This window comes from Globicephala melas, chromosome 21 (genome assembly GCF_963455315.2).
Source record: "Globicephala melas chromosome 21, mGloMel1.2, whole genome shotgun sequence".
NCBI classification, from domain to species: Eukaryota; Metazoa; Chordata; class Mammalia; order Artiodactyla; family Delphinidae; genus Globicephala; species Globicephala melas.
In genome coordinates, this window is record NC_083334.1 from 1,188,005 (window position 1) to 1,260,093 (window position 72,089).

Consider the following 72,089-nt stretch of genomic DNA (forward strand, 5'->3'; position numbering starts at 1 on the left):
AGGTAACAGCCAGTGTATCTTCTAGTTCCCATTTTAGCTTTTAAGATGCCCTGATTTTTTTAGACCTTCTACACACGATTCAGTATTTCTCTTCATGGACAATTTACATAACTGTTTGAATAATTCAGGTAGAAACCCCTTTTTGGGAAATATAAAATCAATGGAAAATTTTGAATGTTGGGATTAAGGATGCATCTGTGAAATTTGCAATTTAGACTGACTTGAGTAATAGCAATATCTTATATCTGTCTAGCACTTTACAGCTTACAGAGCACCTTGGTTCCTCATGACAACACAACACTTTGTAGTGAGAAAAAACTAGAATAACTTATGATATCTATCAAATCTAGAATTATTCTGTTTTTATGACTCCCTGACTGGTTATTTGAACTATACAGTAGAAAACATCATTTTAAGACCTCAAAGATAGATACAAGAGAGAGAAACAGACAATTTGATTAAAAGCACACAAACAAAAATATACAACAATTTGATAGGGTTTTAGGTGGCAATAATACTTGGGTCTATCTTTTTTTGTCATCGTTTCAAAAGCTTTGTAATTGTTCATTATAAAAATGTTCCCATCAAAATATCCTGATGAGTTGTCAATGGATGACTTCTGGTCAAATTCACAAATTGAATCGTAGTTATTAGTAATTTATGTGCCACCTGAATTATCTTCAATGCTCTTTCAAAAAAGAAGTCACTACAAGCCTTTGAATACTTGAGGCCACACATGTGTTTTATTTTGGAAAACACTGTCATGGGCAAACCATCAAATACCACAGATCTCTTGTAGCTAAGGGCTGTGACCGACATGGGTCTACCAGGTTGCTTTGGCAAGCACATCCTTAATCAGGATTTTCTTCTGTCTGTTAACTGTAGTTTGACTGGTTTGTTTGAACATATTTACAGAGCCCATTAAATTTCAGCTTAGAAAATGTTTATGACACATTTAAAGTGATTAAAAGTATCATTTTTTAGAAAGATGAGTAAAATATTGGATATTCTTTGGGACAGGGATTATTGTATTGAGAGTATCTATTATTTATAGCCTACACATTAATACTTTAGAGACAGTGTGTATGTATGTGTATGGTAAAGTAATTAGTTTACAGATCTACGAGTTCAAATATATTTCTGGAGGATATTAGCTCAGAAATAAGATTTTAGGAGGAAACGGGTTTAATTTCACAGATATAAAACAGAATGTTTAAATTTATGATATAGTGTGGCAGTAAGCTGTAGGTAGGTGTAGCTGAGAGCTACTCCTGGCACTTTTCACAGAGATAGGCGGTTACAACAAGATACAATTTTGAAAAGGAAATTGATTAGACACAATCATGATATACATGAGCAATTTGCCAGGTAAAACTCTGTCTTCTGAGTCAAGCCAGCTGGGAGATTCAGACAATGATTTGTGTATCAAGTCTCTTCCCGCCTGAACCCTACTTTAAACCAGCTACATAAATAATGCAGAAGCGAATGTTTAAATTATCTAGACAACCTCCCACTTTATTTTAAACATAGAGACTTAGTCTATGTATTATTTATACTACTATAACATATATGCTGCTTAGTATAATTCAGTCCCAATAATATATTTGATCAAATGTTTTAATTTGTCCCACTCTATAAATATATACCAGTTTTAAAGTGAATTAAATCAGTATCTTATCTATATTTCTTCAGGAGGAAGGTGAGTTGTTTGCAGAATGATTTAGCCTAGATAAAAACAGCTTGAAAAACTATCAGTTTAATTGAATCTCCATCCAGCACAGTGAATCAAATCATGGAAGTATTCCAAATGCTGTAAAAGATATATGTGCTCCTTTGCATTCATCTTATTTTGGAAATTTGCGTGTTTTAAGGAACTTCATGTAAGAGTGAACATAAATTTTGTTTTAAACTGATTGTGTTAAGCAGGTGGTTTATAATTTACTACTGAGAAGTATTCGGACACAAAAGAGATTATTTGTATTCTCTCTGGATTGCTTTTATTTACAGCTTTTATTGTAGACAGTGCTAATCCAAAATTGTGCTTTCTCTTTTTTGTTCTATTTAAAAACTTCCTGGGAAGTTTTCCATTCAAATAGCGTAAGAGAGATGGTATAGATAGATACAGACATAAGTACTATGAAGAAAAATTAAGCAGATAGAATCTTTAGTACAAGTATGTGTGTAACAGTTTAACAAAGAATTTTTACAAGCAACATTTTTCTTAATGTATTATTAAATGACTAGTAAATGGTACCTGTTTTTTGAAAGTTGAATTATGTATTTTGTTTTAGGACAAGTCATTTTGCAAAGTGAGTTCTATCTGTGTATCTACTGATATTTACTTTCAGTGACTATGTGGCTGTCAGTGAGTTTGGCACTAGAGTTGCAGTAGAGAACAAAGCAGAATTACTCTCTCCCTCTCAGGAGTAAAGGGGGACAGACACAAAAAGGCCTCCTTTAGGGTCTCAATGTACAGCAAATTCTTTTCTGCCTGGAGATAGTCTCAGTACTCTTCCCTCTGCCACAAATGCTTTTCCCCTTTAGTACGCAGCCCCCTCCTTGGTCCCTCGTATTTTTCCATTTCAGCATTAAAACTACTTTCTCAGAAAAGTCTTTCCTGATTCCCTAAATCCCTCCTTCCCTTTCACTAAACTCTTTTCTTCAAAACAGTTATTACAATTCAAATTTTGCATACATTATTGTGGTATATTTGTGTATTTTCTGTCTTTCTTGTTAGATTATTAGGGCTTAGAACTGTCAGAGCATAGAATTTGTCTATTTTGCCCACCAATGTTTACTATCAGCTTACAGTGTGTCTAGCACCTAGTAGATGCTCAATAAACATTTGTCGATTGAGTACACAAAATAATCCCTCAAAGAATATACCTATATGACTGAGATAAATTCTCTCAAAGAGATATAGTGCTCTAAGACCATATGAAAGGGGAAGTTGACCTAGGGGATGAGAGAATGTTGTGCAAAGGGGATTGGGAGAGTGGAGGAACACGGAAGAAACTATTTGAAATCTCTTACGTGGGAAGAAGTACAGCTTATTGAAGGAACTGAAATAAGAATAATCAGTCTGGAAATTAGAAAAAAGAGGAGGTTAGGAATGAGAAATGAGGCTCCAGGGCTAGGCAGGGCCCAGCTGAGAAAAAGCCTCATTGATCATTTAAGGGTCTTCTTTATTCAAAGAAAAATGAAAAGGCTTTCAATGATTTTAAGCAGGGGAGAATCATAACCCTGTCTGAACGTCTAAGGAAGCATTCCAACTACAGAATGGAAACTGACAATTGGGGAAAGCATGAATCGAAGAACGCAGAACAATTAGGAAGCTATGTTGTCATTTAGGTAAGGGAAAGGGGTACCTTTGACTGTGAGAGGCAATGGACAATGGTAACAAGAAGATACATTTGAAGACAAGAGGACCTGTTAACAGACTGGGTCATGTGAAGCGAGGGAGGAAACATTTCAAAGAAATGTCTCTCTTTGGCACAGTTGGGTGATGACTACACCATTCCCTGGAAGTTAATTCTGGAAGAGGATTAGGTTTGGAGAAGACCAACTCTTAAGAGTACGGCTGAAACACGGTAAGTTCTAGATGTGTATGAAGATATCCAAATAGAGATGGCAAATAGGGAGTTGTACACGAGTCAGAAAGTTGGAGATGAAGTTTGTGAATCATGGTCATTAGGGGCTAAGAGAAGCAATGGGCATATATGGGTTCTCTTAGGAAGGGAATATGGGGTGAGAAGGGCACAATGTGAAGACCAGGCTGTGAGGAACTACCGATAGTGAAGGGTCAAGCAGAGATCAAGAAGCCTGCGAGAGAGACCGAAGGAGCAGCCCGGGGCAAAAACCAAGGTAAAAAACTATTTCAGGAAGAAAGGAGTGGTCATTAAGATCCGTCATATGTAATGGATGTTAAACCATGGCTCCCAGATGTAATGGTCTGGAAGGCAGCCGTCACTCTAGGGAGAGCTATCACGGGGGACTATTTTGGACGTACGTAAAGTATGTTGGGGACTGTGTGGCTTCCTTATTTGTGACTAGTATGATATACTTCATACACGTAACCCCATTTAAAAATGTGCTTTAATTTTAACATATTTGTGACCTCTAACGTCGATGCAAGCTCTGGCTTACGCTTAGAAAGAGAGCCGTTACATTTTTGTAATGAAACAGATGATCTGCTGAGATCCACTACCATCCAAACCTTATTTTATAGATGAGGAAAACAAGATTAAGAAAGAGTCTGGGTACTTTTCCAAGCTTGCAGTCACCCACAGACTTTGCAACAGAGCCCTGGCTTCCTAACTTTTGGTCATTTTCCCCCTTTTCTACCGGTTATCTCCCACGCTATATATTGTTTGTGAATTTGCCTTTTTATAGATCTAATACCAACTGTAATCTAGGCCAGTGCACGTTTCACTGCGATATGCTTTCATTCCGATTGTAAGTCCAATTTATAACATATTTTGAGGCTCAAAACTATGCTGAAAAGATGGTGCCTGTCAAGGAAGCTATAGAAAAAGAAAATCCCCCCTCGCCCCAAGCCTCACATAACACTTTAAAAGAGCTCATTAGTAATGGTTCTATTGGAAAATATATTGAAAATGGGTCAGTGGATGAGGAAGAAACTTGATTTATGATGGAACATTTTTCTTTTGTTTACGTTCTCTCTTCTAAGATATATTTCTGCATAAGACAATTCCATATTTTCCTAAGGGATTTTATTATCAAACCTACCAATTTAACCCAATTCAAACTGGAGTAGTTAATATGGACTCTGAAATTATCGAATTAGAGAAGTCCAAACTATATTTTTCCACCAACTCTGCCTTTGTTTTTCACGCCAAACAGAAGTATCCTCAGAGAAAAATATTTACCCCCGATGATGCAACTGTAAAGCAATGATGACAATTTTCATACGAAAATCAAGCTTGCCGCTCTATGGCCACACATTAGAGAAATACTACCACGATGGAGAAGATTTCTGCAGTGCCCATCATAGTACCTGACACAGTGAGCCCTTAACACCCATCTGTTAAAAAGATAATACAATGAATTGAAAATTCTATACGTACTTGAATTCCATCTTGACTTACATCTAATCAGTGTTTACAGTTTGTGACAGATAGGACTAATCATAATAAAAGTTTGTAAATCAGAGAAATGAAACAAATTTTAAGTATATCGCTAAGTTCTGAAACAGTAGAGAAGGCCATATAAAATATTCATATTTATTACTACCTAGAAGCCACAATCCTTCCAATATAACTCATTTTCCAAGCTGCAAAGAAATGGTTCATACTATAAAATATGAATGATTACTTTAAAAAAAGGCTCTGTCTTCCACATAAAGCCCAAGTTTCATATCTTATGTTTTCAGATCTGCTCTTTGATTTGATAACATTTCTGGGAAATAACTTCGATTCAAATAAACCTATATTCAGGTGGCAAGTGTATCAGGACAGACAGACCCAGTCTTGCTTTTTTAGCTGGTAGCCCACATGAGACTTCTTCAAGGACCATAAGTCACCATCAACAAATAGCTTTTTTGTGTGTGTGTGGTACGTGGGCCTCTCACTGTTGTGGCCTCTCCCGCTGCGGAGCACAGGCTCCGGACGCGCAGGCTCAGCGGACATGGCTCATGGGCCCAGCCGCTCCGCGGCATGTGGGATCTTCCCGGGCCGGGGCACGAACCCGTGTCCCCTGCATCGGCAGGCGGACTCCCAACCACTGTGCTACCAGGGAAGCCCAACAAGTATCTTTTATTCATGTACCTTTTGTGTCTACAACGTTGAACTCGGTGTTGGAGTGATTTATGGGGCAGTGTTAAAGATACAGCGTCTGTTCCTAATTCAGCTTTTGAGTAAAAAAATATGTGACGGTAATTTGGGGAAATTTGATGACTATGCAATACATGTAAAGAGCCCCTATTGTAAATTTCAATATGATTTCTGGTAATCATATATTAACAAAAGCAAGAAATTTGGGAAACACAGAGTGCTCTTCTAAACGTGGTCCAAAACACAAAGAGAGTATGTATATTAACCTGCTGATTACCATACTGTTTACTCAGAACCACTCTGGTCCAAGAAACTCATCAGTGGCCTCAACTGTCCCCTTTTCCAAATCAGCTTTTCTGATTTGTTCTGGGGAACACTTAAGAGAAGCCCTGTGGGGGGAAAGTTACATATTCAGCTAAGTTTATAAAATTCGGAACTACTTTCTTGGAATTGCACGATGCCTTGAGGCTCAAGAAGGCTTCTGAGAAATCCTATACGAAAGGAACCCGCTTGCCTTTGTCTAACTCAGCATTTCCCAAACTTGAACAGGGAACAGTTTTTTTTCATAGACCATTTACTAGCATCCCAGTAAACTCTAGTTTGGAAAACCTCGGCTAGATACTTCGATGGGATGATTACTGTAGTTGTGAAATCTCAACGTTGTGCTGGGTAGAAATTGCGCAGTACCCCAGTTGTAGTTGTTGGTTTACAAGAACGTAAGCACAGTCATATGTAATGTGTGGCATGCACACACATACGCTCTCACACACACACTCTACACACACACTCACATGTTCACACACACACACACACACACACACACACACACACACACACACACTGTCTTTTCCAAGGTCACCGCCACCCCTTGGTGAAAATGTCCTGTGGAAAGCAGTGTCACCCAGGAGACCTTGAATTAAGAATGAACTTAATTTAAAACAACTACACATGTTGAGAAACAGTAACACCAAGTAACAATACGTATATTTTCTTCTTCTTCTTAGGTTTTCCATTTAAAAGGAATTGTTAGTAGTAAACTATGTCTTTGAAAGTAGTCCTTTGGACGTCCTTATTTTAAAATGAGACCATTGCTAGCTCTTTGTGGGCACTGACATCCTAGTCACTACTCTGTTTCTCCCTCTGAGTACTATGGTATGTACACTGCAGATGTTCAATACATGATTACTACACTGATGAATTTGTATAAAATTTCCACCATAATTCTCGTCAACAACCATTAATATGCATTGAACTGCTTGTTTCTTTTTGAACTGCTTGTTTTTACATGATATTTTACTCCATATGTGAATAGACTTTATTTTCTAGAGCAGCTTTTAGGTTCACAGCAAAATGGAGTAGCAGGTAAAATATTTCCCACATACCCCCTGCCCTACACGTGCACAGCCTCCTCCTTTACCAGTATCCTCCACCAAAGTGGTACGTTTCTTATAATCCATGAACCTACAGAGACACATCCTTATCACCCAAAGTCCACAGTTCACATTAGGGTTCACTCTTCATGTTGTATTTACATTCCATGGGTTTGGACAAATGGCATATATCCACCATTACAGTACCACACAGAGTAGTTTTAACACTGTTGTAGAAATCCTCTGCCTATCTATCCTTTCCTCCCCACCAGCCTCTGACAACGCTGATCATTTTATCATGTCTCCATAGTTTCGCCTTTTTCAGTGTCACATAATTGGAATCCTACAGCACATAGCCTTTTTAGATTGGCTTCCTGAAGTTAGTAATGTGTATTCAACTGTCCTCTATGTCTTTTCCTGGCTTGATAGCTCATTTCTTTCTAGCCCTGAATAAAAATCCATTGTCTGGATGGACCACAGTTGATTTATCCATTCGCCCATTGAAGGGCATCTCAGTTGCTTAAATGTTGGCAATTATGAATAAAGCTGCTATAGATATCTGTGTCCATGTTTTTGTGTAGACATAAGTTTCAACTTCTTTGGGTAAATACCAAGGAGCCAATTGCTGGAGGGCACGGTAAGAGTGTGTTCAGTTTCGTGAGACACCGCACAAATCCCCCAAAATGGCCGCAGCATCTTGCACTCCCACCAGCAATGAATGAGCGTTCCTGCTGCTCCACACACTTACCAGCATTTGGTGTTGTCAGTGTTCCGAACACTGGCCATTCTAATAGGCGCGCAGTGCTATGTCATTGTTTTGATTCGTATTTCTCTGCTGACGTGGGATGTGGAACACGTATGTGGGTTTTTAAATCAAAAGCAGGCCTCATATAAAGCAGAGGAAGCCGTCATTTTGGTTCAGATACAGCTAAACAGAAAAACAAGTCAATAGACCGAGAAACTATAGAAACATCTACAGCACATGGAAGAATCCACATTCCCTACTGAGACACGTTTGGGGTATACTGAAAAGAGATTTGGTCTTTTACAAGGAGGTAATAGGAACACAGCTTAGGGAGGGTGTTCATGAGCCTGTAATATGCCAGGTTTCTGTAAGGGCCCTGTTGGGACTTACTAGGTACTCACTAAGACAGTGCCCTGGGTTCTAGTCTTTGTTTTCCTACTTCAGGATATTTCCTTGAGTGTTGAGGTCCTTCTCTGTGATATGGAAACCATACCATCTGCCTCTTTGTTTTCCTACATTGCTCAAAACAAACTGACACAGCTACTTCAGATTAACAGAGGCAGCTACAGAAAGAGTGGCCTTCAGAGCTGAGAGAGCGAGCCAGGCCACCAATGAGCCCCATGGCGAGGATGAAGTATTCAACTCTTTGAGCCTCAGTTTCTACTTCTATAAAATGAGGCTCACACCCACGATGTAATTTATTTAGAAGACTGATTATACTATATTCAAAGTGTATGTAGCACAGTTCCTGGCACATAGAAGAGGAAATTATCGCTAGGACCTATAATGCAAGTGAAAGCACTCTCGTAAATGGTTACGGAAATAAAATATAATTAGCAATAATCTTTATGACAACACATCATACTGACTGCTAGAATGTTCTCCCCTGTGATCTGAGTAGACCTTTATACAGTAGGACAGGAGAGAAGTTGCACTTGGTCCTATTTGTTGCCTATTTGTCATTTGATCTTAGTTAATTTCACGAAGCACAGTTTCCTTGGATAATAGAGGACGTTAATATCACTTCACTCACAGCAGTGCTCGCAGGTTTAAATGAGGTAATATTTGAAAACTCCTTAGCATACTGCTTGGCTGGCAGAAGGTACTCAAGAAATGTTCATTTTCTTCATTTCTGTCTCAGAGACGAGTGTTAGCACCATACATAGAAGTAACAAACAAAGCAGATCTTGCCTTTTTAGAGTGTCTAACATGTCTTCAAACTCACTTAAAAATCACAGTGGATCCTGTATTACTCTCTACTTCACAGGAAAAGAAAGTAAGGTTTGGAGAGATTAAGATACATGCTCAAGAGAGGGGGCCTGGAATCTCGTGCGGTGGTTTTATCATAGTACAATGTCCTCTGGACAGACTCTCACAGCATTCTTATCATAGCAGAAGTGCATATAACATTTGCAGTATATTCTGCATATGCAAACACGATTACTGACTCTCTAGAGGGGGCAAATATTCCAAGGTACTATCAAAAGGATATATTTTGGGATTCTGAAACTTAAGAAGTTCTGAGGAATATCATTTTATCAGGAAAAACAAAAGAGGGAAAAATCCCTATTCCATCTTCAGGTACGATTCTTTACACGTGCCAGAGATACGTCAGAACCGCTTCGACTGTCCCTGCCCCAGAAACCAGAGCACATCCGAAGGAGGCCAATTAATGTATGATTAACGTATGGATGAGAACTACCAGGTACCAGGCCTTTTGTTCATTACAGGGAATGGAAAGATAGAAAAGTTGTCTTCCTGTGAATAAACAACTCGCTGGGAAAAATAGACAAGCAGTTACTGAACTGCTATGTAGTAAGTATACTTCTTGCGTATAAAGGGCCAGAGCAAGAAATAAAACAGTTGAGCGCCAGGCACTAAAGTGCTTTGCATAGTTCTCCACATTTCATTCCTCTATTGACCCTGTGAGGCAGGTATCATTGTTCAGATGTGGAAACGGCAAGTCAGAAAGGTGAGAAAACTTGCCCCAAATCATAAACTAATAAGCGGTTAAACCAGGAGTTATGGAGGTCTGGTTGCTCCCAGACCACACTGTACTGCAGGGCGATCTGGATGACCTGAAACCCGGGCGTGGTTTCTCCACTATTTTGTGCTGGTAAGTATAGCCTGGATACGGCAGCCTCTGAGAGTAAACGGAGCGGCATTCTCGTATTCCTTTATACGTACTTAACATACAGGTCCATTTATTCAAGACAAGCTCTAGTAATAATCACGCTCACATTTCTAATGGGAGGCAGGTTGATTATAGTTTTTGGAAAATACAAAATAACCTGTTAAGAAGCCTAATTTACTCCACCTAAAATTAGGCTCAGCTCTCAGGGATCTTCATCACTTTCTAATTCCAACTATTTACTTTCATGGAGGACGTTACCTACCCATGCTGGTAGATCGCTTTCTATAAATTATGTACAACGCAAGCAGCAGTGTATAATACCACTACTTAAATAAATATGTATTATTTATAGTGCCACAGGTGAAGTATTGAAAGAAATCATATAATTTGCCAAGAATCCTATTTTGAAAATAACTTGTCCGGAATGCTGAACTTGTGCAATACTGGCTTTTTTCTGCTGTTTAGATTTTTTTGTAATAAATGTGTGTTGTAATAAAATATTTCAAATAAACACTGCATTATTAATGTACCTTGTACTTGCCCTACGGCAGCAAAGGCATAAATGATTCATTTAAATCCAGGGCTCTTCCTGCAACACACAGTCAGTACTTCTGAGTTCTATATGTGAAGACTATACCTTTACTGTTTCCATTTCGACACGAATGTCACATGCTAATGTGGTACCTACAGTATTTCATGCTCTACAACCAAGTATAAATCTTTTTCCTCTTACTTCCATGCCAGGGATCTGTGGCAAAACTAATACGACTATTTAGTATGGCCGGTATTTTCAAAACAAAACATATACAGGTGAATTTCTTCTCTAGTTCTATCCGATTCCTTGTCTTTTCTTTTTTTCTCCATCTTTCACCGGGTTCAAACAACCCATTTGAAACGGCGACAAAATGCATGGGGCTTAAATCATGTTATAGATCATTTCAAGGCCAAGAGAATTAATATAGTAGCATCACTTCGTGCTTTGGGACATGAATAACCCAGAAATACCAGAGAAGGAAACGCGATAACGAACTGGTTACTCCCGGCAATTACTTGTTACCACAATGGGACCAAGGGACAGAACACTTCTACCTTCCCATTTTTCATACTCATATATATTACATTATGTAGTTTCCATTAACTATTACCTAGTGGTTAATTAAACATTATGAAATGGTATTCACTCCAAAGTATTAATCAATACTTGCAATTCATTCACCTTGAGTGCAGAGATCAATTTCTAGAAGTCGTACTATAAGCTGTTTATCTTCTACATTTTTCATATCTAAAATTGGAAATTGTAAACTGCCTTTTAACGCAATAATCATAAAATGATTCTTATTAATAGCTTTCTAATAAAGCCATCTTTTACATTCCCTCTATGCGAGATTTTCAACTTGTTGCTGCTGTGTTGAAACATCCCAGCAGGCAGATACAGACTCAAGTTCTCTCAAGAGGGCCTATCAAACAAGCATTTCAACAGTCATAACGTTCCTGAACAAAGTGGGCTTTATCTGTGGGTTCCAAAGTCACGGTTAGATTAATCCATTGAACAGGCATCCAGGTGGACCAGGCACTGGACAGGTAATTCTCCAGGTTTGCAAATCAGAAAGGGAGCAGAAACAATTAGTCTCCTTGGAGAACTCCCCCATGTGCTGATACGCTGGGGGCTGTCCGGCTGGCTTAAGCGATTCACAAGTCTGAATTGGGAGACATTGGCAAAACGTGGAGGAGAGAAGAGCAGATGAGAGAGACCTGGGGAGAATGGATAAGAAAAGTCTCTTTACTCAAAATCCTAACCCCGCTTCTTTATGACTCCTGATACGGCTTTATTCAAAAATTACCCCTCAAATGGCATAAGATTTAGGGACTTTTTTTTTAAAATCTCCTTAAAAATCAAGGAATTTAGAATAGTGCTGGTCTCTGAAGAGCCTTGGTACAACTCCCAGGAAATCACTAACTAGTGTAAGGCCTTGAACAACTTATTTAACGTCTCTGGAAATCCCTTCATCAAATAAATGTGGATGACGATTGTATTATCTCTTAGGGCTGCAGTAAAGATTAAATGCATTAGTATGTAAAGAGGTTAGAGCAATGTCGATACATCTTAGCTACTACTACTATGAAACATTCTTAGCAGTTTGGGGAATTTGAGCCTTTGTTGCCTAAACAGTGCTACGTTTTCACTGGCAAGATGTTTCTCAGGCAGCCTTTCCATTCCCCACAATGCTGTGAACTGTGAGGGAGCCACAGTTACTCATTCCTCTGCTAATATTGGTGGCATTTTAAAGCAGAGCACTTCACCAGACAAGAGGGAATGCGTTTCTCCCCTCTCCCTTCTCTCCTCCCTCCCTCTCTCCCTCCTTCCTTCCATTTCTATCTATATCTACCCTATGCTTATGTTCTCAAGGACCTCGCTGTCAAGGAGAAGAGACAAAATGAAAAAACATCAAAAGCTATTAAAGTGCGAGTCAGGTTTAACTTTCTGATCTTACAGGAGTTGAAGTCCTTGAGTGAGAGTCAGATATTTCGAGGGCGAGCGGGGCATTCCACTCCGGGGAGAAGGGCAAGTGCGATGGCAGAGAGTAGGAATCTTTGTGGGTTGAATTGTGTGCTCCCCCAAATCCACATGCTGGATTTCTAACCCCCAGTGCCTCAGAGTGTAACCTGATATGTAAATAGGGTTGTTGCAGATGTAATTAGTTCAGATGAGGTCATGCTGGTGTAGGGCGAGCCCTGAATCCAACATGACTGGTGTGCTTATACAAAGGGGAGATCTGGACACAGACACATTGCCATGGGAAGACTGGAACTGTGCCACCACAAGCCAAGGAACGACCAGAAGCCAGAAGAGAGGCCTGGAACGGTATTTCCATCCTCCCTCAGTGGGAGCTTGACCCTGCCGACACCCTGATCGTGAACTTCTGCCCTACAGAGCTGTGAAAGGATGCATTTCTGTTGGTTAACCCACTCAACTTGTGATACTTCACGATGGCAGCTCTAGCAACTGCTACAGCAATAAAGGTGGAGCTTGTAGAGGATTGATCTGGTTTCAGATTAGTAGAACCAGTGGAGGGTAAGCCCAGATAGGGTAGAAATAACTGCAGATATGGAAGTCAGGCAGAGAAATGTGGGGGTGTGTGTCAGATGTATATGTACGTGTGTATATACATACATATATATATAATACCTTTAATTAATATTAATTTTATGAAGAATTTCATGAATAGTATTAGTATTTTAATTCTATCCAACACATATCTGAGCATCTACTATATGCCAGACACTGCTGTAGACCCTTGGGATACACTGGGTCCAAAACAAAAGTATGAGACATATATAAGTTCCTGTCTCTGTGGCACTTATGTTCTAGTGGACACACACACACACACACACACACACACATACTTCTCAGTAGAAATATTTCTTCATATGAAATATCACATGGAATATATCAAACTATATACAAATATATAAGAAATATAAGACCAACAAAAGTAAATTGCTGTGGTAGAAGAGGTAAGTGGTGAGTGTGGACAGAGGAGTGGTTACTATTTAACCTGCCTGTCTCATACCGCGGTGCCCCAGGGACAGGTCCTCAGCCTCTTTCTGAATTTACAGAACTTCCTCTGAAGAGGACGGTTTGTGAGCCTTTGTCATAAACCAATGGCAGTGGTCATAGACTGTGGAACAGAGGAGTGACATGGTGAAAAGATATTTTAGAAGAACCGTTTGGTGGTGATACACAGGATGGAATAGGATGAAAAGAGATTAAGGAAAGAACAAAACTGAGAGGCTGAAAGTCGGAATGAATGGGTGGATACAAGAGCAGTGATGTCCAATGAGGGGCATTTGGGGACCATCTTTAATGGAGAAGAATATGGGATCTAGGAAGGATCAAAATTCCAAGAATTTATCCTACAGATACAGTCCTGTGCAAAGATGCATGTGCAAGAACATACATTTCAGCACTGTTTGTACTAATAAAAATTTTAGCATTTATCAAAATATGATGGTATGGCTACCTCTATAGAGGGGGATATTATGCAGTCATAAGAAAGAACGAGGTAGACCTTTATGCGCTGAAATGGAAAGTCTCTATATTGTCTCATGAAATGAGACTAGCGTGGGAGCTGTGGATGTCCTGGGGGCAGAGAGAGGGGAGCAGGTCTACCCTGGGTGCCGGCAATAAGGGGACACATTTTCTGTCCAGTGTTTTAAAATGGTATGAAACTCACTATATCTGGTATGCTTTTTATTATCACTGTGCACCAGCATCTCCCAAATGTCAGTGATAAAATACTTCTCCCTGAAAAATATTTTATTGGTCTAAGTTTGAAACAATTGCAGCAGTTACGATATATATGGAAACTTCAAATTAGTACATTTTTATAACTTACCCCTTAATAAGCCTTGTGTTCTACCTAGAAGTTAATTCAGAGAATTAACTCTCTACCATTTAGAGAGCTGGTCCCTGACTCAGCAACACATGTTCATTCTGAGAGTGAAACCTCAAGTTCTGCTTCTCAGTCTTTTCAGTCACTGTGCTATCATTGTTAACTTTGAACCTACTCTTTAAATGTAGGAAGTAGGGGCATAAACTGCTTTCAAAGAAAGCTTGAAAAATTCTGAACTATTATGAATGTTGGAAGTTCTTACAAAAACGTAATAGGAATTTATAACGAATTTTCTGGTGAATATATTTTAGTGGAAAAATTTTGAGTGCATACATATTTAAAAGCTGCTAAAGTCTAACCCAAACAGAAAAAAGACATGGAAAACATTATAATTGCTAGAACGTTTTTGTGAAATGGGATTTTATAAATACCTGCCAGACTGTTGCTCATGTTTAAGCCTTTCCTTAATTTGTGTACGTATCGCCTTACGTGAAGGAAAATTTTCAAGATTAAAACTAATAAAAAGCGAACAAAAACATACATGGAGCTTTACTAAACATTTTCACATCTTGTATTTCTTTCTTGAACATTATTACTATTTTTTAAATTTTATGATGTTGCCAAAAATAAAGAATGTTTAAAAATTATATCCAGCATCAAATGTGCTAGTTTTCCATGTCTCTGTGCACAACAATGTGTGTGTATATATATAGTTCCACCCATTAACAAATATAATGTAATATACACATTCATATTATCTATATAAATGCACACATAATGTTTGTATTAGTACTTGAATATGTATAGAGCATTTTGGAAGGATGCGCTAGAATGTTTCTCTTAGGAAATGGGATTCAGAGAAAAAGAGAAGAAACCACTTATTTTTTGTTTTATATCTTCTGTTCTTTTTCCACAATGTTTATATGCTATCTTGGTAATACTTTAAAAACTAGTTTTATTTTTCAAGAGAAAATGACCTAAGATTTAACACCTTTAATATTCCAGCTACTTGTTTCAGAAGTTTACAAAAGAGAAGATGTTGTAGTGCCTAAGAGTGTAGGTTCTGGACTGTCTCCAGCTGAGTCTGGAACCTGACTTGGCCACTGCAAGGTGAGTTTGGGATGCTGCCTCACCCATCTGAACCTCACTTTCTACTTCAGTGAAATAGGAATGAGAGTAGTGGCACCAATATGGGAATGTAAGTCTGTGCAGCCACTATGGAAAACAGTACGGAGGTTCCTCAAAAAACTAAAAATAGAACTGCCGTACAATCCAGCAATCCCACTCCTGGGCATATATCTGGACAAAGCAATAACTCAGAAAGATACACGCACCCCTATGTTCAGAGCAGCACTTTTCACAATAGCCAAGACATGGAAACAACCTAAATGTCCATCAGCAGATGAACAGATAAAGAAGATGTGGTGTACACACACACATACACAACAGAATACTACTCAGCCATAAGAAAGAATGAAATCATGCCATGTGCAGCACCATGGACGGACTCTGAGCTTATCATCCTAAGTGAAGTAAACTAGAAAGACAAGTACCGTATGATATCACTTATATGTGGAATCTAAAATATGACACCAATAACCTGTCTATGAAACAGAAACAGACTCACAGATATAGAGAACAGACTTGTGGTTGCCAAGGGGGAGGGGGGGCGGAGGAGGGATGGAGTGGGGGTCTGAGGTTGGCAGATGTAAACTATTATATATAGAATGGATAAACAGCAAGGTCCTAGTGTATAGCACAGGGATCTACAGTCAATATCCTGTGATAAACCATAATGGAAAAGAATTTTAAGAAGAATATATATATGTGTGTGTGTTACTGCATCGCTTTGCTGTACAGCAGAAATTAACACAACATTGTCAATCAACGATAACTCAATTAAAATAAAAGAATAACGTCAATAAAATTGACAGGAGTGTCCAACGAGTTAATCACTGTCACATACTTGGAACAGTACTGGCGCTCTTAATGTTACCTACTAGTAAGATTATTATCTCACCTACAAAAAGAAAAAAACAATAATAACTAAGTTCCCTGGGAAAACATAAGAATTACAGGAGGTGACAAACAGCACAGGGGGCAAACAGCATTCACCACCTACAGGATTCTTCCTATTTCTCTAGCACAAGTGCGAGGGCTGAGAGCAAAGGTGGAGAAAGCAGGTGGTAAAGGTGCAGGCAGCATGGTGACAGGAAGAGCCCCAGACAGGGGGCACCATCGACATGACAGGCAACTAAGTCTTGCAAGGAGGCTGGGGATGAGGGGGACACACTGTAGTTCAGATCTTTGGCAGCTGAAGCACCGTCCCGACAAGGTGTGGCCAAGTACGGAAGCTGAGTAGTGAGCTTGCAGGTCTGTAGACACATCATTTGTGATGCTAATGGTAACAGCTAATAAGATGTATTAGGTTATCACTGTAAGTACTTTTACTACATTTATTCATTTAAACCTCACAACAAGAGTCTTCTATATTAGGTACTATTATTCGCTCTATTAAAAGATGAGGAAACCGAGTTACTGAAAAGGTAGGAAGCTTGCCCAGATGGTCCAGTTTCACAGATCAGTCTCTTTACCACGACACTAAATCATCTCTCTGAGTAGTAACGAAGAATTATGTCTTCAAAGAGTCTAAAATGCCATCTACCTGACAACTGAAGTCATCAAGGATAATGGTGGAAGAAAATGATAGTAAGAAAACACTGGAATCCTCTGGAAAGATGAAAATACTGCTAGGGGGATCAGAAGATGGCAGCATTGATAACTGAAATGGGATCGCAAGGGAATCAAACACCGGAAGCTGAGGTGGGCCTGTCAGTCAACGACTGGGAAAGCGGCAAGTAATGAGGGCCAGGGGAGAGGAGACTCTCCCTCAAATGTTTCTTGGCGTCCCTCTTCCCCTGCCCCCCGCGGTGGACGCTAGAGTCAGAACTCACTCTGCAAATATATTCCCTTAATTTTAAGGGCGTTCTCCCCATCGTTGCTTGGTGAAATCGTACAGCACTTCAAGGCTAAGAGAAGACATTATGTTTCCTAAAATTCTTCCCAGTTCTCCCATTTGGAATTAGTTTTTCCCAACTTTGGGTTCCTCAAACTCTATTTTTATAATATTTTCCCCTTAACACTGTAAGCCCATTGATGAGAATGGACATAAGGGACATGAGGAGTCCAGCAGGGTCAAGGATGGAGACGTGGAGAAAAGGGAGGAGAAACTGATTTGGAAAACAAGACTGTATAATCGTCAATGACTGACGGTATAATTTTGATGAACTTTTAACATCATTACATTAGAATGCACAGTTGCCCAGATCCGTGTGCATCTGGAGAGATTCAAGCAGTTACTCCTGTGTTAAGGGAATACACCGAACCCAGGACACAGCGAACCTCTGTCTACCAACCAATGGCCCATGCAGACAGCATCACTAGGAGCAAAAGCAAAGGACCCAAAGGCACTTCAGGGGCTGGGAGGTGAAGGCTTCCTTATGGAATATTGTCCAATTCCCCTGGAAAATGTCCATGAAGCAGAACACTTGTTTGATCATCAATAACCAGCAATAAGTTTTTCAGATCCAGTTGCAAAAATTTTTTTCATAATTTTACTAAGTAGAAATTGGTCCTGTATAACATAAAAATGGAAAACGAGAAAACAAATTGTCCAGAAGCCCTGCCGGCCAGATTATCAGTAGTATGCGGGTTCTAGGCTCAGGATAGAGTCGATCTTCAAGACTACTGTAGTTTTTCATCTTTACCTTTTATCTTGAATCAGTCTATTTACTACCAAGACTGCTGGGCAGGCACTGGAGCATTTCCTCCTCTTTTTCCACCCTATCTGTGTTAATAGAAAACAGGAGAGAGTAACAGAGTAATTCTAAAGGGGCAAAAAGGTCTCTCAGAATAAACTGGGCAGAAGCAATGTGGAAAACCCTTCAAGGAGAAGAATATAAAGCACTTACTTGTTTATTGTTCTGTGACTTCACTTCAGCCCTTTCATTATGTGGCTGACATGAGACACATATGGTCCAATTGTCTTGTGTCTCCATAATAACGCTAAAATTATTCAGTAGAAAGCATACATTACAATCGTGACACGATGCCCGAATGAGAGAGTGGAGTCTTGGGTCTATGCCCAGGCCAAGGTCAGGAAGAAAGTCCCACGCTTAGATTCCTGGGATGTCAATATCCAAGAGAGGAGAGACAAAGGATGTTGGTTCAAAAGTTGTACAGAGAAGTAACAAAATAGTACAATGACTGCAGAACACGTATTGTACTGATTCAAATAATGACACAATCCACAGAAACAAACTACATACATTAAAGTACGAAGGCCCATGGATTTTTGCAGGGTTTCAAAAAATCAAATGAGAATAACTCTGTCGTTTTAGCCCATCATGCAAACTCAGCATTGCATATAAATACTGGAAAAAAGGACTTCAGTTAGTTTTGCTTCTGTATCTAAAGTAAACTAATTCAGCACATACAAGCCACTTCATTTGAATTTTGAAATAAATATATTATTCTATCAAGAATAAATTTAAGCTAACAAACATAGCAAAGGAAGAAGAACTGCAATTTTGTGACATCCTTTGTGTTTCTGGCTACTATCGGAACACCTAGGAAACTTTCGGGGAATGTCTCTTTAAAAAGAAGTGATGTAACTATATAACCATTTTGAAACAATTAGAGTCTGTTATCTCAAACATTACCAATTTGATAAGGCCAAGTCCAAGAATGGAAAAATAGAATGAGTGTTTTTACAAATTGCCACTCCTTGGTGACTGCCAAACGTATACCTTTTGGACTTTGAAAAAGACCCTTTAGGGAGAAGAAAACGGCAGAAGAAAGAGGGAAAAATCTACTTAATGTTTTATGGACTCTTATTAAAAGAAAGTCTCTCCTTTTATTAACTGTGGGGGAAAAAAAAAGAAACCCTCCATTAATATAGAAACACAGCTACCAACTGGAGGAGACTGTGATAACTGCGCCTCCCAAGATAACAATATAGGCATATCAGTAATCGGTTTTCTGAATTTTAATGATAGTTTTCAAACGGGGCTCATGATTCAGTAGGGGCCAGTAAAACTGTCCACTATCTGTTTAAGAATTTCTTTCTCTTTTGGTACACATTTTTGATCAGAGCTTTGCTCTAGATATTAGTCCAAAGACTCTGAATCAGGTTAGCTTAGCTAAAACTCTGAAGTTTTAGCTAAGCAGCCTTTAAGAACCAAAGGGAAAAGGGAGTTCTGTGATGAAATTAAAATGAGATTTTTTTTTTTTTTGGTCAGGTTTCGTCGTCTTAAATAATTTCTCAACTTAGCACAGGAAGATTATGTGAAAAGACAATTTTCCAAATACGGTCATCCCGAAAGTTTGCTTTTCTGAGAGCTACTTGGATCATGAAATAAGAAGAATAAATTGTGAATTTTATTTTTACTCGTTCTAAATCGCTAGCCTATGAGAATGTGCTGATTTTAAAACGTAAAGTAAGATCAAGGAATAAATGGTCACCATGAATATTAAAATTAATTTTTAGGTCATTAAGTATTTTCATCACTATACAACTGATTGAGCATCTTGCTTGTAAAATTTTTAAATTATTCATCTTCAAATAGTTTGAAATATTTACCATGTATATACTTAAGTTTGGGGTCCATATGTAATTTCTTATTTCTAATGAGTAGACAGTACATCTGTGGTGCTTTCAGAAGCCGGTTGCCCTCTGACTTAATGAAAAAAGAAATCATTTGTGTCAGTGTTTGGATGCAAAGTAAGATGAACCAGGAATAAAATTTAATCCTCAGAAATACAGACTTTTAATATATTCGACATCATAAAATATGCTGAATATTAGCTTTTATATTAGTTGCTATAAATTAATCCATCTATACTGCCTCAACAGGTACAAAACATATCGAATGAGGGATTTTGCCTGTAATGTAAGCGGCATCGGGGCCGATGCGCTTTGTACCGAACGATTTCATGTTTCAACGTGACACAATGGATGAGCCACGTGAAGCCTCATTTCAGGTGCAAACTGCGAGCTGGAGTAAGTTCCAGAATAGTAAACAATTAGCTGCTTTCTTTTCTTTTCAATAAGACGGAATTACCAGGTAATATCTACTGGCATCAGCTTGGCTAATAAAAATCTGTTTAATAGGATTTGCCATTTTTCCAATTGCTATCATGATCAGCTTTGCATTTTGATTATCTCTAAACTCTGCCTCAATTTTCTCATAGAAAAGCTCTCAGTGGTAATTGCTTTAACATTTATTCCAGGTCAAGTGGTTAAGTATGAATAATGATCTGTCAAAAATGTACAGTAATGCCGTCAATAGAGCAATTACCATTTAGCTGGAGAGTATTACGGCAAAGGAGCACATTAACCGGGCACAATAAACACAACAGAGGAAAAGGGGCAAAGGGACTGACTGTTTGCAAAACCTGTACGTGTTGTATGTGTTCCTGACAGATATTAATTGTCTTTCAAGACCAGTTACCCATACCTTCACAATGGTCTTCCCCATCTAGAACGAATTAGGAGTTTTTCATTACTGGTAAAAGGAAAACAAGTGTTTACACAGCTTACACTGAATATTCCCCAGAAGGTCGTCTCGCTCTATCTTCTTGCCACGGTGTTTATTTCTGCAGCCCCTCTCTTCTCCTAGGACGGCCCACCACAGGGCGGTATTAGTTGTCTATGGTAGTGAATCACCGATTAAATTCATGTTAATGGGAGGTGACAACACCTGCTTTTGTTGTCAATATGACTACAAAGGCCCAATTTTTCAAAGTGTCTTTCTGTAGAAGAAGCAATGAATAAGGCTGTAACTCAATATGTACAGCACTACTTCGGGGGGAAAACGGTGATAAAAAGGAAATATGATGTTTACCCAGTCGACACACAGCATTGTTCAGTTGCTACTCCCTTAATATCTGGGGCTAAGGGGAAACCTTGTAACCAATATTCAGGAGCAGATGAAAAATGGCTCTTTGCTTAGAGGTAATTCTGTAGGTAGTAACTCTGCAGCTAGCTAAACACTTCAGCGCCCTTACTGAAAAACTTGCATGGAATTTGGCAACAGGCTGCTGTCAGATTTACCTCTTACACTTCCAGTGACTGATGTTTAGTTAATTTTAAGGGAAATGCACTCGGAAAAGTGGCCATAGGTTACCCAAAACTATCTATGTTTACACTCTCACTCAGAAAACGATTCTTTGAGTTTACTCTGTATAGAACGATGGGTATGGGTCCACACGTGGGGATCACATAGATTTGGGATTTAACCTCTCAGTTTTCTCATCTGCAAGGTGCGGTAATTATATAGCTCACTTGTTATACGGCCACAATGACGTAGTGAATGGGATGTGTCAGGTAGAGTGGCAGGCACCTGGTACACGTGTCATAAACATCCTCTCGTTCATCGTGCTATGGATGTTAGAGGGTCAATATAATGAAACTCTGCCTTCGGAGAGCTTCAGCTAGGAGTTGTATGCAGCAAGAAGAATAATGCACTATACGGGATGACCGCCACTAGCAGCGGTGGGCATGGGACACACAGATGTGCTAGGGGATTCCAGCAAAACCTTCTCTCCTGGTTGAGAGGCTAAGAGAAGGTCGAGGTTGCCCCGGTACACTGGAGCTACGGCTCACCCTCTGTGCTTCCTCCAATTCTCAAACGTTTTAAGGTTTATTCTCCAGTTTCCACCACTTTACCACTTACTCACTGGCTCCACCCATATCCTGAAGTATTTCTCAACATGGGATTTCTGATTCTAACAGACAGTATGGGAGGAAGCAAGTTAGGAAGACACCAGGTTGAACAATGTTCATCTTCTTTTTCTACTGAAAATGTCATGTATTTCTTAAACTAGTTTGCGTTCTAAATTCCCAGGGAAGGGAAGGGGTTGGTATGTGGTTTTCCCCACACTCATTTGACGACGGAATGGTTTTTTCCTGGTGTACCTAGTGCTATGAAGAGCATGCCTAGGGCGACATGGGTCTTCTAAACAGCTCTCATCACGGCCACAAAAATCTTCATAGCCAAGTCCAACGATTGCTTCCCCCTCTTTGTTTTTTTTTGTTGTTGTTGTTTTGTACTGAAAGCACAGGCTGTGGAGCTGGCCTCCCCGCACTGGATCCCGCGCACTGTGGGAGGGAGCTTGGGCGATCCAGTCTCCTGATGAGTCAGGTTCCTCCACTTACAAAACAGAGGCTGTAAGAGAACATTCCTTCACTGTGTTGTTATAAGGTAATTCCTGTAAAGAACGTAGAACAATGCCTGGCATGTGCTAAACCCTAAATACACTTGAGCTCTTGTCAGCTTCATCTCCTCCTTCCTTCTTGAAACTCTCTCCTTCCTCGGCTTCTTTGAGATACTCCTCTGTTGGCATCACTTCTGGTCACTTTTCCATGACCTCCTTCCCCCGCCCCGCCTGCCCCCCTTCCACGTTCAGGCCATAGTTCCACTCCTTCACTTTTTACATTTTCCCTGGAGGTACAACAACGCAGAAGGCATCAACGTCAGCTCTTCCTGGCGGTCTCCCAGACACCCACCCTCGCCTCGCACTCTATATTTAAAACCGCTTGATGAATCTTTCAGAAACTGAACTCAGAGCCTCCCCACTGCCCTGCCGGGCCCATCTACACCCCATCTTCTCCTGTGCCCTGAACGTGGGTGATGACGCCCCTGTCCATTCAGTATTGTTTTCCACCCAGAAACATGGGAATCATTCCTGACCCCTTCCTTCCTCCAGCCGCTCTACATGACTGACCAACAGCTGAGTCATTCTATATGCCCACTCTCCTCCATCCATTCCGCACCTCCTTCAGCCTAACCAGTCTCTCTGCCTCCAGTCTGCTAAGATCAAATCCTTTAATTACAGTTCTCTCTAGAAATCTCTTCAGGCTACACTCTGGCTTAAATCCATCCAGTTCCTGTAGGATACGGTTTAAACTCCTTCACTATTGTTGCCGAGATCCTGGGTTGGCTGGCTTCTGCTGTAGGCTGCTGCGCTATTCTCTAGATCCTGCCCTTTCCATGGTGTGGGATATTACCTGGGCCTGGAAATATTCCCTAGCTTCCCTGCAGTGAGGTTCTTGTCAATGGGCTGACAGAAGTGATGTGTTCTACTTCCAAGGTTTGTCATTAAAATGACTGGGTCTGGGATCACTGGTCCACTTCTTGCACGTTTCTGGCAGGAGGTGACAACAACTGAATCATCTGCTTGAACCCAGAGAGGAAACTGCCATGTCTAGGGGGGCAGCAGCTCCTCTCGTGCACGACCACCTCTGGTCAGTCACCTCTGGATCGTTACACGAGAAAGAAAGAAGCTCCTATCACCTTGAAATACTTTGTTCTGTTGTCTTTTTACTACTGAAGAGTGGACACTACCCTAACTAACCTGTCCCTTAAGAGCTGCTACCTCATTCCTTCGCCTCAGGTCGAACAAACTGCTTTCCGTTCCTCAAAGGCACCACGTACTTCATCCCTAGTGGACTTTGCACACATCGTTTTTCCTTTTCAGCATCTATTTCCTCTTTTCCTTCTCCTTTTTTTTTTTTTTTTTTGCAGTATGCGGGCCTCTCACTGCTGTGGCCTCTCCCGTTGCAGAGCACAGGCTCCGGACGCGCAGGCTCAGTGGCCATGGCTCACGGGCCCAGCCGCTCCGCGGCATGTGGGATCTTCCCGGACCGGGGCACGAACCCGTGTCCCCTGCATCGGCAGGCGGACTCCCAACCACTGCGCCACCAGGGAAGACCCCTCCTCCTTTTACTTAAAACTCTAGTATATCCTTTAGGTCTTAATGGAGTAACACTTCCTCTGGCAAGTCCTCAAGGACTGTCGTCCTGCATCCCAGTCTACGACCTGGAGAGCTGCCATGCACTCCCAAGGCACCTGCACTTCACCAGGCATGGCAGGGACCCGCCATGATTTCAATCGTTGGTTCAATTATCTCCAGTGTGGGGCTCTGGGCTTCAAGAACACAGGAACCCACTGTCGTCCTTACTGGTTCCCCTCACAGCTTTGCATGATGTCTGGCGCGTAATAGGTCCTCCATACATCTTTGTTGCATCCAACTCAATTCAAACTCAGCAGGACCAAAACCAACTAAGTGGTCATCTCTCCTGAGCCCCTGGCCATTTTCTTGACTGTGATTTATGTCTTAGTTAATGAGAGTTCCCACCCTCTCGATGCCCCAAATAGGAAACATAACGTGTCACCCTTATTCCCCCCTTTTCCTCACTTCTCACTCTAACTGGACAGCAAGTTATTTTTAAGGCACCTCTGCAGCCTCCTAAGTAATCTTGGTGTTGGATCCCACTGTCACCTTTCTTCCCTTACCTGGATGAGTCCAGTACTTGTTTCCCATCAGCTGCCCCCAAGCCTGCTCTCCCTGTGTCCAGCACTTCCTTCTGGAACGAATACAGCTGATTTCATTCGTATCCTTAAAAATCTCTAACTACCCTCTCTCGCAGGCACCTGAAAATGGCTCGCCGGCTAACTGTCCGTCTTTAAACCTGGTTTCACCTTATATGTCTGTATTCACCCTTTCCCTGATCCTGATCTAGGGCAGTGATGGTCTCACTTTGAGTTGAAGTTAAAAACAAAGATGTTTAAGTTTCAATCACTCAAAGTTGGGGGATCACAGCCAGCCTAGGCATCTGCATTTGTAACAAACACCAGTGAGTGATCTGAGGACCACTGAGAAACACTGGCTTGGCCAAAATGAACTTCTTCACGTAGCCCAGATAAATGTATCACGCCATCTCACACCCGTGGGCACACATCATTATCCTTTCCCGAAAATGCTCTTTTCTTCCAACCAAGCTCAAATGTCTCAAAACTACGGAGTTCTACTTATTCCATCCGAGTTGTTACTGAGGCCAGATCCCTGAAGCCTGAAATGTCTGGGTCACGAGTCTGCATGTGGGAGCCAGGGATCGAACCCGGGCCCCCTGTGTTGGGTGCGCGGAGTGTTAAACACTGCGCCACCGGGAAAGTCCCTGTCTTTCTTCTGTTGATGCCACCAAAATCCCAACCGCTCAGGCTGGAGAACGGAAAGGCCTCCTTTACACCTGTTTATAATCTCTCTCACTTTCTCACTGCCACCCTCTTTTCTGTGCTTAAACACTTGGCATTTTGGAGTAACTTCCATAATTGTTCCTTAATATTTTCATGAAGAGGGCCAAGTAAAAGGCTCTGAAATCTCCCTGCAACCAAGAAAAAAATTTTTAAAATATATAAATAAAAGTAATGTTGCAACCCAGTGTGTGTGTGTGCGTGTGGGTGTTTTCAGAGTTGGGAGATTTACAATATGTTTCTAAGCCAAGGGGCAGGGCCAACACCATGGACATCACTGGACACATGGAAGATGTATGAGAGAGAAGAGGTAACTCATAAAACAATGCTAGATGGTGGTGGTCCAACATGGGAGCGAATGACGAAAGATGGCATCAGTCATATTATTTGGCCTTTGTCTTAAAAAGTAGGAGACAAGTTGTTGTTTGTAAAGAGAGTATAGGGGTTGAGGAAGAGAGTGTGGGGATGAAAGGCGGCAAAATGTTTCGAGCAGCCTGTATATCTTAGCGTGGGGCCCACTGACTTCTGCAAAGAGCAACACGCTTATTGGTCCAATAACGATGACTTTGGAAACCTTTCCCTTTGAAGAAATGTCAGAATGAATTATGGCCTTCCTTCAACCATGTCCCACAGAAGACCACAGCAACCTGAGGTTTTGTTTGTTTTGTTTTTTCCCCAAAGGGTTTGCAGTTTGCCAAAAGAGAAATAAAAATGGGACTGAAAGAAGAGAAACAATTTGATTCTATGCCAACAGGAAAACCACATGCGTGCTAAATAACGGTTTTATATTATATGATGTAAACTATGTGACGAACAAGTATTATATGCATCTTAACAAGGAAAATTGAAAGCTAATCCCTATATAATATAAAAGTTACCAAAAGATTTGAAATAAAAATTTTCGTCAAATGACCTGCTTTCTTTTGCACAATAATCTTTTTTTTTTGGTCAATTAAAGTGCAGTATAGGCAAATCAGTCTGATTTGAATGGAAGTTTTATTTGAAATACATACTAGGATTATTCTGGAATCTGCTACTGCAGAACAATCCCAGGTAACACATTAGACACAACACTATCTTAATCACATTGTTTCTGAAAATTCTACAAGTTCAAAGTTCCTTGGTGTCAGCTGTGATGTCAGTTTATCCTTTCTGTCTACTCAGGAAACTAACAGAGTTCTCCATGTCTAGTATGAGTTACAAAAATGCTGACATCAGGTTAGAGTTATACACTGATGCTTTTTATTACATTGGCTTATGATTTAAAATGCTGTCCTTATTTAGGTTAGTTTTGGAAAACAATTCACATTATTTTTCTTTGAAGTTCTGATATCCATATTATTTTATAATCTTTCAATGAATACCACCGATAGAAATGGCAAATTTTCGGCTGTACTCGGTAACCACAGATTAATATTTTCTTTCTCTTTGATCTTTTTTATTCCCCAAGTTTCAGTAACCTCTCCAGCATTACAGACAAGAAGACACACATCATCCTTATTGAAAGGCCGGAAGAAATCCCCCATGTGCTGAGAAACTGCAAGTGGGAACAAAGCATTGAACAGTGGCTCTTACACCGTTATTTATGAGACAATACACTGCCCTATTGTATGCTTGCAAAATATATGTTTTAATTAAAATATAAATCAAAGTAAAGATAAGAATACCACTGTTGTTTCTTTTTCCAAATACTATATGACATTTTGATTTAAAAATAGGAATTTGACATTTGCCCCTTGAACACCATTAAATGTACTCATCATTCTCTCCAAAATCTGCCTCAGCTCTCCTTCTCTTGATGTATCTATTATAGAAAGTTCTAGATTTCGGTTATTCAGTTAATAGTATTAAATGACATCCAGGGTTTGCCAACTTTCCTTAGTCACTATATATTTTCCTATACACGTTAAGCCAGAAGGATCTATTACAACTACTACTAATTGGGAGCTGTAGTATTACAGGTGATAAAGACACAATGGGATTGCAGCCATGACAACTGAGATAGGAAGAAAGAAAATGGATGCAGAAGACCCAGATTTCACATGATAAGCTTGAGGGTAAAGGCTGTTCCAAAGCAGAAGTTTCTAGGCAAGCTGGAAAGGATTAACAATCCCTACAACACTGCTGTGTAATAAGCAAGCGTAACAGACGGCGGCGAACACGGTCTGAGTCAGTGCTCTGGTTTCCTAACATGCTTTATGTTTTCTTCTTTAATCTGAGCTCTGAACACCTCATCTGCAGCAGAACCCTACGAGGGTCTAATGGGTGAAGTTACAAAGGAGAATTTCTTGACACATGCAGGCTTCAGATTCAACTTTTAGTAAATCTGTTTTAGGAAATGCAGTATCCTGGGAATTTAAAACAGAGTAATATGCCCTTTTGAGGCTATCATGCATAATCTTCGAGTGACAGGTATTCCTTTCCTGCTATCAAACCTGCTCAGATTTTTATAATCAGAAGCCCATATGCTCTGAAAAAGTCTACCCGACTTGTTTAATGAGTGACTTTCCCCAAAGTTTGTCTCTGCTGTCAAAACCCCTCACCCATGATAATCACTCCCACCAGAACTCCATCAATTTCGGCTATTATTTCCTCCCAGATGCAACTTTTTAAGGACCCAAAACCCACTGCACATCTAAGTTGATTGAGATGACACATTATCTCTGTACCACAAGAGTTCTACTTACCAGGGACCGTAGACAATGATATTATTATAAAATATCACCCATTTTCTGTGCTGTCAAACAGTATCCCCAGGGGATCAAAAAATGAATGAAATTTACCAACCGGCACTGAAATACAGTTTTCGTGTTTAACTAAACTTGTGCTAGTATAAACCAAACACAGTACTCTTAGATCTTTTTTCCCCCTTTTTAACACGCCAAAACATATCCAGCCGTGCCAACCGGCACCCCCAAATGGTACCCGACTTTGCTGTTGCTCAGCAGTTCCCTAAAGGTATGTTTGGCTTCTTTTAGCCAAGGGTCCATACAATATGAATACTGATACAAACTTGTCAACCGAAAAGGCCACATGCTATGTGACACTGCCTGTCTGGACCAACACAGAAATAACCATTTAGAAGTAACTCACAGAAAACAAAAAGACACCCCCATCAAATGTGGCTTACTGCCTTTTCCCACCTGATCCCATTTATATTCCTCACGCCGTTATCGACGGACACGTCGGGGAGAGTGGCTGTAGGCTTGCCATTAGTCACTGTAATCACCCACCCCGATAACTGACAGGAAAGAGGCTCAGCTCTGCCAATAGGGAGCCAGCGAAAACCGTTTTCACGCAGCGGTTAACCGTTAATTCAAATACTCAGCCTGATGCATTTTCAAAGATTGAAGAATTCCTTCTCTGCTAGAAATGGAGGTGGAGACGGTAAAAATGATACTTAAATGCAAAGGCCTCGGATTGCTTGCTCGCAGTAACCGTCAGAATCCTAGCCAAAAAAAAAGGTTGAAAAGTTGCAATGCACCGGATACGGAAGAAAGGTTGACAGACGAGTGATGAAGTGTTTTAAGGGATGTTGCTACCGTTTCCCAGGTGTTTAGAATCACTGTATCTCACTAGTGATGCCCTCAGCTGGCCCACGTTTATGTACGAGCTCCTCCGAAGCCTGGGATGCTGCAGTGTCTGGATTTATATTGATGGGTGATCCTCACTCAGGCATCTTTGCTGATAACACACCCAGCTGTTATGCAGAATGGCCACCACTCACTCCATTACTGTTAGAAGGACAGAGGTTTAGAAACAGTTCCCTTAGGTGGACACTGCAGAATTAAGAGCCCAGTGTGTCCAGTCAGAGAGAAAGAGAGCTAAGGAAAGCATGTCCGCCCGTGGTAAATGGGCGGAATCCCTTAGTAAACTGGAACGAGAGCCCCAAATGCAAAATGAAATTAGGGGGCTCGCTGGAGGAAACTGACATGAGAATTTTAGTGGCGAATTTCAATTGTACAAAAGCCAGTCGTGGGGAATTCGTCTGTTTGGTTTTGTGCTTTGTCAGTCGAAGGGTTTTGCTAAGGTGGTAGCCAGCCTTGGAGGAGGGCTGGTGACCCAGCAGGCGATCTTACCCCAGGGCAGGGGAAACCCTTTCTAGGAAACCCTATGAACGTCCTCTACAATCTGTGCGAACTTCGTAGCAGTGGTGGGATGGGAGCCAACATGTCTCCATTCCAGTTGAGCAGCCCTCTGGTGAATTGGAGGCTTGGAGAACCTAAAAGAGCGGCGTCCGGACAATCATAATCACCACACCAGAACAGACCAATGAGGCTGGGAATCTGGTACCTTCTCTCCAACACAGCCAATGCCGCACGCTCCCGAAGACGTGAAACCCCCCATAATACACCTAACTGCGCATCACGGGACCACCGGGGGCCACGCCCATTCCTCTCAGTGCCCAGCTGGCGATCAGCAGTGTGTGTGCCCTGAAGCAGTGGAACTGAGCATCTTGTAAGCTTATCCTCGACACTAAACTGCCCAGGCTGTTCTTACTCGTGGCAATGCAGAATCCCTTTGGCAAACCTCCCGCCAAAGTTTGAATCCAGTGGAAACCCAACAAGCCCCTCCGTGGGACTGCGGACGATGTGTTGAGAATCTGCTTCCCTTTCTCCCTAGATGTGCTGCTGTCTGGCTTCTCCGACGGCCTGGCTGGTTTCTTTGCTACTGAGAAAAGGAAGAGTACCAGCGTGTTTTCCTAACATCATTCCTTATTCCCCAGAGCACATCTGCCACCGTGGCCTCTTGTTTGTCCCCGTTTCTATATTCGTGGATTTGATTCTTCTTCTTGCAGGAGTTTCTCCCCACTCACGGCTCTTGCAAATCTCATGACACATTTCTGGAATGCTGTGTTGTTATTTTCTCTTGCTGCCGTTTCGTTTGTGGAACGAGGGACAAAGGTACACATAGACTCAATGTGTGAGCACACAACAGACTCAGAAAACTGCACATGTGACTACCAGGCATACTGTGCCATTCTGGTGTCCTTAATTAATATGGTCTAATATTAATTCACACATTGTGTATACACACTTTTTTCTTCTACAGCTGCTACACACACATGAAATAGGTATTCTCAGTTCCCAAAACTGATACCTCTGTCTTTGTCTCGAGAGGTTCAGAGATCATTTGGAATTGATCATAGATAAAGGATTCTTAATGTTCCATCACACAAAATACACGTGTGTGTGTACGTACGTTTATTCATTGCATGTGTTGTCTGGTACTTGTCTGTACCAAACTTAATTTACCTGCCAAGTTGACGCTTGGGCTTACGTTGTCATTTCGTGTTGTCTGGAGACCTTCATCGTTGTTTTCTCTTCCTAACTTACCCTAAAAATGTATCCTCGGCAAATATCAATACTTAACGTCTCCCTTGTCTTCTGAGTCATCGACACAGGCAATGTGTTTGCTACACTCAGTCTACTTTCTTCGCTCATTTCATACTTGATTTTTCCTTGGTGAAAGCTTTGCCATTTAAAATAATGAGGCTTTTTTTTTTCTCCCCGTCCGTTCAATCCACAACAGAATTTCTGATTGCGCTCCGTGACTCTGCTGTCTTGACAGATTCTACCGAGAGAATGTATCGTAAGACATTTCAGTGTTTAAATAAATTAGGTTCAGGGAGTTCTACTTTGTCACGGCTGCTATAGCTCCCAGAAAGTTTGCCAAGTGTCATACAAACCGTCATTCTGCTCAGTAGGTACTCGGGAGAGGTAGTTTGATGTAGGGCAAAGGACATGAGCCCGTCTGGGAGGAATCCCAGCTGCTGGCGATCATGGTCTTGAGCTAGTCACTCTGAGACTCCAATTCCCTCATCTATGAAATAGAGAGGATGCCCTTCCTCTCAGGGTCTTTAGGAGAATGAATGGGACAAGAGGTGATGTTCAACAAGTATGAATCCTCTGCCCTTCGTAGATCTGCGCCTGAGGAAAACCAACAACAGTGAGGCAAGGAAGAATGCTCTTTCCTCCTGATTCTAGAAGTCACTTTGACGGTTTCCTCCTCCCTCTTTTCACATAACACAGTGAAACGGTCTTCCTTCCATCTCACCATCTGCCCCCTCAGATCACCACGCCCTGGGAGGCAGCAATCGTCTCTAGATCCCTGTAACACGTGGCCCAGACAACACCGTATTTCATCCTTAAGATAAAATGTCCTCGTTCTCCATGCAGGATGCAAGAAGGAAGTGTTAGTAACGGCAGAAATGAGATGTAAGGAAAAGAAACGGAGCGCAGGCAGGGGCAACCTTCCACAGTTGCTCACGTGTTTTCTAATGTCTGTGTGCAGGACTCACAACAATGGCAATAACACATCAGTGACACCATACCTTTCAATGTCACCTTTGTGTCAGGCCACACCACACTGTACACTAGACTTGACACGCACTGGCCTATTTAATTCACAACGAAGTGTGCCCATTGGGTGTCTACACCTGTGGGGGTTGGGAGTCTTTTGACTGTGTGCACGGAAGTTGATGCTATGAGAGATAACAAGGGTGGTGAAAAGGCAAATTTTCCAGACCTAATGACAATTTTGTAGCCCAAGTGGTATTTATGAACTATGTGCAAGGCTATAGGGGAAATCATGTTAATTGTAAAGACATTTTTCTTAGCATCAGTATGAAACCCACAGATGTGTAATTTCTGAGATCACCTCTAGTCCTATTAAAAAGATGGGTATCACCTTGGCAGTCTTCCAGTCTTCTAGTTGAGCAGCTGTTTTAAATGATAAATTACATATTTTTGTTAGTAGCACAGCCACTTCATTCTATAGTTCCTTCATATTGCTTGGACGAGTTCCACCTAGCTGATGATTTATTACAATTGCAAGGGTTTTTTTGAGCTGCTCCATCACTCCTCCACCCTTTACATGTTTAAGCATTTCACCTTCAAACACAGTAAAGGGTAACCCAAGCTCAGCAATAATTTTAAGAGTAAATGGGAAATCGGACTACTGTCCTACCAGAAGGGTAGGCTGACCCAGGACCAAAGGTCCTCCAACAGCAAACGCCTGAGAGGGTGGCAGGTGGGGCTCCCAGCCCAGCTCCCCCGACCCTGAGCCCACAGACCACCTGCCCAAGGTCTCACAGCATGGACCACACTCCTGGAATCCTGGGTAAAATGCTAAGAGCTGCTGATGAGGTGAGGCTGGGTCAAGGTGGGAGAATCAGGCCCAAATCACAGTCATGCAAACAGGTTTTCCAGAAGCTTCTCAAGTTCTCTTCCTCCTGAAAATTCTAGACTCAAGAAATATTTTTCACCCTAGAAAACTCTGATCCTCTGTGAGTGTTCAACTTTGAGCAGATCCCTGGTAATCTTGACGTTATTAACCACTTCTAGGAAAACAGTTCATTCTGCAAAATTGTCCTACTCTAGGGAGGTGCCTAGACTATGAATTACTTGAGAGACTGTTTTGTTTTGTTTTTTTCCCCATAACATATACTGTCTGGGGCAACATCCGTTAAGACTTGAGTCTCCCCAGCCTTTTTCTTCTCTCCCGATCTTTCTACAAACGGGACATTTTATTTCTGTTCAAAGACTCCTCTCAGTGGTCCTCTAAGTAGGTATCTCCTTTCCTTTTAGCCACATTCCAGGGCTTGAAACATCAGAGAGCAGGTATGCAGAGGCTGGACCAGAAGAAGGCTTTCTTGCTGAGTCACAAGGCCATGGGGTGGCCGTCCTCCGTCGAAAGCCATCGCTCTGTTCTCTTCGCCCTTTCCCCCAGCTGCGTTTCTTGCTGGGTTTTTTTCACCAGTTTTTACTGTTGCACCTTCTCATTATTTCCAGCTCCAGAATATGCTTCCTCATCCTTTACTGTGGTTCTGGGACTCCAGCGTGCATTCAAGTCACCTGGAGAGCTTGTTAACACGTAGATTGTTGGGTTCCATCCCCACAGTTTCCGACTAAGCAGGTCTGGAGGAGGGACTGAGAATTTGCATTTCTAACAAGTTCGCAGGTGATATTGATGCTCTTGGCCTAAGGACCTCCCAATAAGCACGGACACCTTATTGGTGTCTCTTAACCCTGCCCACCTGTTCTCTCTTCTGCCCACTCTCTTCTGCTACCGCTTTTGATGTGTTCTGTCTGTGCGCTACCAGGGCCTGACTGACACAGTCAGATACCTTTCCCCAGTTACTATGGGAAAAAATGTACCCACTGCAACACAAAACAAATGGCAAAGAGACAGAGCATTGTAAACCACACAACCCACCGTACTCATACAGCCCATGATGACGCACTCAGTGGCTGTACCACCTTAAGCCTCACTGGCAGGAATTTTGTCCATCACAGTGGCTCACATTGACCGAGAGGCAGGAGCGAAAGCAGGAGTGGGTAGCATCACAGTAGTCAAGGGAAGGGTAGCACTCCGGGCCTGGGAAAAATATGAACAGGACATTGCCATGGGATGACGATGACGTCATGCCGTGGAGGATGGAGGGAAATCTGGTTTGCTGCTCTTGGATGGTCACCATAAGACTGGCCATTTGTATAACTAACTTGGGTTCCACGAGCCCAATTTATCCTTATTAAAAAATTCTCAATGGATAAATTAAACACCTCTCAATGCAATATGTTCCGGTGATGTTTACCATTTCTCTTGGACTATTATGCACGGTTCCCCTCTGGCTGGGCCTACTTGCTTTTTCTGTGCATCACTTTCCATTGCTTATTACTCCCAATATCTAGGAATCCAAAAGAATTTTCAACTATGTCAGGTTTATGGACTGCTACAAAGACATGTGATGACAGGAAAATACTTGAAATATTTTCAAGCAACCAGAAAAATGCAAAACAAAATAAATCCTAAACGACTCTTTGATTTAACGATTTGGACAGTTAGAACATATGTGAATCTAACAGGTACAGTGTTATTACAGTAAGTCCTGCAGTTTTATGCAAGAACAGAACCTGTCCCAATGACCTTCGGGCAACTACGAAATGTCAGTGACGAATACCTAGATGTGTTAATTCAGGAGGTAATTGCCCTCTTTTCCTGTGTATCTCTGCTGATACCAAGGCACTCTGGAATATATATCTTTGCATTTTTTAATACCTGGTGATTTTCAGTAAAGTGACATTGAAAAGTATACCATCTCAAACTATGAGGATAATTACAATTCATTTATCAATATTATGTTTTGCACAAAAGTTTTCATTTTTAACCACAGGGAAAATGGAACATAAGAGCAAAGTTGAGCAAATCTCCTTATTCCCAGGCTGAATTTTTAAGGTTCTAAAACAGTGAAAAGATGCAAATAGACAAACGATCTTTGAACTTCAGGATATCAACCTCTGACTTGGATTTGTTCTGCAAATGGAATATGGTAGAGAGGTGACAGCAGGAACACGGAAAAGATGACACTAATGATTTTTATAATCCTAAAGGAAATACTTAGTGATCCCCAAACACTGGGAGACATTAAGTATTCTGTATAACTGCATCTTCCAAACGTTAACAGCCTTCTTTGTATGTAATTGTTGAAGAATAAATGAGTCCCGGCGCTTACGCTGAAGGGAATCTAACCTGATGCCTATTTATTCAGATATTCCGGCTCATTCAATCACTGTCTGTCGCATGTCTCTCAGTCGAGGCACTCGACCAGGCGGCATGGGACAAGTGGATTCTGTGACCAACAAACAGCCCAACTAGTATGATACTCACGTCCTAGATTTGAGTAAACCAGGTTTTTACAAGTTACATAATAATAAAACTCAGTGACTAGATAAAGGGAACAGGATAGAGTCAACAAGCAATACCTCCGCTCCTTAGACTGTCTTTCACCTAATTTCTACCTTTGCTACTAAAAATGCCTGCTTGTGGTCCAAACCCCTCACACCGATCCAACTACAGCTAGAGCAGGCAAAGGAGACTGACAAGGAACGGCCAGAGAGATGGGACAGAAGCCACGGAGCAAGGCATCCTGGAAACCGAGGGAGGAAGCCTTTTAAGGAGAAGGGGTTGGTCATGCTGGAGGTCAAGTAAGGACTGAGGACTGAGCGTCCAAAATCGGATTTAGGTCCTTCGTGTCAACAAAAGCATTCGCGACTGGAATGATGGAGGTGAAGTCTCCATGTGAGTGAGTTCAAGAGGGAACAGGAGAAGAACTGGAAAAAAGCAAGTACTGAAAGTTCTTTCTAAAGGGTTTTTCTTTCAGAGAAATGAGGGAATAGGGGCGGAAGGCGGTGGAAGAAAGAGTGGCCAGTCGATGTGCTGATGCTAAGAGAAAGAAGGCAAATGCACGACACAGGAGAGACGAGAGCGTCAGTGCAGCACTGCCCTTGGGTGGGGAGAGGAGACTGAACAGTGGTGCAGGGGTGGCCTTGTGATGGGAGAGCCAGGTGACAGGCAAGTCGGGTACAGGTACGGACAGGCGGTATCAGCAGATGCCGTGGTGGGAGCTGGTGGAAATTCTCTTCTGGTCGTGTCACAAGTGGCCACACCTCACCAACCTCACTGTGCCTGGACCCTCTTCCTCCTTCTCTCCCTCTGCTCCTTTCTCTTCTCTTTTCTCTTCTGGCCTCTCTACACACTTTTTCTTTTCTGATAATTTTACCCACATCCGTTGCTTCAACTACCGTCTCTATGGAGCAGACTCCCAAGTTTGATCCTCGTTTCTGAATTCTCTCCTCTGCTCCAATGCAGACACCTCCTACTTCAAAGTCACATCTCAAAATAAATGTCATGGTATCTGCCCCCTCAGTGCTTCTCACCCCCGCCTGCCCCATGATCACTCACACACACGCACACGCACACGCGCACACACACACATACACACACACGTTCCTTCTTCTGCCTTCCCTTTTCTGAAACTGAGCTCACTAACTTCAGAACCAGTATTTGTAAGCGAAATCGCCCACCCCAAAGTAGGGGAATAAATATAAACGAAACTGGTAAAAACATGGATGATTTTTAAAGTTGTGATGCGTACGTGCAGGTTCATTACGGCAGCTTCTCTACGTTAGTAGACGCATGAAATTTCTGTACTGAAGTTAGAGCAAACAAGCTCAGAACTATTCTGATTCCTTCCAATCCTGTCCCTACCATCCAATGAGATCCTGAGTCCTGTAAACCCCTCCTGCACAATCGTTTTCTCCTGTGTGTCTTGCTGTCCAGGGAGTTCAGTTGAATTGGGGCCGTCAGGGTTTTGTGGGGTTTGTTCTTTAAGTCAAAGATGGTTATTGAACTGAGGATTTGATACCTAATTCCTTGAACGTGAGCGGTAGACGTATCGCCCAGGAATGATGGAAAGTGGTGGGAAAAAAATACCTGGATGAGATCAGAGGTGAAGACTCTGAATGTAACTCCCATTCACCCTGGTATTTCTGTGCCTAAAGAAACCACTTCATCTCTTAACACTTTACTTACTTGTTGGAAAATAGAAAAGGAGCTGCTTGAACAAATTAGTATGAACTTGAGTCTTGTAGTCTGAATCTAGCCGAAGCTATTTCCCATAGCTATCTTTTTATTAGTTGGCAACATTAAAAAGTGAGAAACTTTTACAGGAGCATTTGGTTTCTAGCGCCATTTTAATCCTAACATCCAACGTCCGGCAATGCTGTGCCGTGTTCCCACGTGGTGAGGACCAGCGGCATCCTCAGGATGGGTGTGTGCTTCCCACGGTTCCTTAGCTCTTACCCGCCCCAGTGCGTGGCAGCGTTTTGTTTGGGACTCCTGTCTGCCTCGTGATCTCTAAGACTGTTTCTTAGACTGAAATCTGAACAAATGCCTTTGGCCAGAATGCGACAGACATCAGGAAACTCGAGCACTGTGTCTTCGTAGCCCCTATCCTAGCCCTCAGCGGACTCTTCCATGCATTTTTTCCTCGGCTGTTGAAAGGAAGACGCCTGTGCCCACATCTAGTGAGGCCAAGTTCAGAACAGTACAGACCACGCCAAGGGGTGTCTCTACTAACCCCACAGTGGAAATCACCTCACCTGGCAAATTTATGTCGCCTACACAACACAAGATGACTGAAGACAGAACCAAGACTGGAACCGGGCACTTCTGAGCTCCAATTCCCTGGTCCTTCAACCGGACACACTCCTTTGTGTCTCCCGGGATGTAGCCAGTGTCTCTGTCTTTGTAATCCTCTACACACCCTTCTGTTCATTTCTACCAGCACTCGAAATCTGTACTCTTTCATTTGTTTGTTGTTTACCTGCTCACTGTTTGTCTTCCTGTGAGGCTGGGGACCTTGTCTGTCTGGTTCTTTTATGTAAGTCCAGTGTTTAGCACAGACCCTAGAACATAGTAAGTGTCCAGCAGTATGCACTGTTCTGTTTTTTTCTGTCTCTCTGTGTGTGCGTGTGTCTCTGTGTGATTACATGCATACGGATGTGTGATTTTTATATATACATTTATACTCTCTACAGATTTATATATATATATTCATATATATACACGCACATATAGAAAAAATATATATATATATAATCACACACACATACATATACCTCTTAATACATATATACACACGTATGTCTGTGTGTGGTTATTCTGCATATACGTATCTACATGTTCTCAGGGAGGAGAGAGCACATAACGAGATTTAATCCCAATTCCCACCGATGGTCCTGTCTGTTTTTTCCTGACTGTGACCTTTCTCTTATGATTGTCTCTCTGAGGATGCCCTGACTCCATCCAGACGCCTGTGTTATTACAGTGCTTTGCAATAGTTTTTTTGAAAGCTCTTGAGTCCCTCCTTTACAGGAAATCCTGCAAAGAAGACTAATATATAAAACAGCTAAGAGAGAACTGCTGTTCCAGCTTAAAGGCAGAAGGGGGGATCAGTGTGGGTCCAGTCTGCCTCCACCCCCTCCATGCCTGCAGCTCCCAGAACCTTCCAGGTGTGGGTGCCCGCACTGCTGATGAAGAGGAGACCACTGGTCCCCTAAGGCCGTCTCAGCCGAAGAGCATGGAATCGTTTATTTCCACCTCAACACCAGTATGTACTGAGCTATCCTCTCCCATTCAACTTGGCCATTTGATGCAAATGAGTCCTGTTGTCCCTCATGAAGGCTGATTAATTTTTCAACCCCACGTTTAGATATAACTAGAAAATCAGTGTTCATTTTCACTCTGGAGTAAACATATACCAGATAGTTATATCCATAACGAGCTGCACTCGTACTGAGGAGCAATATTAATTATGTAACAATTGCAATAAAACATTTAGGTCTGAGACATTCATTTTTCAACTTTCTCCTTTGCTCTGCCCACATACGTGCCTTCTGCTGATGCAGAGAAAACTCTGACGCTAAATCCCATCAGAATTTATGTGACTTTTACTCTTGGTACCTCTCTTGGGCACAAATAAGAAATAAACAACCTTATTTTTCGAGATGGCGCTCACAATATTTATATGTCTGTTAGTAGCTTACATATCTTTTTCTCTTTTCCATCTTATGAAATCCGATAGAAGATGAAAACAGGGTGATGGATAATAGAATATATTTCTCACAAAAGGGTGCAGGGAATATATTGATTTGAAAGGAATACATGTCATTTATTAATTGAAACTCCAACGGAAGATACTCTGGACACTCAGATTTTATGCTAAACAAAAAATTGTAAACAGCTATGACTGGATTGTTTGATGAAAATCAGAGAAGATTAGTAACAAGATTCATTAAAGAAATGGCCGTATTAATTTAAAGTGATTGAAATTCTGATGTAAATTATGGATCATCTATCAGAGATGAGCGGAGGCTTTTAGCCCGTTAGTCATAAGGAGTAATAGAGGGCTATACCTTATTTTCTACAAGAGGGACTTAAAACATGTGTATCTTGAGTTTCCTCACAACAGTAAGATCAATCACTTGAGGCGTATGGTGCTAGCGATATAAAATACATAGGAAAACAGATAACATGTGGGCTGCATTTGCAAGGTATGCTTGTTGGAAAAAAAAAAAAGTATTTCACACCTTTCCCCTCAATTATAAATGGCTATAAAGGAAATAAGGACTCTTGCAAAAAAAATGGATTAAAAAAAAATCAAACAGACGTGTATATTGAAAATGGTCCCTTTGGAGAGACCATGTTTTGTTCAAAGGGACTGAAGAAACAAGGCCACATTTGTTGCTTCAATATTTCTTATCCAAGGTGAACTTTCACAGAGCAAATGGCAAATGTTTACAGCCGCAAGGCCAACAACAATCAAAGGGAAATTTACAGCTGGCAAAGACCAATATGTAAATAAGGTTCATTGCTCCTCCAAACGTCAGGCTTTCTAAATTGCGACAAGACAGAATACCTGTTAACGGAATGTGATCATTGCCAAATGCTACCTACCATGGACGTGTTAGACTGAGGCTATCAGTGTAGCTGAACTAGAAAAGGAAGAGCCATTTTTTCCCTTACGAGCAAATCACAAATATGGAAGAAAGTAAAAAAGAAGATATTCCTCACTTGCCCCGGGAAAATGGCAGCACGACCTTAAACATAAACTAGCACGTTGCTTAAAAGGGTTGATACAGAACACGGGCTCGGTGCCCCGTAGGGGCCAGTATGAGCTAACTCAGTCCCCCAAAGTGTATGATGGGATGGTTTGTGGAACCTGCCTGTGGGTCGGAACAGTTTACTGAACCAAATTTATGGTCCATACGTTAAAGCACCCATGGTGTAAACTTCCAAAACCCATCCCAGAGCATCTGCAAGAAAATGGAGATGTTAGTAGCGCCTTCAGATCCTGGTTCTGAGGCTACAGAATCCCCTTCTCATCCCCGCACATCTCCAAACAGTTGTAAGCTCAGACCCTGGACCAAATCAGATGGAGAAACGTATCTGGATTAGCCCTGGACTCTATGATCATTTCATCGTTATTATTTAGAGTTTAGGCTCGTCCAGTCTATCCCCTGCTTTTCTTCAGATAATACGTCCTTGAATTTTTAAAAACATCCATCAGTAAATCAACAAAATCTGCTGCAAGCCCACGATCGCGAGTTGGCTGACGAGGGGATCATAGAGGAATAACTGCCCCGTCTTTGTCCTCAGCAGTCACACGAGATTAACCACCACACGGCTTAAGTGGACTGAGTTCCCTTTGCGGTCCCCTCGGGAAGATGAGCTGGGCTAGCTCTTGACGGGTAACGGAGCCTCAGACAGGAATCTCAGGGCACTTTTGGCCGTGGACGGAACCCTCAACTGAAGTTGTTACCTAGCGCCCTAGTTATCTTTCGTCGGGGAAAGAGAACAAACCAAAGGTGACACTTATTCTCAGCACTTGTAGGAATGTTACTGAAGATTTATTTTATTGAAGTTGTTCGGTTCAGTTGAAGATTCCCATCCCCAAAGAGAGCCCACTGTGTCACTCTGCAGTCATAGCCTGAATTGCCTCCTTTTAAATAGAGGTGACCTCAGTGAGGCACCCTTCAGGAAATGAGGGAGTTCAAGTCCAAGAAGGAGACAACCCAAGGATGTTATATGACCCAAGATAAGTATCAGTTACATTAGAGATCACGCATGACTTATACTGGGGCACGATCTCATATGCCATGGAGAAAGTCAATTAAAAATCATGATACCCATGTATAATTTCAAGAAAGATTCTGACTTTCCATTGTGATACAGATCTCACCCCATTCCCTCATATTTCTGTACACCCACATCAGAGTATTGAAAAGTATTTTACTTAATATGTTTGAAGAGCATTTGGATGCTTCAGGAAATTGTTGTAGAATGCAACAGTCTACATTTATGATGTAAAATATAGGCAGACCTCACATCCGGTAAGTGGTGGCAACCTGAATTTCTGTAATAGCGAGAAGTTTCATTTATTCTATGAAATTCTGTTCTTTGTACTCTGTTTTAGAATTTGCTTTTCTCCTCAACTCCTACCTGATCATACAGGCAGGCTCTTAAAAAGTTACAAAGCTTATATGGGAGAACAGTGAATGCTACACTTTTCTGATACTGCACCTGTGGTAGGTAGAATTTGGAAATGGACACCAAGATTCCTGCCCCCTGGTGTACTGATCCTGTATAATTCCATTCCTGGGACTGGGTGAGGGTGTGAATACAATGATTAGATTACATTATATAGCAAAGGTGAAGGGATTTTTCAGATGTGATTAGGATATCAGTGTAGGTGAGTTTGAATTAAATAAGATTGAGACTGTCCTGGGTGGGCCAGGACTAATCAGGTGAGTCTTCAAAAGGAACTGGGCCATTCCTGAAGGAAGAGATTGTGCGTAGGAGAAAGCCTAGGGGGAAGGAAGCTCAGTAAACATCTGAGATCAAACTCCGGGAGCTGAAAATGGGCTCAGGCCATCAGCCAGGTGGGCAAAGGACTGAAGTCTTCCAGTCACAAGGACATGGACTCTGCCAACAACCTGAGGGGGCTTTGGGAGTGGATCTGTCCTGAGCTAAGACTCTAGCTGAGGACACCGCAGGCCCACTCCTTGAGTTCAGGCCACTGAGGCCCTAATCAGACAATCCACCTAACCTGGGCCTGGACTTCTGACATACAGAAATGTGAGCAGGTAAACAGATACTGCTTTAAGCTGTTATGTTTGTGCAATTTTTTTAATGCAACGAGAGAAAATTAATACGGTCGCCCATCAATAAAAGACTGTGAGCACACACTTCTGTTAGTATTTAGAGCACAGTACTATCCACCTCAATGTCAAATATTAAAAGGTCTTATTTTCTTATATTTCCAGTAAAATGCTACGAATAATAGTTCTAATATTTACTTCTGCATCTCAGTGTATTAAGCACCCCTGGGGTGAAGACACCCCAATTTGCAAACCTTTTACTATTCTTAGAAGATAAGGAAATAGGACTGTCTTTAGGAAATTCCTTGCTTAACCCTCCTTAACTGCCCGGTAAAGTCACATTCTCCTCGTTCTTCCCGTGGGGAGTCATCTGGACACCACCTCTCGCTCTCACCCCACATTTACTTTGTCATGAAGTCCTATCAATTCCTTCTGTTGTCTGGACCAGGCTGCAGCATCTCTCCCTCGGACTCTGGACCACAGCCTTCCTCTGCTTCCATCTTGCCCTGGTCAAGCCTGGTTTTTGCACAACGCTTACAGTAACCTTTAAATGCACAGCTGACTATGTCTCTTTCTAGTTCAACACTTTTCTGCATGAAGTCTCAGGGTAAAATCCGGAACCTGTTTGAAAGGTCCTTATATCCACCTTGCTGTTCTCAGCTTCTGTGGCTCCTCCTGGCTGCATGTCCCCCGGGCACACTGGCCTTCTCCAGTTCTGGGCCTGGGCGGTGCTGCTTCCTAACCGAGAACCTTCAGGCCTGCCGGCCCCCGACCACTGCCCTCTGATTCTGACCCTGTGCCTGGCTCCAACCCCCTCACCCTTCTTCCAGTTTCTGCTTTTCCGTCACTTCCCCAGAAAACACCTCAGATGCCCACCCCCAAACACTGAGGTGTCCATGTCAGTGCCTCTCTCATTCTCACTCATTGTGGTTCTTTTTTCACTCATTCTGTTTTATTCAGAGAACTTTTTATAATTCATCACCACATACTTCTTTTCACCGGTTACGTATCCAATGGATGAGAAGCTCAGAGGACAGAGGCTCTCTGTTTGGCTCAACCACTGTAGTCCTAGCGCCCAGAAGGCTCCCAGGCACGTAATGAATTTTCAACCAATACTTGCCAAGTGAACAAGGGAAACTCTTTTATTAATTAACTGGTTACTAATTCAATATGTGATAACTGCAGTTTCCACTGCAGGAAGGAAGGAAGTCACATAAAAGGGTTAAGTTTATCCAGTTATGGCTGAACCAGGTGTGATGAGAAGATTGAATGAGCCCAGTCGGCAACGATGTGCAAAGACCGCTTTGGCTTCCTGTTTCTCTATCACGGGAAATCACAGAAAAACTGATGCGTTTGTTTTTCACATCTCTGCAACTCATGTAGACATTAGAAAATAAACGTCCATCTTAAAAGTCCGTGAAGTAGATGCCGTCGGGGACGTCACTGGTGTCGAGGATCTTATTCACACTCTGCTTTTTCAAGATTTCAAGCTGCTTTTACCATAGGAAATAAATACAATCTCATTACAGAAGGAGAACAGAATCAGAAATGGCAAAGGGCAAATTACTCAGGTGCTACAGCAAAGAAGGCAGATAGCACTGCTGTGACGGAGCGGCGCCCAGGCTGGCAGGATGTACAAAAACAGTCAAGTGAAGAGCCCCTCACTTCCCACAAACGGAGACTGCATTTCTTCAGTCATTTTCCAAGCTGCAGTCCATCTGTAACAGAAACAAACCTGTCAAGAAATCCCTGGAAAACCATGGTATCCTCTCTGATATGGCTGAACGTACATTCTTTTTTTAAAAAAATTTATTTATTTATTCGTTTATTTACTTTTGGCTGCACTGGATCTTCGTTGCTGTGCGTGGGTTTTCTCTAGTTGCGGCGAGCGGGGGCTACTCTTCGTTGCGGTGGGTGGGCTTCTCATTGCAGTGGCTTCTCTCGTTGCGGAGCAGGGGCTCTAGGCACGTGGGCTTCAGTAGTTGTGGCTCGCAGGCTCTAGAGCGCAGGCTCAGTAGTTGTGGCGCACGGGCTTAGTTGCACGTGGGATCTTCCCAGACCAGGGCTGGAACCTGTGTCTCCTGCACCGGCAGGCGGGTTCTTAACCACTGCGCCACCAGGGAAGCCCCGGAATGTACATTCTCGGGACAGTCCATACAGCCACTGGCCACGCCCATGCTCTGCAGCGTGCAGACTGCTTGCGAAGTTGGCGGCAACAACGCCTCCACTCCCGTGGCTCATACGCTCCTTTACCACGCGGCCTGCTGCTCCTGCCAGCAAGCGTCTATCTCCCCGGCCTCACCCGCAAAGGGGCTGGCCCTGTAATGCTGCCTGGTGAACAGAACGCAGGGAAAGTGATGTCCTCGTAGGACTTCTTACCTTCTCCTCAAGAAGGCTTTTGGCTTTCACTCTCGCCCTCTTGCTGCTCTGAGGTGACCATATAATGAGCCCTGGACTAGACTCCTTGAGTAAGAAAAGATCCTGGAGAAAGAGGTTCAGCCATCAGCCAAGACCATCACCAGAAAAATGAGCGAGGCTGTCTTGGACCTTCCAGACGTTGCTGCTGCCACGTGACTGAACGAGACCAACAGAAGAATCACTGGCTGAGCCTGGCCCAAACTGCAGCACCGTGAGCAAACCAGTGGTGCCTTTTGTGATTACCCAGTTGTGAGATGGTTTATTTTGCAATAATAAAGGCACTTGTGAACATCCGCTGATACTACCCTGACTTGGAAACTTTACACCATGAGTGCGGCATTCCTCTTCATTTCACAGAATCACTTTATACGGTGTCCTTTGCTTCTTTCATAATGCACATCTTGGATATATTAAATGTCTTCTGGCCCAAGCAGAGAGAATGAGCTCACAGACAAAGCACGTGGAATGAGAAAAGAGGAGATCGGTTACCGTTGCACTCACGAGGCTGTTCTCTAATTCTTTCCAGTTCTTTCTCTTTCGGGACATGGTAAAACCTCCCTTCCCTGCTTCTTCAAAGTAAGGTGTGGCCATGGGACTTGACTTTGGCCGTTGAAATGTGAGCGAAAGCCTTAAGGGCCCTTGCGTGGTTAGACCACATCACCACTCTCTCTTCATACAGCACAGCGAGTGGCCATGCTCTAGACAGCGGCCGTCCCATCAGCCTGAATTCTGTAGTGCGGATAAGTCGAGCAGAGTCTCTAGCTGACAGGAGAGGAAATGTAAGCAGGGAGGTGGAGATCTGTCAGTGCAGAGTAAAGTCACCCATCCTGCCAGATACACATGCTCACGCAGAAGATCCGAGGCTAGTCACGTGGTGGGTATTTACTTTGCCAAAAGTGTTGCCCACCTCGCCCCCTAAGAGTCGCTTGGAATATCTAAGAGGCAAAGTCATTCCTCTCTGAATGCTTGTTCTCAAAAAGGAACAAGGGCAATCCCTTTGCTGAAAAGAATGAAAGAACAGCACTGAATTACAAGTATTGCATCAGTATGTCCTATAAAATATTGTATAAATATTGACTGTAGACGTTTCTCTAGGCAGCACATTTCACTCTCCAGCTAACTTTATATCTCAAATGTAAAATTGCTTAACATCGAAATGAAGACCTGTATCCTGGGGTGTCATCAAAATTGCTGCTTATACATGAAATCTTCTTGCTGGTAACTTCGTATTTTAATCTCCGAGGGACGTACCAAATAACTGTTTACAAAGCATAAGCGAGCCCATAGCACTGAACAATGCTTGCAGTGGCTCCTGTACAGGAAAGCTGGTGACTTTTAACTATGATTGTGCAGATTGTTAAGAATGATTTTCACGTCAGGTGCCTTAATGAAGAGGCTGAGTTTCCTGAGTCATTACCCTGACGGGCCCTGTGAACCACTGCCTGTTTTAGAAATTGGTAACAGAATAGTTTTCTCAAACAGGAAAAAGGATAAATACTTGGTTTTCACATAGGCAAAAAGTTAGTCTAACCCTCGTCCTTGCTCCTTTAGCTTTTGCACATCCTCCAATCAGAGAACTGCTTACACTGTTCCATGAAATAAATCTGTCCCTCCATTTGGGTGTAGGACCTTTCCAGGGTATAAACGGAACCGTTACGCTGCTAAGAGCTTTATATGTAATAACTCACAATCTCGTCGTGAACCTGAGGTAGGTATTATTACTTTCCACATCTTACCATTGAAGCACAGAGAGGTTAAGTAACTTGTATAACGTCACACAGCTTATACAGAGCAGAACTGATATTCAAAACCAAATCGGGTAGAATCCAGAGCCTGGATTTTTCATTAACCTGGTATGATTTAAGTGGCATAAAAAAAGTTCTCTTTTCATCCCAACATATATCCACGATGATTTATGTACCACAGCGCCTAAAATACGACTATTAGAAATAAATTCACTAGGGTTTATCATTTTTCTTTCTATAATGTCTTTGTAAAGAATGTAATGCTGTTGGAAGAAGTAACATGTTGAGTTACTTATGTGTAGAAAATTATTAAAATTATTAAGATGTACTAAGTTATGGATTAAACCCAAAGGCAAACCTAATTTATATGAGCATTTTCTCGGAGCTTGTTCTGTATTTAAAGAAAACACCTCCTCCCACATCCTGCGAAGGCCATGTTATCTACAGTATTTATTACAAATAGAAGGATTCAAGGAGCAGGTTCTGAGACTTGATATTTTACTGACTGACTGATCACTAATGTTTTATTTGGCAAGTGCAACCCAAGGGCGGCAAAAGCGAGGGTAAGAGAAATGAGGCGGGAAGCAGGGGAACTGTGCGTGTGTAGTGACGCATGCCCTGCCGGCCACGACCTCACAGCCAGTCTCTGCAGAGCCGCTTGAGCACACGAGCATCTCTGGACGGGCCAATCCGAAGAAACCGCCATCTTGGAAAAGCCCATTGGAGGCAAGAATGGAGAGACAATTAATCCCAGGTCTGACGTTGATCAAAGTTCACCTCAGAGAAGATATAATTCCCAGCACGTGATCCTTGTAATCTGGCTAATTGCAGTGCTGCTTATAGTTTACTGTGAATTAACGTCTTCACGTGCTAGATGAATTAACTGGGAAGGTATCACATGTTCGACTGGAAACGTCAGGCGGAGGGGAGAACCCACTTGGTTTTCAGGGCTGCCTCACAGCGGCTTGAGTCTTATAACCAAGACCCGTAGACCCTCTTACCTCCGACTCTTTAGTCTAGTGCAGACTTAAGAGCTGGTGGAATGTGCAGCCCCTTGCTTGGGCAATGAGAGTTCATTTTACTGTTGTTGGGTTCATTCCATGCTTGACTTTGTGAGTCTATCTTTAATATCCAGTTACAAATGATATGATCCTGACTTTTGAGAATACTGGAGAAATGAGACAACACCCATAATATATTAAATGATTCTTTTTGTGAGACCCTGGACGGAAATTGTAGCACGAGTTATAGACCTTGAGAGGCTCTCGGTGTCAGGAGGCTGTTCACAAAAGCACGCTGCTTACAACAGTAGGTATCTGAGGAGGTGAGACCGAGGGTATTTAAAGTTAATTGATATGTTATTGTTCTCTGTGTCGTAGCATTAAAATATAGAGCAAAAAACGAGCGTTAACTTGTCAGATTGCTCTTCGATGTAACAAAACAGAAAAAAAAAAAAAAAAAAGACATAGCCATGAAGAAGGTATTCATGAATATTTTCCTGGACCTTAACCTTTGTCTCCTCCCCAAACAGTAAGGTGAGGCATAAAGAAAACTGTTTGTTCATTTAATATGCACTTTGAAGGATGCAGATTTATCTGAAATGGTGGTTTCTGATTATGAGAGAAGCCACTGAATTAAAAAGACGTTTGAGTCATTTTATCTGCATTAAGTTTTGACCAAAGATCCTTAACTATCATACAGTTTGACCTCTTTGATTATTGTAAACTGGGTTCATTTCTTTCTTCTCTCCTCTTTCTTCCACCTCCCTCAACAGGCACACACAGAAATAAAATCTAGTTGAAGGTTTGTCTATGCCAAAAGAATTAACTAACTTCAGAAGTCAAGAGGATAGTTGAATTCTATTTATTCTATAGGTAACATACCCATCCGTAAGTTACTAAGACACCCTCAAATATTTTCTGCCTTCCGGTAAATGGTAATATAACAATTTCCACTTGTGAAATCAGTAAAATAATTAGGATAATTAGGATAACAATGACAACTAACATTTCCTGAAGGTATGTGTCCCAGGCACACATTACTTATCGTTAATTCTTACAAGTTTCTGAGTTAGGTGCTATCATTATTCCTACTTAAATAAAGAAATTGACCCCTAGATGCTATCAAGTGTTTCCTTTCTCCTCAAGTAGGCATAACCTGTTTGATATAAGGAATCTATTCCTGAAAAACAAATTTTCTGCATGGAAACATTGAGCCCCTTTCCATCTATCTTAAATGGTAAAAATTATGATGCATTACATGTCAAGCCAAAACCTTGCTTCAGGTTCCTAAAAGGCAACGAAGACAAGTAAAACACATCCAGGTAAGAAACAACTGGTCTAGGATATCAAAGTCCTAAAGCTTTATTTCTTGAGAGACACAATGAATGTAGCTGTTGACAGTGATTTCGAATGAGCAGAATGGCTACTAGTGCCAGCAGCCTCCAAGGTGGGCATGCCCCAGGCTGGCACGCCTCGCCCTTTCCGAAGGACTCTGGCCGTCTACCAGTTGTATTTGTCAGGCGGCTTGAGGTTGACATGCACACGGATTTGTTTAAACTGAGTATTGAGTTTTGAGACCTTGAATATAAATGTTTTTCTTTGTAAAAATTAGCCATAGGTTATTTTGGTCAGAATTACCTCTAGAAACAAGAAATGCAAAGAGATAACACGAGGTAACTGAAGATTTTATAAAAGGACTGTTCATCAAGGTATGAGCGAGACTAAGAGAAACCATCTGTAGGCCTGAAAACTTGTGTTTAAGTTGACACCTAGGGAAAGTAAGAAAGCAGCCACAGTATAAAAGAGATCACCCAGAGGGAGCTGTGGCCTCAGCAGAGGGACAGGGCCATCCCATAGCTCACCTGGGAGATGCCTGGGGAACAGTTGTCCTAACCCAACTATCCTTCTTCCCTCTAACCTTTGGCTGGTTCCCCGTTGGCCAAGCCCCAGTGGAAGCCAGAGATCAAAAGAGCCTGCTGACGGAGTCCAGAAAAGTCAGCTTTCCAAGTAGGGTGTAGGAAGGTGGGGAGTGGATCTGAGGGGGCAAACTGGAAACATCCATCACAACAAGTATTGAATAGTTGTGTTTTGCTTTGAATTCTCTGGTTTGACTCTCTTTGTTGAGCTGCTGTCCATAAGCGGTATCAATTCTCTTGTCCTTTCCGCATCTTCCAGAAACCAAACATTGAAGTGAAAACCTCGTCCAACCCAAAACTCCTAACCAATTTCTTATTGCAGAGATCCTTCAAGTAAAACCTGCATCCACAAACACTAGTCAGACCAATGAACAACATATTACATGCTCCAGACAAGACAACTCCAAGAGGAAGACGTTTTAGGTCTTCCCTTTGCAATGAAAATATTTGTAGGATGAGTTCTATCTATAGAATGTTATTCAGTTCAAATCCCCTGAATTTTCCAAATTGGCTTAAAAGCCTTAGGAGTTTCAAAACTACAACTGCTTCCAAAATCTTTGGGCAAAGATAGACTCCTACTGTAGCACAGCAGATGCAGACATCAGCAACCTGTAGGAAGTTAAAACTGACACCGCCTGAGACCTAAATCACCCTCTGGTCAACAGCTGATGGGCTAGCTGCCCCTAACACCCTTTCTGACAGCAATGACACAGAGGGGTGGTTATATCTGCTGGTAAGTTCCATCTGCACGGAACCCCTTCAGTCTGGGACAGTTTCTGCTGCTTTACCTGAACGAAGTGTTCTGAGAGGACACTGCTAACCGCTTTGCTGGCTGTGTGAATCCGCGAAAGACCCATGATACAACCGAAAGAGGCGTATGTGGATACACTGCAAGCTCTGTATGGTCGTACTTCGTTTTCAAGGGTGACACCATGGAGGGTGACTGTGCTGTGGGTGTGTCGGCAAGCTGGCAACTCTGGCGCAGGACTTCGGGTTCAATCACTTCGGGTGCACTCGTAAGGGCTGCCCTTCCGTACGTGGCCGCTGCCACTGTTTACAGAACCACGGAACTCTCTCTCCCCCAGTCCACCAGGTGAGCTGTCACTTGCTGTTGCATGTTTCTACAGGAATCCTTTTCAATGGCGATACTGGCTTCACTAACGGAAGTGTGTACAGTATCTGGTTTACTCCTGACGGTTCCACAGGCCCACAGAGAAGCTGCAGGGTATACAGAGAGATTCTTCTGTAGAGTATTTGCTACGATGGTCATCGGTGTTCCCTATTTTTCATCACTGTTCACTAGCTCACTGACAATCATGTCACTCCCAGCTTAAAGCTTCCAAAGGTTTCCTACCGTAAAAAGAATAAATCACCAACTCACAACCACGGCAGACAAAGTCCATGCCTGTGTCTCTGACAGCTCTCACTCTGTCTGCCCTCCAGCCGTAGATCTTTTTCTTTTTGGCCCTTTGTGCTGTCATTTGTACTGCAGGAAACCTTCCCCTGACTCATCCTCAACGGTCCTGCCTCTGCCGCAGCGCTACCGCTTCGGAGCTAAGCTAGAATAATTCCCTGCTCCGTCCCAGTCATTTCTATTACACTGCCCCATATAGTTGCTTCATAACACTGACTAAAATTAAAATAAATGTAAAACATTTTGGTGTGTTGATGACTACCGCTTCTGTTCCCTCTAGAATCCCCAGTTCCTAGAAGAATTCTCAACAGATAGTAGGTACTGAATACATATATGTTGTATGACTTTCTTTACATCTAAATTCCACTGGACCATCCATCATCTGTCAATCAGTTTCCAATCATTATTTGAAAAATTTTCTGAAGACGAGCGTGTTGGTGTGTGATGGTGGGTACCTGGGTAGTGGGATGATGGGAATATAGAAGAAATGAAGGATACACGTCCTCGTTTGCAGAAAGGAGGGTGAGGTTACCACTTTCTCAGGTTTGAGAAACGCTAGCATATGGAAAATACTGATTCCGCCTGAAGCATGTGTATGTATTCATTTTAATATAAATTCACCTCACAGTAGGAATTACTTAAGGGGTTAAAGCAAACTGGAAAATAATTATTACTGCGGTTATTTCTTATTCATGTTGTTATTTACATTTAATTGCCAAAGGAAGACGGACAAACAAGTCCTCACTCTCTTACTGTCTCTCAGCCCACATCAAGAAAACCTGCTCTAATCACCACGAAACCAACACAGAAAATACGACTCTTAGTTACCATTGGTTATTTAAAAAACGACTTAGAATCTTCCTGCCTCAATTTTCTCAAACTTCCTTCTTTATGTGGGTAATAAAATGACTTTCTCAAAGTTAGACCCATTACTCCTTAGAAGATAGTAAAATGTCTCATCTGTAGGCAGATTTCTCAAAGGTTTCACATCATGTCTTTCTCATTGCCACGATCACTATGAATACAATCAACTAATGCATTTTGTTAATGAGGCCCCCTCTGACCTCACAGAATTAATGCTACATTTTAAACTAGGGGGAAAAATTCTCTAAGTCTTAGTGGGAGCACGGCTGGTATATGAAGCCCTTATAATGCTTTCTGAGCCGCTGGAAGTTACTTACATTGGATGTTTGATGCACCCATTCTGTTTTGCTTTCCTCTGAAACAATTCATTTGCCTCCTAAATGGAATCACAAAAATACTTAATAAAAATGGTATTAATACATCCAAGGGCACATGGGTATAGCCGAAGGACTGATGCAGAGAAAACTCTAGCAAGTGGAGGTGGAGGTGGTACGTGGAGGCTGGAGAAGGCTTTGGGGTATCCATTAAGTGACAGTGGGCTTCACGACACTTTTCTTTTGAAAGATAGTACGTTGTGGTCAGGACTCTTTTTGTAAATTTTATCTGTGGGTCACTGTGCCTTTCTCTGGAGGATGTTTCACAACCAGTCACAAATGAGAGTTTGGCCGAGAACTGCTCTATGGAAAATTAGACTGTAGAACAGCTTGGAAGGCAGCAACTCTCACATCCCAGTTCTAGTAAGTCTCGAGGCCATAAGCATCACAGATGAACCTCTCTGATCATAACGAAGTGATTTAAAGAAGATGAGTAGAAATTCCCACAAACGACCATAAACCTGGGAACCTGAAATTCAGCGGCAAGCTTTCGATTCCATATCCGCTCCCCCTTGCCCTGCATCTCCGAAAGATAAACAAAAGTCCGATGGCGAGAAAATCAGCAAGTTAGTTTCTAAAACTGCATTTCTCACGGACAGAATGGCCCTCATCAAAAAAATCTACAAACAATAAATGCTGGGGAGGGTGTGGAGAAAAGGGAACCCTCTTGCACTGTTGCTGGCAATGTAAATTGATACAGCCACTGTGGAGAACAGTATGGAGGTTCCTTAAAAAACTAAAAATAGAACTACCATATGACCCAGCAATCCCACTACTGGGTATATATCCAGAGAAAACCTTAATTCAGAAAGACACATGCACCCCAATGTTCACTGCAGCACTATTTACAATAGCCAGGACAGGGAATCAACCTAAATGTCCATCAACAGAGGAATGGATAAAGAAGATGCGGTACATATATACAATGGAATACTCCTCAGCCATAAAAAGGAACGAAATTGGGTCATTTGTAGAGATGTGGATGGACCTAGAGAGTATCATACAGAGTGAAGTAAGTCAGAAAGAGAGAAACAAAATATTGTATATTAATGCATATATGTGGAATCTAGAAAAACGGTACAGATGAACTTGTTTGCAAGACAGAAATAGAGACACAGATGTAGAGAACAAACGTATGGACACCAAGGGGGGAAAGCCAGGGGGGTGGTGGTGGGATGAATTGGGAGATTGGGATTGACATGTATACACTGATATGTATAAAATAGATAACTAATAAGAACATGCTGCATAAAAAATAAAATAAAATAAAATTCAAAAAGAAAAGAGAAATTTTAAAGACTTCAAAGCATTTATGAGGATTATATCTATCAATATTTATACTGGAGATATAAAATGAGAAATTGAAAAATATGTATTTATGGAATCATTTAAAATAACAGTAATAGACTTATTACATGTTAACAAAACAACACATGTATTAATAAAAAGTAACTATTTTCCAAACTAAAACTACAGTGAGAAGAGTGGCTTCATTCTATATTTTTGCAAATCTCCACCGTCTAGCTTAACAGAAAACAGCTGGAGTCTCCTACCTGCTTCCACATTCCATTTGTTGCAAAATTCCAGGCCATGTGACTTCTGAGCATTCTTAGACCACTCACGAGAGAATCAGAGTTGAAAAAGTCAAATAACACCTTAGCATCATTATGAGAATAATTCAGCCTAACTGACCCGTGGAAAGGATCCTGAGAACCCTCCCAGAGTTCTCCCTGCTGTCCTCGACCACAGTTTGAGGACAGGTGGATTATATTAACGGGCCAACACGATTCTGAGCTCTTCGTTATCATTCAACACTCACAACAACCCTGTGAAGGACACATCGTTATTTTTATCCCTATTTTACAGGTGGGGAAACTGAGGCCGAGACTAAATAAAGTCAGTGGCAGAGCTGGACTTACACCCCGCAGCCGAATTCTAGCACCCTAGACCTTGACCCCGATGGTACACTGCCTGCAGGCTGAGAAAGCTGTGGGCAGGCGTATTCCCAGGACACTGGAAGTAAGAGCTTAGGCAGCTCGCAAGGGCTTGCCGGAAGACGGAACTGGGACTGAACTGAACTGCCAGACACACCTTACCCCCTCCAGATTCCCCCGGCCCGTGGCTCTGGGCTCCCACTGGACCGGCTCTGCTAGTGTGGCTTCAGTTCCAGGTGAAGGAATCCTTCAGCAGAAGGCATGGCACGAAAACTTGCAGTGCAAATCTGGGAACAGGGAGAGGGAGAGGTCCCTCCTTTATGTGTCGCCTGGCCCGGAGTCAGGAGCGTTTTCCACCTTTAATGTCTCTCTTCTCAACACTGATCCTTCTTAGAGGAGCAGAGCCTTGCAGCAGCGCGACCAGCGTGCACTCACACATGAGTTCTTTCGGGGTTTTTCAAGCTATCAAACAGCACAGTGAAAATTAGAATAACTATACCTTTATGAAAGTAAACGCTCACAAACTTTTGAAAGTTGATGTGTAGTGAAACTTAAGATCTATTAAAAATTAATAAAAATAGATGGCTGTCATATTTTTAAACATAAATATTTTCTTGGTGTTGACAAAATACCATTTAACATCTCTGAAATGGTTGTCTCACAGCATTGTGTCTTTTTTATTCAACCAAGCATTGTGTCTCTCATCACACACTATTTTAGAACACTTCGTCTTTAGGTTATCTAGACCTAAAATGAAGTCGTATTATGTCTTTCCCTTATGGAAAAGTCAACTAGTATGTTAGGCCTTTGGGCAAGGTCTTCTCTCCTTGCTACCCAGTATTTTAACAGACTTCTTACTCTATCAAATAAAAAGAGAAAAAGAAAAAGAAAACACACACAAAAACACGCCTTCTTAAAGTTTGGAAAAACACATTGAGGTACAGCCTGGCCTTTGGTGATAAAGACCCCACTGGCACAGAAGAAGTTAAATACTGTCTCATCTCTCCTCCTCTCTCTCTCACATCTTAACCAAAGAATCATTTCCATCTCCAAGCTGTTTCTAATTAGGTGTTAATGACCTCGGAGTTGTGTGAGTTTACCATGTTCTGTACCTCATTTGATTTCCCCCTCCTCCCGGGCTAAAACAATACCAAGAGGACTGAAATGAAGATAAAATGCACCTCTATGGTCCCAAAGGTTATTGGATCAGAGATCTATAAATACAGAGAAGTCCAGAGGGAACGATTATTATTAACACTAGTTCCATGACCTATGCTAACCAAGAAATGAAAGTAATTATAGCGCTTTCACGTGCTGGGCAAGGGGTCCTCAGACTTGGAAATCATGAATGAAACGAGGACACAGAGTGTGCCACTGATGCTTCGGAGGCTGGAAGTTTGGGGACCGACGGCCCCTGCGTACAGAAGGGACGACACACAGTCCCTGGAAAGTGTCAGAAAGAAAACGATTTTTCCTGAAGTACAACAGCCACACTTATTAACCTGCAAAACAAGAACTAAGTAAATGGGAAGATAATCGAATAAGAGAAAAAAAAAGGTGTATTATATATGGTGCCTGATAGCAAAATGCCACACTACCTGCGAGGCTTCCAGAATGATGTTATGCAGACCTTACGGTGAATTCCAAAGGACCAAATGTGTCTTCTAATCGGTGAATTAAATGATTATATGCATATATGCCTGTGCTCTCTACCCCGGCTTCCTATTTGTGAATGAATGAGGTTGAAGTAAATACTTAGTCTCCAGTAATCCTTGGTGCAACGTTTTATTTATTTATATTTTTTAAATTGCACACATTATGACTATAACTGGCAGTGCCTCTTACTAAGGACTCATCCAGTTGTTTAAAAAAAAATTCTCAACAGATTTTAGCCAAGGATTCAGAGGAAAAAGAGTTACCAACCAAAACCTCCAATGTTATAAAACAAGATGAATCATCTTGAAGTGCTGTTTAATACGTAAATCTTGAACAGTCTCAAAAATATGCCTGAAAATAGAGTGACCCGGGTATCATTTAAAGAGGAGAAATGGAAAAAAAAAAAAAAAAAGGAGGAGGTGGAAATAAAAGCAATATGCCATTACAGCATATGGACCGAGCTGGTACAGTCACCACGATTAAAACGAAGTAATTCACTTTGAACTAACTCTAGTTGACTTGGCTAATGTGCCTGAGGACTGTCTGTGGCCAGCCAGAGGAAGCCTTTTGTGCTTCAGTTAGCAATACAGCTTGGAAATCCTTACTCTTTCAAAGATGAACACAGATAACAGAGGAAACCAGAAATGCCTGGGCTCTTGTATTATACCTTCAGCCTGCAAGTCGTCTAGCTGTGCTGCTCCAACACGGGTGAGGTTTTTATACGTGGACCACTTTAAACCTCGTAAAGCCTTCTGCACATAAAAACTCCATCAGTCACCCAATTTAGCCTATTAACTTGGCAAAATACATTGTTCAAGATGTGTCCAAAGTAGAAGAGAAAATTGCATCAACGGTGAAAAAGGTAAATCTGATTCATGAAACCTACAAAATTGGCTAAGATTTCTATTATTAACCAAATACAAGATCAGTTGCTCTTTGGCCTTTTCAGGTGGGCTGTCCACGTGTCTGTATATCCTATTTCATTTTGTTTTGTGGAAAACCCGAACAATCTGTCAGGAACAGATGTTTTGCAGTCTTTGGGCGGGAGAACAGGGGTAGGATTAAGAAGCCCTTCTGATTCCTGTACTTCTTGCTCTGCTCTGATAAACACGGAACTTCCATTTCAGGAGGGCTGCTTGACGTCTGCATATCTGAGTACCTACAGTGTATTACCCACCCCCAAAACAAAACAAAACAAAATCTGCTAAACACCCCGCTCTCCCTTCCCCAGCAGTTATTTATGAGGCAGTCTTACAACGTATTTTTACAGGTAGGTCAGTGTCACATCACTCACTTCTACGGTTTCAGATGCAGAAATGAATTGTCTCCCTGTTCTTCAGTGGGATAAATGCCTCGTTTTTGATGCTTTGATGCCACTGTGTAAAAGACAGCGAAGTGAGGTGCATGAAGCTAGGATAAAACGCTTCATATGGGCTTCCCTGGTGGCGCAGTGGTTGACAGTCCGCCTGCCGATGCAGGGGACACGGGTTCGTGCCCCGGTCCGGGAGGATCCCACGTGCCGCCGAGCGGCTGGGCCCGTGAGCCATGGCCGCTGAGCCTGCGCGTCCGGAGCCTGTGCTCCGCAACGGGAGAGGCCACAGCAGTGAGAGGCCCGCGTACCGCAAAAAAAAAAAAAAAAAAAAAAAAAAAAAGCTTTGTATAACTCTACTAGGTTGAGCTCTGGATTAAAAATCAGTCACGCATGCAAAACATGTAATAAATGAATGAAAACGGATGTTACGGGTCATTGCTGCTTTAACAGCACCTTTGTGCTACGGAAGCCAAATAGTAAGAGTCATCTCATCCTCGCCTCACAAATGAAATAACATTAGGCTTCTAGGCACCTAATGACACACAGCACAGAATGAGGCTCCTGCCCACGGATTTATTTCACGCCGACGCCGAGGGCATGCAGAGACAACTTATCAGTCCGAGATAGGGCCCCACTTAAAGCCGCTGCAACACTGATGCTCTGGTTCGTCTCCATTTTTCAGCTAAACAGAGGTTTTCTTTTTCACTTCATTTAAAGTCTTCAAGCAGCTCGATCCTTCTAGTAAATTGCAAACTCTGTAACAATATATCTTCTATTATGCCACTTGTTACCTTACTAAGACAGGAAATTAAAGCAATAAAACACTTTCAAAATGGTAGGGCACACTCAGGCACTCATTTTTCTTAGGTCCCGTGTTATTCTTCAAAAGACCTTTTATGATACTAATATTAAATTCTAATATTAAATTCTTGGAAGTCTGAAGAATCTGTTGAAAGTGTTGAATTTCTAAGATATAGAGCCCAAACACTGCCTCTACTCATGCATTTATTAAAATAGAATATGTGGTCGAACATTTTAAAACACAAAATACAGTACGGTTAAATAATATATGACCAGATACATTTCAAGTCCACATTAGACAGCCCATTGTGTGGAAATTTGATTGAAGGCTCAGGAAAATCTATTTTGCTTTTTCTCACCTGGTGTGACCAAATGCACAACATATGTGGTCATTCATATAAAAGGCTGGTAACTGCAAAACGAAGTGCTGCGGACCAAATACCGTGATGGCCACTTATGCAGCAGGTTCATATAAAAGAAACTGAAGCAGGCTTATGAGGCTGTTCATTCTTTATTAACCTCCTGGAAGAAGGTCAGACAACTGTTCTTTTAATGCTAAGAGTACTATGTGAAAATGGCTAAAAGAGAAATGTAAAAATCTGCAATGCATCCTAGGCAGTATATCAGGTAATTGTATTCAACAGCTTAGAGAGATGTGGGAAAAAGCCCTCTTCATTGACTACTATGAAAAAAAAATCGTCTTATTTTCGTTTTAGCAATATTCATTTCCATCCAATCTTACGGAAAAAGAAGTAGAAAAAAAAAGAAACGGAGAAAAGGAAAACCACTGAAAGTGAAAATTGAGGAGATGTAAGAGCTCATAAAACAGGTCTCTTCCCTCATTCACACCCACCTTCCAGGCTCTCCTCCCTCCTTTCTTCCTTCCTCCCTTCTTTTTGCAAAGGTTTGCTAAAAAGCAGGCTGAAGGAGGATGAACGTTCTTTCCCTCAAGACTACACAAAACTCCAACTTCCCATTAGGTGAAACTGCAATGTTGCCTCAGCTGTGCAGGAATTTTTCTCTTCTTTGGAAACCCCCAAAACAGTTGATCTCTTTCTCAACGTGTCATTTGAAACAACAGCTATTTAGCAGGTGTGAATGCTCCAGTTAGACAGCAAGTGCTTTTTGGAGGTGATCTAAGAGCCTTTGCAGCGTCAGGCTCCAACCCCATGCACTGCCTCTCCTTGCTCAGCTGATTAGGGCCAGCGCTTTAAAATTAGAAAATGAAGCCCTTGCACCTCTCATCACCACTATAGGCGTACTTGCTAACATGAAAGGATCTTCCCTCCACCAAAGGGAAGTCAAATTGGCCTGCCTGCCGATAATTTACTCCAGCCCTTTACCAATTCCTCTCCCTGTCGCAGAAGTATCTTTTTGATATTTTTTGAAACACTGTGCTAAATTCCCAGTGATAAAATTAGCTGGTCCAATCTGAGGCGTTAGTCCTCAATAACTTATGTTTCCCTTCTCATCTGCCACCATTCCTCTCTGCTGGAATTCCAAAGCAATCAAGGACCTGGGGATACTTTTCCCCAGAGACCTTTTTTAGCACACTGTATCAATTAACACAAAAGCAATTTTGGACCCCCTCCAATACCCAGCACTACCATCTGGTCTCCCTGGAACCTCATGGAGGGGGGCAGATTTCAATTTGTCAAAACAATGTAAATTCCCCAAATTATTTTCAAATTATGTGTGTTTAATGTCGTGCCCATTCATCTCTTAAAAGGTGTTTTGCAAATTCTTCTAAATTGATCCTCCAGCTTGCAGGCTTGCTCTCTCTCTCAGGCAAGAAGAAATTAGGGTTATAAAGGTTGAAGTTTAACTCAAAAGAAATAAGAGTTTGTAAAATCTAAATAGCTTACTAACCAAGGGCAATAAGAAATTATTAGACGTGTTCACACTCTACAAGCCCACTTGCCAGTCTCCCTGTGATGACTGGGGATATGACTTTTAGGCAACGAAACGTGATAGTATCTGAGAGATGCCAAAGAAGGCTCTCGCATCACAGGAAAATGTTCCAAATGTCGCCGTTCTTCACTTTCCCTTTAAGGCTTTGCAAATTCCTGCTAGAATATAAGCAATTAATTTCAAAGTATTAATAAATGAAGTCATTTTTAAACTCAATCGGGTTGGCAGATGAGTTTGGCTGTTAACTTGAAAAGTTCTGATGTGAAGACAAGTGGCAGGCAATCTCTTATCTTTTTTTTTGGCTGCGTTGGGTCTTCGTTGCTGCGCGCGGGCTTTCTCTAGTTCCGGCGAGCGGGGGCTCCTCTGCCGCGGTACACGGGCTTCTCACTGCAGTGGCTTCTCTTGTTGTGGAGCACGGGCTCTAGGCACACGGCCTTCAGTAGCTGTGGCTCGCGGGCTCAGTAGTTGTGGTTCGCCGGCTCTAGAGCGCAGGCTCAGTAGTTGTGGCGCACGGGCTTAGTTGTTCCGCGGCATGTGGGATCTTCCCAGGCCAGGGCTCGAACCTGTGTCCCCTGCACTGGCAGGCAGATATAACCACTGAGCCACCAGGGAAGCCCCAGTGGCAGGCAATCTCTAGATCAATGCTAGCCAACACAGTAGCCATTGGCCACCTGTGGCTATTTAATTTTAAATGTGAACTAGTTAAAACCAAATACACTTTTAGAAACTCAGCTCCTCAGTCGTCCTAGCCACATTGTAAGTGCTCAGTAACCGTATGTGGCTGGTGACTGCCCTGCTGGACAGCACACAATAAGACACCCCCATCGCCGAAGCCAGTGCTACTGGACCACACTGATGTCTAAGGACATGGGATGCACCATGTGAAGGGTAGCCGGCAGTACAGTATGAAACACAATTATTCTTGATGGAAAAGATGGAAAATGGCCCCCAAGGCAGGCAGGACGTGTGCAAAAAAACAAATTGCAGAGTACTGAGTAGGGTTCCCTGTGCTGTATAGTAGGTCCTTATTAGCTATCTATTTTATATATGGTAGTGTGTGTGTGTCAATCCCAATCTCCCAATTTATCCCTCCCCCCCTTAACCCCCTGGTAACCATACGTTTATTTTTTACATCTGTGACTCTATTTCTGTTTTGTAGATAAGTTCATTTGTACCCTATTTTTTAGATTCCACATATAAGCGATATCATGTTTTCCTCTATATGGGAAAAGAATCTGAAAAAGAGTGGATATATGTACATGTATAACAGAGTCACTTTGCCGTACACCTGAAACTAATACAACATTGTAAATCAACTCTACTCCAATAAAAATTAAAAACAAACAACAAATTGCAACTTGTCTGACTTTTGCTGAGACTGAAACTAGAGCAGGACCAAACTACGGTCCTTCCTCCCAATCCCATGTCTCCGCTTGCCTTTTGTCTGTAGAAAAACTTTAGCCAAAGAATAAGTTTACTCAGAGAAGTGAGAAAATGCAGGAACAAAGGAAAACACTCCAACAAACTAAATCATAATAGTTTAGTCATTAAGCAAAGTCAAGGACCTTTAGGTCTTCCTCAAGGGCTACAGATCATATTCTGAGCCGCGTCCTGGGAGCTGTCTTGCACATGCTAAACCCCACCAGGTGTAAGAAGTTAACTACGTGATGACCAGGCTGTAGCCATGACATGAGCTGCCACAGTTCCGAGAACTGGCCTCAAGGTGATAGGAACAAACTGACCCAGGAACTGAAGACTAACTGTACTTGAAACAATCAAGATGACGCTGGTCAGACCCGTGCAGGACCAATTTCAAGATGACAGTCAGCTGTGCTGTTTCTGCAGGGAGCCCCTCCCTCCTCCTGTAGAAGCTCTTGCCCCTGATTGTCGGGGTGGGAGTCGGTCTCTGGACAGGAGTCCGCCGCCCCCCTCCCTGTTGCCAGCATCTGAAATAAATCAAAGTTTCCTTTCCACCAACCTCGCCTTTTCATTGGCTTTTGAGCAACAAGCGGGCGGGTCTCCACTTTCAGTAACAAGAGGGGGCCTTTTCCATTAGCGTGAAGCGTAAATGAAAGATGAGGACATCTCGGTGTGCTTGGTTGTACAGAACTGAACAGATTCATCTCATTTATGCCTGCTTCTGGCTGATGACTCCTGCCTCCGCTGATTGCAATAATCATCCCGCCACTCTGCTCGGCCAGGTGCTCTAGTGGAGCTGATTCTAACCCTGGCTCTGGGAAAAGGCCCTGGGCTGGCCAGCTCTTGCAACTCTCTAGTTAGAGAGAGAAACGAAAACTGTTCGGCCCCTGAAGCCGAGCTGATCGCATCCCACTAGAGCTGCTTCCGGCCTCCTGCCTGAGTGACTAGGAGGGAAAGTGCCGTCCCCTCCGGCTGGAGGTGCTCAGAAGGCGATGTCCCACACTGGCAACCATCTTACTCCGCAAGAGGAGGCGAGCCCCTGACTGATGGCTACGCAGAGGACAGCAGAGGCAGAGGAGGTAAGAGACCAGGTCCTGGGGGCTGCATGTCAGGCACTGGGTCCATTCATGCTCAAAGCCAGTTTTCCCCGGACTAGTACAATTCTCTCCATTTCCCTGTGGAACACAAACTTCTCTCGCATCCGTGGGTGTATGTCCACACACACAGATGGGCACACAGCTTATAACAGACCTTCAAGTTGTATGGAATAGATTAAAGAGCATTCCTGGCAGACAGAAGAACGTCTGCAAAGGTCCTAGGGCGGGAAAGAGCCTGACAAATGGAAGGAATGACAGCAGGGCAGCGTGGCGGCAGGGTCACAAGCTAGGCTGGTTGAGCGGCCCAGCAAGAGGAAGAGATGCGGTGTGGAGATGGGGGCTCATTCCACAAACAGTGAGGACGACATGGGATGACTCTGTTCACATGAGTGACGACCCTCTGGCTGCTCCGGTGCATGGAAGAGAAACCAGGCCAGAAACATAGTGTCAGTTAGGAACGTCAGGTGGGAGACTGTGCTGGGTTGGATCAGGATGCTGGTAGGAGCATGGAGAAAAGCAGGTGGAGGTGGGATGCAGTTTGAGGAGAGAATCGAAAGGGCTCGAAATCAGGAGTTTTGGCTGGCGCACCCGGGTGGGCGGCGACAGCATTTACCAGGACGAGGGACCGAGGAAGGAAGAGGGTGGAACTCACAGTGGTACCCTGTCATTTGATGAAAAGGATAACGTGGACTTGCCCAATTAAATCCAAACTTACAAATGAATTCTCCACTCTTAGAGTTGGAAATTGCCCTGAGGAAACAATGAGTCAAAAATTCAACTTAGGCTTAAATCCCACAGGCCCAATACTATCAAAAGATTTTAACTGCTAACTTGTTTTTGGACAATTAGGGTACCGCTTATTAGATTATAATAATGTTCCAAAAATACCATTTCTAAGATGGGAGTTTGATGCTATTCTAGTACTTTTCTAGTCCTCTTGCTTTAGATTCTTTCTCTGGTGCTTAAGAAGATGACTGGACTGTACCGTAACTGTCTTCTATTGTATTGGTGTACGTGTTTTCTGATTTATTCATTTGTGTATTCCTTTAGCTTACCGTATGACCTAGTAGGTTCATATACCATCGTACACTAGTCCTGTATTTTTTTATCTCAAGTGATCCACGCCACCTGGCGAGTCCAAAATTACATGACTGTATTATACCATAGCAATACAAGCCGTCACTTAATAAACACTTTGTACAGTAACATGTATTACATCAACCTCCATGACAACAATACGAGGTAGTCTCATGGCTCCATTTTACAGATGAAGAACTGAGGCGCAGAGAGGTTAAGTAACTTCCCAAGGACACAGGGAGCTGAAACGTGCCCCAGACTGTTTGTATCCAGAAGCCACAGTCGGATTCTCTGCTACCTCCTGGGTCGTGCGACCAGGTTCAGTTCACACCCCTGGGGCCAGTATCTTGATTCAAATGCAGGGAAGTGAAATGCTCTGCATAAATCATCCCTTTCTATTTGAAAAAAATATTATCAGAGCAGAATTTCAAATCCTACGATAAAATCATAATATGCCATAGACTACGATACATTGATTAGAAAATTCTTAAAGAAAAATTTCCTGTGGACAACTTTGGCCGGGCTCAGGGTAGGGGCGCAAGGCGTTCTGTCATTTCATGCTACGTTTAGTCTGGGGGTAGGGCAGCTGAGAAGGCAGTGGCCCTGGTCAGAATGCCCACATACTGCAGGGGCACTCAGGAGCGGGGTAACTCTTTGGACTTGGTGCTGTACATGGTCTCCAAGAAAATCCCACGTGGGGCTCAAAGCAGGAAAAGTATTATCTGATCTGAGAGGGCAGGAAGTACTGAGATGCCATCCTGAGGAACAGGAAGATAATTTATGTTTTGAAGGATACCATAATGCTTCCTAATTTTTTCCTCTCTCTACAGTGAAAATTCTGATGAAGCATTTTTTGAATTCTTGTTTAACAGAGGAGTCAGTGTATTTGATGAAAAGAGCATTCCAATATCTAAGTGGACCTTCCCAGTTTTTAGTGGAGACTTTTATTTTATTGCAGCCCTGATAGGACCAGGCCACTCAAAGCCTTAACCGCAACAGAAATTTCTTTAGGCAAGTTTCTAGTCTTTTCTTTTGTGCAATTTATTAGTGATGGCACATTCTCTTCTGAAGCTACTACTGAAAGAACATTTTCCCCATGATTTTATTTCCAAGGGGTTTTGAGATTTTGGAGGGCAAGGATTACAGTTTTATGCTCCTTTATACTCATCAAAGCAGCTTCTAGCATTCCTTGTGTGCAGTAGGTGCTCGCTGGATGGAAAAACGCACGATTTCTGTGGTATTTCAGGTCATTCTTACTGAAACTTTAGAGGAAACATTTAGGGACAAATTCTCCCTAGAAGGAAAGTTTGCTTTCCTTCCTGAACCTAAATATTTCACAGGCTTTTGAGGCACTGGAATCTTCTGATGGTTATCGTTGATTTTCTTCTTCTTCTTACGTAAGTGTTGACTTCTTTGGTGTCAGCAAACCAGTCCTAATGGAAGTGGCTGATAAGAACAACACGAAGCATTTAAATAATACTTTAAGATCTACAATTCTGGACTTCCCTGGCGGTCCCGTGGCTAAGACTCCATGCTTCCAGTGCAGGGGATGTGGGTTTGATCCCTGGTCCAGGAACTAGGATCCCACGTGCCATGCGGCATAGCCAAACCAAAAAAAAAAATTTCCTATCCATCCCTTCACTCCATGGACCCTCCCACAATATAATTATCGAGGTATTAGGATCTTCGACTGGAATTTTCTTCTCTTAAGTATCACACCACGATAGATGCAAGATCAGCTGATTGTCTCAACTGCATTTCAAAAAGCTTTTCCTGCTTCGAACAGAGTCAGTAAATGAATATGGCAGTAATTTCAACCACTGTGGCATCTGTCATTAAGAGCCTCTTCATGTCCTAGGAGTTTCATGTTGAGTCATCCCGATAGCCTGGTTACATCCCTAATAAACACTGAGAGGAGCAGGAAATGGCCATTTCAGCAGGTGGTACCTCACAGACTTGCAGTTTCTGGCCCTCCTTTAGGCAACAGAGTTGAAGGCTGCATGATGACTGAGTAACCACTGATTGGTCCTATTGTGTATCTGTCACTCTTCTTTTTTTATGTCAAATTTTAGTATGCAGAAGATACTGTGGGGGATCAAAACCAGATATGTGATACACGCACCAAGCTCAAATATAACAATGCCCTGTGGTCAGAGAATTTTTTCTTCCGGCTGACTAGGGCTGAGAGCAAGCTCTTATGGCGGTGGCCGTGTGTCAGAAGTCACCTAGAGATGTTGAAATTTAGTCCCTAAAACTGAAACTCCTTGCCTCCTCCACCTCTTTTTTGCTTTTTTAAACTTTGGGAGGAATGTTTCTTGAGGATGGATGACTTGCCTAGCCTCACACAAGACGGATTTGGGCAGATATTAAGGATATTTCAATCGCCGATGATGGAGAATTTTCCTTTCAAGTCTAGACTTCATGTAAAACTTGTCACTAATGACAAAAAAAATCTTGGCAGAAATCTCGTACAAATGATGATGTGCAGTACCTACTAGTAACTACAATGAAGGAAAAACTCTCCAAAAGCAGCCACCTCAGCAGGTCTCAGAAAAATGGAAATCAAGGCACAAATAAAATGCCGTTTACCTCCATTTGACCGGCAAAGTTACTCAGTGAGGAATACTCCTTAATGAGAGATGGGGTGGGGACTGACAGAATCTCCTTCCTATGGCTGTGGGAGTATAAATTGGTAGATCCACTTTGCAAACTACTTTATCTTATGAAGTTGAGCATTTATATTTCTTCCTACCCACCAGTTCCATTTTAAATACATTGCTTAAGTTTAGTTGTTTCTCACCTTATAAAAAGGGTATTATAGTGGACTGTATCGCGGCACTCAGAAGATAGGTCCACCAGGAGCCTAAAGTATGTAACTTTATTTGGGAAAAGGGTCTTTGTAGATGTAATTCAGACTCTAAGGATGAGATCATCCTGGATTAGGGTGTGCCCTCCATCCAAGGACAAGTGCCCTTTTAAGAGAAGAGAAGTCACACGGAGGAGAAGGGGATGTGAGGACAAGGCAATGGGAAGGATGTGTCTACAAGCCAAGAAACGCCAATCATTATGGACTGAGTTGTGTTCCCCCGGCACCTCAGAATGTGGGTGTATTTGGAAATAGCGCCTGTAGAGAGGTAATTACGTTAAAATGAGGCCTTTAGGGTTGGCCTTAATCCAATCTAACTGGCGTCCTTATAAGAAGAGGGGATTAGAACAGAAAGACGTGAGGGGGACACCTGCATGACAGAGGGAGCGCCGTGTGAAGGGACAGCAGGTGGCTGCACTTCTGCCAGCAGAGGGAAAGGACCCAGAAGACCCAACCCTGACACTGCCTTGACCTTGGACCTCCACCCTCCAGGACTGCGGGAAAAGACATTTCTGTTGTTGAAGCCACCCAACCCGTGGTGCTTCGTTATGGCAGCCTGAGCACACTACAGGCCGAGGGTTTCCAGTGACCCCCAGAAGCTAGGAGAGAGGTCTGGAAAGAACCCCCTTAGAGCCTCCAGAAGGCGTGAGGCTCTGCCAGCACCTAGATTCAGACATCTGGCCTCCCAAACTGCGAGAGAGGAAACGTCTGCTGTTTTGAGTCACCCGGCGTGTGATAATTTGTTATCGCAGGCTCAGGAAACCGATAGCGGCATCACGCCCAAGGGAAACTGTTGCCCCGGAGCGCCAGCAGTCCTGCGCCTAGAACGCAGCAAGTGGAACCCACACCTGGAGTCTCCTACAAATCACAAACGTGGAACCACAAAGCCTTTCCCCACCCCTCCTTTTGGGGAACCTAAGAAATTTGCTTGAAAATTTGATAACCCACCCATCAACCCATTGGGGCTCCCTCCCCCCATGTCAAGGATGCACGTCTGAGGGTGAGGGTGTGGGTGTGTGCATGTGGTGGGAAGGGTCACAGCCACAGCCCTGGGAGGCCAGAGGAAGGATGGCCTCTTCCCCAGATCCCCAGTGCCAGGGTCCAGGCGGGTCTGCCTCCCTAGACCATGGCACACTGCCTCCCTTCTGTTTGGATGGTATGGTGTGGGGAGGTGGCTAGAATTACCAGGAAACCTCAGGTCTCAAAAGCCGGGAGCTGGGGAGAGGACTTGCCTGCCAGGGAAGCTTCACTTTGTCCCACTGTGGGTTCAGGCAGGTCTCATCACCTCCCGGGAAGAGCTGGCCCGAGTCTACCTTCTGCCTGCTCTGCCCCCTCACGTCACAGACGCATGGTGGCTTCTTTAGCCTCTGGATTAGAGGTCCGTTCCTGAGAAATGGACTCCGGGTCCTTGGGTGGGAGCATGAGTCAGGCTGTGGTGCAGCTGAACTTATCACATTTACTATATTGTGATATGGTGTGTGGGCTTAAACTCTCCAGGGGGCGCTGTTTCAACAAGAATGTTCCTAACAGCTTTATGTGCAAGAGCACAAACCTGGCAACAATCTAAATGCCCACAGGAGAAGAACGGATGGCTTCACTGAGGGTATATTCACACAATAGAACATTACACAGCAGTCAAAATGGCTGAATCACGGCAACGAGGAACAAGGTGGTGAGCCTTAGCAATAAAATACTCAGTGAAAAAAGTACGTCACGGGAGATTCCATATGACATAACTGTGAAATATATGTGAAAACGACCAAAACTAAAAATAACTGATTTTGGGGTTTCCCTGGTGGTGCAGTGGTTGAGAGTCCGCCTGCCGATGCAGGGGACACGGGTTCATGCCCCGGTCCGGGAAGATCCCACATGCCGCGGAACGGCTGGGCCCGTGAGCCATGGCCGCTGAGCCTGCGCGTCCGGAGCCTGTGCTCCACAACGGGAGAGGCCACAACAGTGAGAGGCCCGCGTACCGCAAAAAAAAAAAAAAAAAAATGTGATTTTTAACGACACACTTATCTAGGTTAGAGGAAAGAGAATGATGAGTACAAGATTTGGTGGGGGGAGTCCCCTGGTCCAGGGACAGAGGACTCAAGATGGGGAGGGAACTCTTGGGAAGATATGTTACTCTGAATGATCTAGATCTGGGGTTGTGAGGTGTGTTCATGAGAGTTAATACATTTTTGCAATAAATTAGTAAATAATTAAATAATAAAAGAAAATCATAGCTGGATAAATGACAGGGAGGTATAACGAAGCAATGATTGTCTAATTATTTGCACATCTGGTCAAAGAATTAAAAGAGCAACTACCTTTTCTCAGAAGTGTTTTCAACTCATAAATACAATACTGTTTTTATGCAGATAACTGCTTATCGCACCTGACCAAGAACCTCGTCTAAACAGAACGAGTACTGAGGCAAAACAGAGAGGGCTACGTGAGTTACCTAACGCTGGGCTAAGTCATGAAACAAGCAAACCAGTCTTCTTGGTCACGTATACAATTTTAGTTGTGGAGGAGATACGACTGTCTCAGTGGTAGGAGAATGTGTGCAAATTATTCTGTTTTTGATAAGTTGGGTCTCAGCACCCGTCTTGTTTGCCTAATAATTTGTCTGGGACAAAGCACTGGATCTGCAGTTTGTTGTGGCCTTTGAACAGGTTTCTCTGTGTGTCCTCCTTAACCAGGAGGTGACAGCGCCCCGCTGTTGCTTTTGTCCCGGTTTTGAATCTGGGACTTATAATGACAGTGTGAGTCACTGGAACCTTCTCTGTGCTGTATCCCTGGTCCTGCGCATAATGAAGGGATAACTGTGCACTCCTACAACTGGGAGGCCCAGAGATAATGAGGCTTGTCGGTAAGATATCTCTGCTCAACGTGATTCCTCCATGCTCTTTCAACTTGTTTAGACGTATCCTACCTATATGCTTATTAGTGTTTGGGGATAACTAGATATGTTTGCCCTTGCCTGGATGTGTACACCTTTCACTTTGTCAGTTTCAACTACTGTAGCTGAGAAAACACAGCTGAATGGAAAAACTTCAGATACTTAAATTGCCCACTGGTTAACGGGTTTTTTAAAAATGCAGTGCATGTAAAAGAAGAGAGAAAAATTTGTTTCCATTTAAATTTGCATCTCAGGTATAATGAGATGACTATATATATATATATATATATATATATTTGAAAAACTCGCAAGGTTAAAAACAGCGGCCTATAATATTTTCATAATACTTGAAAAATGGCAAACTGTTCCTTGAATTAATAAGCAATCTTTGCATTCTGGTCAGAATTTCACGGCTGTGTTATTACAAGATCGAATCTTTTACTTTGGTGGCCCTCTTACTTTTCTTCTTCACATTGGGTTGGCCAAAAAGTTCGGTTGGGTTTTTCTATAAGATGTTACAAAAACCCAAATGAACTTTTTGGCCACCCCAATATTTCTTTAGTAATAAAATTAAGATATGTTAAATACTGGTCTTTTGATAATGGGATAAACATAACTTAGACAATACCTACAATTTTTAACCTAAATTTCAGATGTTCACTTTTGTCAAAATGTCTTTTCATTGTGTCCTATAAGGTAATCAAATATATATCCTTTTAAAAGTAACTTTAAAAAATCTTTGAAAAGAAGTAACATTAGCATTTCTTCTACATAATGCAGTAACATTAGCATTTCTTCCTTCTAGAGGAGGAAACTCCACCAGCACCTTAGCTAAACATTTTGGTGGTACCCACTATATCCTATGTCTCCCATAAGGCTGCAGAAAAGAGCACTGAGTGGGGGGACAAAGCACAGGAAGAAATCGAAATCACCCCTTGGGCCTGATCGCTAGACGTTATCAATACCATTCTTAAGGAAATGCACGTTGGAAACAGGCTAGCCAATATATAACCTTCCAGACAGCTATTGGGTGTTGGGAAATCAAAAGAATTTTCCTGGAACCTTCTATGGCAACTCTGGAGCTGAATTATTGATCACTGGAAACACTCAAAACTGAGAACCATTTTGGACTTCTCTATGTTAATCCAAACTAAGCTTTCCCTCTTCCCAGTGTGTTTCAACACAACAGGAACCCTGCTTCACTGAGGGAACCGATGCTGAGCTATTTTACAGTGCTCTTTCTCCAGGGAGACTCAGTGGTATATCAATTAGGCAATATGTGACATACTAAAATATTCTATCGACAACTGTTAAGGAATATTTAAACAGGAGTGAGATATAGCCCTAGATATGCTAATACTTAAAAGAGAAGAAAAAGAAAACTGTTTCCTCAACAGGCAGAAATTTAATAGAAGATAATATATAGATAAGTTAGCAGATAAAAGATAATGAGAAACATAACATGAAAAGAAGCACTGATGTCTGCTTCTACTCCTAAAGGTAGAAGCCCTGAGTTGTCAGATGTTCTTGAGATTATAGCCTCATCCTTACACCCTGTTGCAAAAACAGTTTAGGAAATGTTTAACATGGCTAAACTTGATTTACAGTTAACTGATTTCAGTCACTAAATAGTAAGGCTGAATCTAATTTTTCCCTAAAGAAATGAATACTGATTGTTTAAGAACTTACCATTCTTGTGCAGAAAGACCAATGTGGGTTTATTCTTAGGCAGACAACCTATGTAATAATATTTAAACAAAAGTTTCACAGGACAACGTTACTGTGATGGTTGGATTTGTGTGGCTCTGATTTTTGAAAGCTACAAAATGAAAATGAAATGAAAAGGTTACTCATCGATTTGGGATCTGGGGTCACACACATAACAGTTAGGTCCCATAAATAGTGGAAGGCAGGTTAAGCGTAGGCTGAATACAAGGTATGAGTGGTAGGAACCTGTGAGCAGCTAAACTCTTCCTTATTGTGGCTCTGAGGAAAGGCAGACCTACAGTGTTGCCAGATGGTCAGGATAGTTAAAGAGGCCAGCGACTTCTATTTTTATGTAAAATCTTCATATGTTGCGTCACGGCTCATTAAAAAAAATACAAAAACAAAACAAACCAAAAAAGGTGCCAGGTCGTCAAAACATCTGCACAGCAAACACCAGCTACTTGTAGAGCAGATCTGGAGAACATTTATGCCATGATAGAGGTTCAGAAATAGAGAGATATTTACACTATTTTCTTTAACTAAAACAACACATGTACCTATTTTTCGTAATCTACAAAAGTAAGCAGTCAGCCACTTATAAACGGTACTGAGCATCTGCCGTGCGCCAGGAACTGTTCTAGGTGCTAAGGGCGTATCGATGAATGACATCAACGAAGACCTTGTCTTCAAGGTGTTATAATCTTACGAAGAGTGAAAATGAAAGTCATGATGGCAAACAAACGAGCAGGAAAAGACAGGCGATGGGATCAAGCAACTCGGGTGGGGACTTGGTGGCGTGAGTGGCCAAGAACGACTCGTTCGTATATAAAACGAACACAGAGAAACGAGAGTTGGTGCTTAATGATAAAGGAAAAGAGACAAATCAAGTCTGGCGTGAAACGTTTTTGGCTTGGCCTAAGCAACTGGGAGGGTGGTCGGACCAGTTTCTGCGATGGGGAAAACTCTGAGAGAAGCATAAGCGGCCATGTTAAGTTTTGGGTGCTGGAATTATTTAAACGAAGGTATCTAGAGGGCAGCTGCATATGTGAGCCTAGTTTAGGAGATAGATCAGCATTAAAAACAATAGATTTGGGAATCTTCAGAACACTGATGGCATTGAGAGCCACAGACTGGATGCGGCTGCCTTTTCTTTTTTTTCTGTCTTTTTTTAAATATTAAGATGATGCTCTTTCTTCATTTTCTTTACTTATTTATTTGGCTGCATGTGCAGCCTGTGGGATCTTAGTTTCCCCACCAGGGACCAAACCCAGGCCCCCGGCAGTGAAAGCACCGAGTCCTAACCACTGGACCACCAGGGAATTCCTGGATGAAGCTGCTTAGATAGAGATGTAGACGGTGATGGGAAATTACCAAGTAGAAAGTTCAGGGGCTCCCCAACATTGAGAAGTCTGGGAGACAGAGGTGACCCAGGATGATGAAAAGGGCTCTGGAAACGAGTGATTAGAGAGGGAGAAAGAAAACTAGCAGGGTGTTTTGTATGCAACACCTAGAAAGTAATGATTTCAAGAAGAAAAAGGTGGACTAAATACTGATGTAAGGTTAAGTAACCTGAAGCTCAAGAACTGACCATTGATGTGACCAAATCAGTTTATTTTGTAAACAGTTCAAGCACACCTTTTGAAAGAGTGCTAGCTGT